This window comes from Triticum urartu, chromosome 1A, assembly GCF_056163025.1.
Source record: "Triticum urartu cultivar PI428250 chromosome 1A, HENAU_Tu73, whole genome shotgun sequence".
NCBI classification, from domain to species: domain Eukaryota; kingdom Viridiplantae; phylum Streptophyta; class Magnoliopsida; order Poales; family Poaceae; genus Triticum; species Triticum urartu.
The window spans coordinates 569077813-569149901 of record NC_141873.1 but is presented as its reverse complement, the minus strand read 5'-3'; the positions used below and the strand labels follow the sequence as shown (position 1 = coordinate 569149901).

At 45.5% G+C, this 72089-nt stretch overlaps 3 protein-coding genes across 6 annotated transcripts; 1 reads left to right on the top strand and 2 right to left on the bottom strand.

The window, feature by feature from the left end:
- Nucleotides 1–37727: 37727 nt before the first annotated feature.
- On the bottom strand, nt 37728–43939 carry LOC125531044 (fatty acid amide hydrolase). Its single transcript, XM_048695456.2, has 19 exons — nt 43662–43939; nt 43450–43559; nt 43134–43194; nt 42809–43002; nt 42291–42420; nt 40789–40866; nt 40520–40667; nt 40247–40435; nt 40081–40152; nt 39953–39995; nt 39779–39850; nt 39607–39687; nt 39384–39487; nt 39190–39282; nt 38958–39026; nt 38809–38873; nt 38614–38675; nt 38438–38533; nt 37728–38252 (listed from the first exon to the last, which is right to left on the bottom strand). Exons 1-19 carry the CDS (start codon nt 43759–43761, stop codon nt 38190–38192), a joined length of 1830 nt encoding a protein of 609 aa, XP_048551413.2. The 5' UTR covers nt 43762–43939; the 3' UTR covers nt 37728–38189.
- A 2365-nt stretch (nt 43940–46304) lies between these two features.
- ECB2 (Tetratricopeptide repeat (TPR)-like superfamily protein) lies at nt 46305–52514 on the bottom strand. Of its 4 annotated transcripts, XM_048695440.2 has the most exons (4): nt 49459–52514; nt 49309–49373; nt 47985–48148; nt 47645–47908 (listed from the first exon to the last, which is right to left on the bottom strand). In XM_048695440.2, exon 1 carries the CDS (start codon nt 52354–52356, stop codon nt 49759–49761), a length of 2598 nt encoding a protein of 865 aa, XP_048551397.1. In that variant the 5' UTR covers nt 52357–52514; the 3' UTR covers nt 47645–47908; nt 47985–48148; nt 49309–49373; nt 49459–49758. The 4 variants fall into 4 exon arrangements, with proteins under 4 accessions (XP_048551389.1, XP_048551397.1, XP_048551380.1 ...); XM_048695432.2 differs by lacking the exons at nt 47645–47908; nt 47985–48148 and adding an exon at nt 46305–47369; XM_048695423.2 differs by having other exon boundaries at nt 47645–48148.
- A 5127-nt stretch (nt 52515–57641) lies between these two features.
- On the top strand, nt 57642–59238 carry LOC147992856 (uncharacterized). Its single transcript, XM_087541615.1, has 2 exons — nt 57642–58918; nt 59016–59238. Exons 1-2 carry the CDS (start codon nt 57657–57659, stop codon nt 59236–59238), a joined length of 1485 nt encoding a protein of 494 aa, XP_087397741.1. The 5' UTR covers nt 57642–57656.
- Nucleotides 59239–72089: the final 12851 nt, after the last annotated feature.

The window sequence follows — 72089 nt, the reverse complement described above, 5'->3', positions numbered from 1 at the left end:
GTCAAGTGGATTCCCAAGACTACTTCAAGTTCCACTTCATCAAGTACGACTACAACTCCAAGGATTCCCATCAAGATGATGTGGATCCAAAAGAAGAAGAACTAGAGAGTTCTTGAGGGTGACTCCGCCAACATACTTCACTCTCATCATTTTGGCAAGAACAAGTGCAATCAACTTCCACATCTTGCACTAGTTCAAGGAGTCACAAACCCTCTTGTTGGTAAGACAAGGGACAAGGTAACCTAAAAGTTTTCATGGACATCATCTTGTGTGTGCATCACTCTATGTCTATGGATATCCTTGTTTGTTCCTTGTGGGACTAACCCATGTAGGTATTGAAAGTGCAATTCACTCAAATGGATAGCTCCAAGTGATCTACATCAACATTGAGCATCCACATCTTCAACATCTACATGAAGTCATCATCAACAAAACCCAAGGTTAGTTCATCCCTCTTAGGGGGGATATCACATCTAGGGGGAGCTTTACTCTAAGACTTGAGCTAAAGCAACTCTAAAGATGTGAACACAACAATGCTTTATGTAAAAGTGGTAACCCCACTTGAGCTTAAACGATGAGTATGAACTATGATCAAGTGTTCTCACTTGACTCCTAAGTCAATATACTCATATATAGATGACCGAGTCATCGCAAATTGCTTGATAGATGCTAGAATTGGTTGTGCATGCCTTGTCACATATTTCATTTGCCATCTTATTGTGTGAGCATGCTGGTTGCATATTTTACTCATTCGAGGACATCCACTTGTTGTTTTCATTGTTCGACTTTATTTCTTCTTGCCAAGTGGATGGACAAGAATGCCTAAGTACCTCCTCTAGCTATCTATGCTTTTCTCGTCTCAAACTCTATTCATACTGCATCACAAAATTTGATCAAGTCAGATTCGAACCACTCTGTGTGAGGAGTGCTCGGAGTCCCCGATTCGTCATAGACTTAAACTTCCAAAACCTCTTTATGATTCTCGGTCTGACCGATACTCCACTTTCGGTCCTACCGAGATCATTAAGTTGATCTAGGTTTTCGATCTCGGTGCAACCGATTTGAACATTTCGGTCACACCGAGTTTCAGTAACTGCACGCAGTTATGAATCTCGGTGCCACCGAGTTGTTCCACTCGGTCACACCGACAGGGTCGGGCTATATATAGTCACGGGAAAAATTTTGGAAATTTCTCCGAACCCCTTCGCCCGCGCGATAGCCTGCTCTGCCCTCGTGGTCTCCGGATCGTCTTCTCGCTGCCAGCCGCCTCCAGTCGCTGGTCTCCGTCGCCGTCAACGGGAATTCTGCCCCGCCGTTGCCACCGTAGCAAGTCCCCGCCGAACTAGGGTATGGACTTGATCTTTGTGCTATTCCTCAATCTGATTCCTAGCACATTGTGATCATCATGATTCTTGCCACGATTGAAACACTCCTATCCATTCAAAACACCCGTAGATTAGGTTTGATTCGAAAATTCTAGGTTTAGGTTTCCGCCGAAACCATCTCGGACCCATCGAGTTGAAAAACTCGGTCCCACCGATTTGGCTTATGCCATTGCACAAGTGAGACTCGGTCTAACCGAGAATTACTTATCGGTGTGACCGATTTTGGAACTCTGTGAAACCCTAGCAGTCTCGGTGCCACCGAACCGTGACTCGGTCCTACCGAGTTCACTAGTTTAGGTTCCAAAACTGCTTCGGTATCACCGAGTTTGAAAATCGGTAGATCCGAGATGATTTCAGTGAGAAACTAAAACTAAGTTTTTGGATCATTCTTTTTGCAAAAATCTCTGCATTTTGTGATGCTCATCCTTTCTACCTCATCTATAATCTGTTCACAGGGTCAGCAGTTAGAGCTTGCAGCATGTCAGACCAGAGTGATAGCCAGAACATGTCAGAGCAGCAGGTGCACATGAGTGAGGGCACTAGTCCCTCCAGCTCTTCTGATGAAGGCAGCAGGAGCACTCCTAGCAACTTGCCAAAAGCTGCCACGAGACAGAGAAAGAAGAGGACTTCAGATTCCGAAGATGAAGACTATGTGGCAGAGGAAGAGGCCACTTCCAAGAGAGTTGAGCCAGCTCAAGGCACCAAGCCTGGCCTGAAAATCAAAAGGCCAGCAGGCAGGCAGCCAATGTCAAAGGCCAGAATGTCAACTGAGATGCCCATAGAGCCAGTTGCAGCTGAGAGCAAGAAAAGAAAGGAAAGAGTGAAGAAGACTGTGGCTAGAGTGCTTGGCAAAGCTTCCATCATGGAAGAGGAAGAAGAAGAAGAAGTAGCTGCACCAGCACCCAAGGCACCCAAGCTAATGGGAGATGCCATAAAATCAGGGGGAGCTGCTTCCAAGGCCAAGCCAGCTCCAAAGCCAAAGCCAAAGAGGAACACAAGAAGCATTCCTGCAGCTGAGAAGAACAAGGCCCCAGTGCCTGAGACTGTTGCTGAAGAAGAGGAAGAGAATGTCCTAAGGAAGCTAAAGCCCAAGATCCCAGACCACAACGATGCTCATCCCGTGGCTGAGGACATGAAGCTCAGGAGAGATTCAGGGCTAAGGAAGTGGAGAGAAGCAGACCCATATGCTTCAAGGAGAAGGACAACAGTTGACTACAGGTTTCACACCAAGGAGCAGCAGGATTTTTATGAGACAGTGCTGCTAGATAAGAAGCCCATTGTCTGTGATATGCGATGGGTTGATTGGCAATATATCAAGGACAACGAAGAGCACTATCCTGGAGTGCAAGACAGCTTCATAGCTTGTGGAGTAGCTGACTTTGTTGGGCAGAAGCTCACAAAGTGGAATGAGGAGCTTATAATGCAGTTCTACTCCACGGCACATTTTTATCCAGATGGGAGGATCACATGGATGTCTGAGGGTACGAGGTACCAATCCACTGTTGAGGAATGGGCAAAGTTGATTAATGCCCCAGAGGAGCATGATGATGACATGGACATATATGCCAAGAAGAAGATGGACCACAACTCAATGTCAAATATGTACAAGGAGATCCCAAATGAAGCACTTGATACCTTCAAGTTTGGCTCAGTACATTACCTTCTGTCAGGGCTCCCGACTATCAATTGGATCTTGAGGCACACCCTATTGCCTAAGTCTGGAGATCACAAGATGATCAGAGGCCATGCTATCAACATGCTACATGTGTTTGATGTGCCCCAGAAGTTCAAAGTGATAAGCCTCGTAGTGGAAACAATCAAGAGGACTGCAGCAGACCAGAAGAGGAGCTGCGGATATGCCCCTCAGATTCAGGAGCTCATCAACTCCAAGATGGGCACGGGCATATATTTATTGGACAAGGAACACCTGCCCATCCGTCCAGATTTTGAGAACAATGAAGTTGTGATGACTGAGAACGAGCCATCGTCTACACAAGCTTACGCAAAGAAGGAGAAGGCGAGGAAGGAGAAAGCTGCCAAGATGCCAACTCAAGAGGAGGCATCTGAATACTTCTTGAAGACCAAACAAGAGCAGCTTGGTTACTTGATTGCATCCACGCTGAGGATTGAGCAAAGTCTGGCCACCCTCACTCAGAATCAGCAGAGCCTAGAGAGAATCATGAAACAGAAGTTCTATGACTTGGATGTCAAAGTAACGGAAGTTCAGTCTGCAGTGGAGCAGCTCCAGGAGGACATGCAGGAGAGGAGAGGCAGGACAACCACTCATGCCTTTGCCAGAGTGCCAAGAGGTCCAAGGTCATCTGCCGTGCCAGTTGCTGACACAAGAGCCACCACCTTAGCACCAGCCATAGCCTCAGTTCCACCAGCTCCAGCATCTACTTCAGCTCCAACCCCAGTGTCTACTTCAGCATCTACCGAAGCCTTCGTTCTTGGAGTGATCCGGACTCCACCACCACCTGAAGATCAAGACTGAGCGTCGATCTTGTGCTATGCATTTTCTAGGAACTTTTTGGTAACTTGTTGCCAAAGGGGGAGAAGATGTATAGATCATAGGCTTAGAGAGAGAGAGTGTTGCTTTTCTCTCTTGCTTTATTTGGTGGTTTTTCAAACTTGTTTGCTTTTGAGTGCTTGAGATACTATGCTTGTGAGACATTGATGATCATGTGTTTGATCATAAGCTACACTTAATGTTTGCTTAATGCTATTATCCTATCTATCTTATGTGATCATTCACTATTCTTGGTGATGAGTGCATATATTTCATTCTTATCATTTTAAGCGCTCCACCAAGATGTATGTGACATGGAAGAGTAACCCATGACTCTAACTCCTTGTGCATTTGCAGTCCAAAGCAAATTTTAAATATGCACAAATTTAGGGGGAGCTCTTACTTATCACATACTTCTCAAAGCGACGATATATTTCATGCTTATTATCATTTGTCGAAGCTTTGATCTATATGTTGTCATCAATTACCAAAAAGGGGGAGATTGAAAGTGCAACTATCCCTAGGTGGTTTTGGTAATTCATAACAACATATAGCTCATTGAGCTAATGTTATTCCAAGATGATTATTTCAGGAAAGCTCAATGATTGGCATGGCATGGATGTGAAAGTGGAACCCTCAAAATGCTAAGGACAAAGGATTGGCTCAAGCTCAAAAGCTCAAGACTCTTCATTTTATATTTTAGTGATCCAAGATCACATTGAGTCTTTAGGAAAAGCCAATACTATCAAGGAGGGATGAGATGTTGCTTAAGCCTCTTGCTTCATGTGCTTAGTGATATGCTCCAAAACCCTCAACTACTTTCCCATATCCACATTTGACCTAAACCCTAAGCCAAACTCGATCCTACCGATTCTTCCTATCCGGCGCCACCGAGTTTCACTTGTCATTAGCCACTGCCAAACCCTAGCAATTCGGTCCTACCGATAAGGATCTCGGTCTCACCGAGATGGGGTTGCAAACTCTCTGTTTCCCTTTCGTAACTTTTCGGTCTCACCGAAAGAGCGAATCGGTCCCACCGAGATTGCAATGTAAACTCAGTGTTTCCGCTTTGTAACTTTTCGGTCTCACCGAGTTCCACTCGGTCTCACCGAAAGAGCAAATCGGTCCCACCGAGTTTGCCTGACCAACTCTCTGGTTAGCTAATTACCAAATTCAGTCTCACCGAGTTTGTGTAATCGGTCTCACTGAGATTACGTTATGCCCAAACCCTAACCATATCAGTCCTACCGAGTTGCATGCCAGTCCCACCGAAAATCACTAACGGTCACTAGGTTTACATTTTCGGTCCGACCGAGCCTATTGATTCGGTCCCACCGAGATTGGAAGACTGTGTAACGGTTGGATTTTGTGTGGAGGCTATATATACCCCTCCACCTCCTCCTCATTCGTGGAGAGAGCCATCAGAACACACACATCATTCCAACTCATATGTTCTGAGAGAGAACCACCTACTCATGTGTTGAGACCAAGATATTCCATTCCTACCATATGAATCTTGATCTCTAGCCTTCCCAAGTTGCTTTCCACTCAAACCTTCTTTCCACCAAATCCAAATCCTATGAGAGAGAGTTGAGTGTTGGGGAGACTATCATTTGAAGCACAAGAGCAAGGAGTTCATTACCTACACACCATTTGTTACTTCTTGGAGAGTGGTGTCTCCTAGATTGGCTAGGTGTCACTTGGGAGCCTCTGACAAGATTGTGGAGTTGAACCAAGGAGTTTGTAAGGGCAAGGAGATCGCCTACTTCGTGAAGATCTACCGCTAGTGAGGCAAGTCCTGTGTGGGCGATGGCCATGGTGGGATAGACAAGGTTGCTTCCTCGTGGACCCTTTGTGGGTGGTTGCTTCTTCGTGGACCCTTCGTGGGTGGAGCCCTGTGTGGACTCGCGCAACCGTTACCCTTGGGTGGAGCCCTGTGTGGACTCGCGCAACCGTTACCCTTCGTGGGTTGAAGTCTCCATCAACGTGGATGTAGGATAGCACCACCTATCCGAACCACGGGAAAAACATCCGTGTCTCCAATTGCGTTTGAATTCTCCAAACCCTTCCCTTTACATTCTTGCAAGTTGCATGCTTTACTTTTCGCTGCCTATATACTCTTTGCATGCTTGCTTGAATTATGTGATGATTGCTTGACTTGTCCTAAATTAGCTAAAATCTGCCAAGAACTAAAATCGGGAAAAGGTTAAGTTTTTATTTGGTCAAGTAGTCTAATCACCCCCCCCCTCTAGACATACTTTCGATCCTACAAGAAGTATGCAACTTTTCTTTGAGGAACGCTGCAAATGAGTTAAGTTGATGAGAACCTAGTGATTCAGCAGCTGACATATGTACCTGTGAACATAGTATAGTTGCGAGGAATTTGGAGAGGTCATATGCGTTCTTAGACGTTTTTCAAAAAGAACAAGTTTGAGGAATTTGACCAGATGAGTCTTGAAGAATTTCACTAAGCGTTCTTTGTATTAGGTTCCAGAGTTGTATAGATCGAAGATCCACACAATTGAGGAATCTTGAAGAAAAATGATGCTTAGAGAAACGAATCAAGAACAGATGACTTGTGAGGTGTTTAGTGTGTGAAGCTATGAAGAAAAACACCTTTGAAGATTTTGAAGACAATCATTCAAATAAACGAGGGCAGTAAAAGTAACTTTTAATTACCCTAGACGAAGAACACGATGAACTGGAGTGAGGAGATGTGAAGTTCGTCTGTGCAGATCTTCCACGCCCTACCTTGGCGGAGGAAGACGGCTACGGCAGCGGCGGAGTGAAGATTTCCGCGGTCGGCGCGAGTACGTCGGCGACGAGGTCGAGGCAATGAAGCTCTTCCTCATCAGCGGCGATGAAGTAGCGGCAGCGCTAGGGTTGGAGAAGCTCAAGCTGGGGAGACAGGTCGAGCGGAGTAAAAGAAGTGAGGAAGGGAAGGAGGGGTATTTATAGCCACGGTGAAAAACTGCTCGCCCGAAGAAATTGGACGAACGTGCCCCTGACCCTTCTCATTCGCTTGACATGTGTCACCCACGTACTGAGAGGTGGAGATCGTGTGCGATCGTGGGTGAGTGGATAAGTATAACATGGGATGCGGAACGGTTTGAGCGGCAAAGCCGAAAATTTAGATAAGATAGGTTTTAAAATTCTGTTCGCAATTTCTTCAGCTGACAAGGACACAGTGAAGATTTTGAACAAGTTTCAAATAGAACGCACATTAAGAATTTGTGACTAGATTGGGTTGAGTATTGCATAGAGGGGAAAGGGTCCGATCACATTCACTTAGCAGAAAAACCAACTTGAAAAATTAGCTAATGAAGAAAAACGACGGAAGCAATGAAGACAATGCAAAGTTGAAGAATATGAATAATTGAGGAATTTCAACTTTTGGTGGTGGCGTGACCCACCATATAAGAATGATGATTTCAGACACCGCGTACAATTATCATAGGGTTCTGAGAATCAAATTCTTCGTTAATTTCTTCACACTAAGAGTGTTGTTCTTCATTGAATTGAAGAAAAACGTTTCTTCATGTGTTGCACATCTAAGTCATCAATTTTGCATAAGTGTTAGGATGAGTGTCCTTTTCAAAGAACATTCGAAGATTCTAGGATATTTAGCTCACACCGCAACTTGCTAAATCTCTTCTCATCCAAGGGCTTTGTGAAGATATCGGCTAGCTGTTCTTCAGTCTTCACATGCTCAATAGAAATGTCGCCCTTCAACACATGATCACGAAGAAAATGATGACGAATCTGAATGTGCTTTGTCTTCGAGTGCTGAACTGGGTTGTGAGCAATCTTGATGGCACTCTCATTGTCATAGTAGAGAGGCACATTCTTCATGTTGACGCCGTAGTCCTTGAGAGTTTACTTCATCCATAGCAGTTGAGCATAGCAAGAACCAGCGGCAATGTACTCAGCTTTAGCAGTAGATAGTGATACGTAGTTCTATTTCTTCGAGGACCAACAGACCAAAGATTGTCCGAGGAAATGACATGTACCAGATGTTGACTTGCGGTCCACACGATCACCAGCATAGTCAGAGTTAGAATATCCAATGAGATCAAAAGCCGAGCCCTTGGGGTACCATAATCCAAGTGTTGGTGTGTGAGCTAGATATCGAAGAATATGCTTCACAGCCTTATGGTGTGATTCCTTCGGTGTAGCTTGAAATCGGGCACACATGCAAACACTAAGCATTATATCTGGCCTAGATGCACATAAGTACAATAAAGAACCAATCATGGAGCGGTATACCTTATGATCGAAGTCAATACCATTTTCATCAGTGCACAGATGGCCATTTGTGGGCATAGGAATTTTGACGCCTTTGCAATCTTGCATGCCGAATTTCCTCAGTACATCCTTGAGGTATTTCTCCTGAGATATGAATATGCCATTGCGTTGTTGACGAATTTGAAGACCTAAGAAGAATTTCAAATCTCCCATCATAGACATTTGGTATTCTTCACTCATCATATAGGCAAATTCATCACTATAACGTTGGTCAGTACAGCCAAAGATAATATCATCAACATATATTTGGCACACAAACAATTCACCATCATAAGATTTAATGAAAAGAGTAGGGTCGAGTGAACCGGGTTTGAAGCCTTTCGTCATGAGGAATTCCTTCAAAGTATCATACCACGCCCGTGGGGCCTGCTTGAGGCCATAAAGGGCCTTGTTGAGTTTGAAGACTTTGTCAGGATTCTTTGGATCTTCAAAACCTGGGGGTTGAGCAACATATACTTCTTCCTCAAGCTTACCATTGAGGAATGCACTTTTCACATCCATTTGATATAAAGTGATATCATGATGGTTAGCATAAGCAAGTAATATGCGAATAGCCTCAAGCCTAGCAACAGGTGCAAAAGTTTCATCGAAATCAATTCCTTCAACCTGTGTGTAGCCTTGAGCTACAAGCCGTGCCTTATTCCTCACTGTCGGTGTCAAAACCGGCGGATCTCGGGTAGGGGGTCCCGAACTGTGCGTCTAGGCCGGATGGTAACAGGAGGCAAGGAACACGATGTTTTACCCAGGTTCGGGCCCTCTTGATGGAGGTAAAACCCTACGTCCTGCTTGATTAATATTGATGATATGGGTAGTACAAGAGTAGATCTACCATGAGATCAAGGAGGCTAAACCCTAAAAGCTAGCCTATGGTATGATTGTTGTATGATAAAGTTGTCCTACGGACTAAAACCCTCCGGTTTATATAGACACCGGAGAGGGTTAGGGTTACACAAAGTCGGCTACAATGGTAGGAGATCTTGAATATCCGCATCGCCAAGCTTGCCTTCCACGCCAAGGAAAGTCCCATCCGGACACGGGACGAAGTCTTCAATCTTGTATCTTCATAGTCCTGGAGTCCGGCTGAAGGTATAGTCCGGCTACCCGAACACCCCCTAATCCAGGACTCCCTCAGTAGCCCCTGAACCAGGCTTCAATGACGACGAGTCCGGCGCGCAAATTGTCTTCGGCATTGCAAGGCGGGTTCCTCCTCCAAATCCTTCATAAAAGTTTGTAAACACCAAGAGTAGTGTCCGGCTCTGCAAAATAAGTTTCCACGTATTGCCACAGAGAGAATAATATTAACACAAATCTAATCCGCAGACGTATTCCGCTGCGTGACATCACACTACGGCCAAGCCTTTATTCGAATCATTTTCACTTTTCCACCTCAGCGTGTTTTGCGAGGCGGTTTCCTTGGCACATCTTGTCAAAGCAGAGATCGTGTGTCAGGACCCCGATTCCAAGTCACATCGATCTAGCCGGTAACACCTCATATCACTTTGCGGCCTCATGCACGGTATCCCACGGGTGTCGCCTTACCATGGCCGGGACCGTTTGCGCCTTTTGGCTCACGTATATGATAGTGTCACTAGCATCCATATGACAGAGAACCCGGGCCGACATGGCTAGTCGTGAACCCAAAGCGGCACAAACCTATGGAGACAGGCATACATGAATCACATCGAGCATGTCGGTCATCAACGAGTGATTCCGGGCTGTAGCACTGGGCTAACAGGACTCCGGGGATCCCGGGCTGTAGCAGGCTAGGCAGGACTCCGGAAGTCACCGCGTGACATTTCCCCGAAGGGACAGACATAGGAACAAAGTGAAACACATGCCGGCCAGTCAAGTGTCCTGAACAGTAGTGCTGGGCTAGCAGGACTCCGGTGAACCGGGCTGTAGCGGACTACTATGGCTCGAGGAACACTAGACTACATTTCCCCATAAGAAAGGCTGCCAAGGATAAACAACTAGATTGTCGGATCCCACTCATACCAAGCATTTCAATCATACACACAATATGCTCGATATGAGTACATACAACATGGCATCACAACAAAACTCTACAACTCAAGTACTTTCTTTAAAGGGCTCCAGAGAGCCATACATAACATGTCATACAGATAGGGGTCACATGACCCGACACTCAAGTCATACAATCATACATGCACCTGCGGAAGCAACTAGTCTGAGTACAGACTCTAAAAAGAAAGAAGGCTTCTCGAAGCCTTTCTATCTACATAGGGCCCTCCATGGCCGGGATCACCACCTGGGTGGCTAGTCACTCGTCGACGTCAAGGTCTACATAAAACCCATCGGAGGGGGCAGTGTTGTCGTCTGAAAACAATAAATAAGCAAACATGAGTACAAAGGTACTCAGCAAGTCTTACATCAGAACCTACTATACATGCTTATTCTCAAGAAGGTGGTGGGGTTGATGCAGCAAGCCAGCTTTGACTCTTGGCTAAGCTATCCTACGGAACTTCACCAGTAAAATAGTTTTCGCACACGAGTCCACTACTCACCAACACAATACTCCACCGGGGATCCTCCCTCGTCATCCTACGAGGGGGCCATCCTCGGTACTCACACTTATCTTGAGTCTTTTAGTAGTATCCATTAACTTGTCTATGAACTTTATATGCAACCAAGTAGTCCTTTACCGCGGACGTGGCTATTCGAATAGTTTTATACCCTGCAGGGGTGTACTTCGTCATACACGCTTTCACCACTTACCGCCATTTACACGACATGTACTCGGCAACCTTCAAGCAGAAGCCCAGCGAGGGTGTCGGCCACGGCCTACCTAAACACTTAAGTCTCTAGTCCAGGTTTATCTCCTATCCAGGGTCCTTCCGCAGGGAGTCCGGCCGAGGTTTCCACATACGGCCCCGAACGATGTGAACAGGGTCCCGAGACGCCAAACGGGCACTCGGCATACCCGGCCACGGTGTATCTACCGCAACATAGCCCACCCCTAGGGTCAGCGCTACGCACGGCCGCCAACACATAACCTACAAACACTAGAAACTATTTGCAACTCCTAGACAGAGTACTAGGGTGATTAAGAAGCCGAGAGGGTCCATTGGTTTCGGGCCCAATGTGTGGTAGTAGCTGAATCTTAAATCACGCATACAGATCTCAGTTCGTAGGGACGGCCTCAATGAAACAACCCACCATGTACTCCTACATGGCCTCTCATTGATACCTTTACCAAAACATGTTCAACACATCCCTCACATTACCGGCACAAGCATTTCACTCTAGCCCATCACCCAGATGAACCAGACCTGACACAACTCTAAGCATAGCAGGCATAGCAAGGTAGGAAATCACAAAACATGGCTCAAACAACTCCTACACATGCTAGTGGGTTTCATCTAGTTACTGTGGCAATGACAGGTCATGCAGAGGATAAGGGTTCAACTACCGTAGCACACAGCAGTTTGAATCGCGTTGTCTTAATGCAGTAAACAAGAGCAGAAGCGAGAACATGGGTTTGTATCGGAATGATCAATGGTTGCTTGCCTGATGGAGTGGTAACGGGATACTGCCCTTCAGTTGGATACTTGTGAATATCCTCGGAGGCAGAACCTACCACGAAGAACACATCGGAACACAATCAACACATGACGATATGCAACAATATGATGCATGCTATGACATGGCAATATGAGTGTGCCTTGGCCTAATGCAAGCTAAAATAGAAAGGGATGAACTCATTTGAATCAAAGATTCAAATATTAGCTCATTAAACATGGCATTTATAATGCATTACCTTATTCTTCCCAAACAGCAAGGTAAACTTGTTTTTTCATGCATGAAACCATTACAGATGGATAGATTGAATTTTTCTGATAATTTTTCATATATAATTTATCTCCTTTGGAGCTATGGTTGAATTTCTATGATTTTTTGAAGTTTGAACTATTTTCTGGAATTTCCTGTATAAAAATAAATCCAGAAAATCAATTACTGCGTCAGCAATGCGTCAGGGTGACGTCAGCAGGTCAAAGGCGCCAGCCAGGTCAAACCTGACTGGTTGGCCCCTTCTGTCAGCCTCTCAGTGCACTAACTACATTTAGTTAGCCTAATTACTGGGCAAGGCCCACTAGTCAGTGACTGATTAACTAAGATTTAATTAAAACTAAACCTAAATTAGTTAACAGACCGGCCCCACCTGTCATAGACTCAGGGGGGTCTACCTGGGCCCACCCAGGGGTCAAACTGGGTCAACTCGCCGGCGGCTCGACGCCGGCGAGGCCCGAGACGGCGGCGCGGCTCGGAAAACGCCCTCCGACGACCAAATCGACGGCGGAGACCACCCGTGCGAAGCCCAGGCTCTCGCGCATCCAATGGAGCAAGTGTGAGGAGCTGGGGTGGAGCGAGCTCGCCGGAATCGAGCTCGTGGCGGCGGCCGGAGTTCGGGCGAGGTCGGTTTCGACGCTACGGTGCACGGGAGGGAGAACTGGGGGTGGCTACGGGTTCCTGGTGCTGCAATGAGCACGGTGAGGCGCTTCGTTGTGGGCTTGCACGGCTGTGGCCATGGCGCGGCGAGAAGCTCTCGGCCGCGGTGGAAAATGGAGCTAGGGGACGAGCTCAAGCACGAGAGAAGAGGGGAAAGGAAGAGGAGCTCACAGCGGAGTCGGAGAGGGGGTCAGCGAGCTCGGGGAGGTCCTGGCGGCGGCGAATCGACCGAAGATGGCTCGGGTGCCCGAGGTTGAAGACGAGGGCGAAGGCGGCGTTGCAGGGCCTCCGGCGAAGCGTAGCTCAGTGGGGAGGAGGAGGGAGTCGAGGCGGAGCTGATGGGCTTGTCGGAGGGGCGAGGGGAGGTCTCTGGCAGTGACTACGGCGATCGGCGGCGAGGGACGCGCTCGGCCATCGCGGGAGAGGATGAGGGAGACGAGGGGGAGAGTGAGCGAGGATGAGAGGGAGACGTGGGGGTCGCGTGGCACTTCAGGGCGTCTCCCGGGCGTCGACGAAAGCAGGAGGTGGCCGGCGCGCGCGAGCACGCGCTCCGCGTCCTTCTGGCGCGAGGAGGACGATGACTGGCAGCGCCAGCAGGCTGGGCCGAGCCAGGTGGCTGGGCCAGCACAGCTAAGGCCCAGGTGGGCTTCTTTATCCTCTTTTTTTATTTAGTTTCTGTTTGCTATTTAACTGCAACTGTTGGGCTTTAAATAAAATACTAAAACGTTTCCAAAAATCCTGAAAATAAATGTGGCCTCTGTTTAGATTATTTCCAGCAGGAAACAGTTACTCCCAGAATTATTTGAGCATTTAAATTATTTTATAGCATTTAAATGCCCAAATTCAAATACTTATGATTTAATTCAATGACCTTCTGTTGACCTAGAAAATTGTGCAGCAATTTTGCCAGAGGTTCTAACCTAAGACAAAGAGGGTGAACATTTTAGAAGGGCATTTCAGGTTCATTGAAATTATTTTTAGTAAACCCTAGTTGATTTCAACAGGGGTGCTGGGGGTTCTGCCTTCCCCATTTCAAGTTTCTGATAAAAAGTAAACATGATGCACACTCTAATGCATGGACTAGCTAGGGTGTGACAACTCACCCCCACTCAAAAGAATCTCGTCCCGAGATTTAGGATCCTCTGGGAAGAAGGTGGGGTACTCGAGTCGAAGTCGATCCTCCCTTTCCCAAGTGGCTTCTTCCTCGGAATGATGTGACCATTGAACCTTGAGAAACTTGATATTATGACGTCGAGTGGTACGCTCGGCTTGATCAAGGATACAAACGGGATACTCCCGATAAGAGAGGTTATCTTGTAGATCAAGCGTTTCGTGGTCCGCTCCACGGATAGGATCCGCGAAGCAACGCCTGAGTTGTGAAACGTGGAAGACATCATGAACTCTGGAAAGATGCGGAGGTAGTTCCAATTGGTAGGCAACTTCTCCTCGTTTGGTAAGAATGCGAAAGGGTCCAATGTAACGAGGAGCCAATTTGCCTTTGATACCGAAATGATGGGTTCCCTTTAACGGAGTAACCCGAAGGTAAGCCTTCTCATCGACCTCATAAGTCATAGGCTTATGTTTACGATCATATTAACTCTTTTGACTAGATTGGGCTGTTTTCAATTTCTCACGAATAACGCGAACCTGCTCTTCTGCTTCCTGAATCATATCTGGGCCAAAGAGTTGTCTTTCCCCGGTTTCTGACCAGTTAAGAGGCGTTCGACATTTTCGTCCATAGAGAACTTCAAAAGGAGCCTTGCCCAAGCTAGCTTGATAACTATTGTTATAAGCAAACTCCGCGAATGGAAGGCATTTCTCCCAACTCATTCCGAACGAGATAACAGAAGCTCGGAGCATATCTTCCAGAATTTGATTGACTCGCTCTACTTGACCACTTGATTGAGGATGGAAGGCGGTACTAAAGGAGAGACGAGTTCCCATAGCATTTTGGAAACTTTCCCAAAATCGAGAGGTGAAGAGACTCCCACGGTCTGAGTTAATTTCCAATGGGACACCATGAAGAGACACTATTCGGGAGATGTATAAATCAGCTAGCTGGCTAGCGGTAATACTCTCACGAACCAGAAAGTGGGCTACTTTGGAAAGTCGGTCAATCACAACGAAGACGGCATTATTCCCTCTCTTGGTCCTGGGAAACCCAGTGATGAAATCCATACTGATTTTATCCCATTTCCATTCAGGAATAGCCAAAGGTTGAAGCGTGCCAGCAGGCCGTTGATGCTCTGCTTTAACACGACGACAAACGTCGCAGCTAGCAATGTATTGAGCGATTTCTCTCTTCATCCTAGTCCACCAAAACCTCTGGCGTAGGTCTTGATACATTTTAGTACTACCGGGATGAATGGTGAGAGGGGATTCATGAGCTTCCTTAAGGATCAGTCGCCTCAGGTTTCATGCCTTTGGAACCACTAGGCGATTCCCAAAGTATACGACACCTTGATCATCAATGGAGAAACAATTCGCGACTCCTTTCTTAATGTTTCTCTTAATACGAGAGATTCCCGGATCTACCTTCTGTGCCTTGATGATCTGATCCGTAAGGGTAGGTTTTGCCACCAGGGTGGATAGGAATCCTTGAGGAACAATGTGAAGATTTAGCTTACGAAATTCCTCATGGAGAAATGGTTGACTTTGTTGTAACATAAGGTTGTTACAATAGGACTTACGGCTTAGCACATCAGCCATGCCATTGGCTTTGCCCGGGGTGTAAGTTATTCCTAAGTCGTAATCCGAGATCAACTCGACCCAACGTCTTTGCCTAAGATTCAAATCTGGTTGGGTGAAGATATATTTCAAACTTTGGTGATCGGTGAAGATCTCGCAACGATTACCGGGAAGGTAATGTCGCCAGGTTTTAAGGGCATGGACTACAGCTGCAAGCTCTAGATCATGTGTAGGATAGTTTTCCTCATGCGGGTGTAATTGCCGTGAAGCATAGGCAATTACCTAACGATCTTGCATGAGTATGCAACCTAGTCCTTGTCGCGAGGCGTCGCAATAGATAATAAAGTCCTTGGAGAAGTCTGGTGGTACCAGTACGGGGGCAGATGTCAGGCATCTTTTCAGTTCCTGAAAACTGATCTCGCACTGTGGAGTCCACTCGAACTTTTTATCTTTCTTGAGGAGTTCAGTTAGAGGTTTAGCAACCTTGGAGAAATTCTCGACGAAGCGGCGGCAATAGCTCGCTAGGCCAAGGAAACTCCGAACTTGCTTGACCGTTTCAGGTGGAGTCCAATCAAGGACGGCTTGAACTCGCTCGGGATTGACAGCAATACCCTTACCAGAGATTACATGGCCTAGATAGGTCACTTCTGGCAACCAAAATTCACACTTGGAGAACTTGGCATAAAGGCGATGCTCTCGAAGTTTCATCAATACCAGCCTTAGATGTACGACATGTTCCTCTTCATTCTTGGAGTAGATGAGTATGTCATCGAGGTATACTACGACGAATTTATCCAAGTACTCCATGAAGACTGAGTTCATTAACCGAGAGAAGGTAGCCGGGGCATTGGTTAAACCGAAGGACATGACGGTGTACTCGTATTGGCCATAACGAGTAACAAAGGCCGTTTTGGGTATGTCCCCGTTTTATGATTTTGATTTGATGGTAGCCCAACCTCAAATCCATCTTGGAGAAGACTGAGGATCCAGCAAGCTGATCATACAGACCGTTGATCCTGGGAAGCGGATATTTGTTCTTGATGGTGACCAAATTGACAGGTCGGTAATCCACAACCATTCGATCCGTTCCATCCTTCTTCTTAACGAAGAGGACGGGGCAAGCCCAAGGAGAGGAACTAGGACGGATGAAACCCTTTTTCAAGGACTCATCGAGTTGGTTCTTAAGCTCGGCTAGTTCTAGGGGTGCCATCTTATAGGGTCTTCTAGAAATTGGAACGGTTCCTGGAACAAGGTCTATCACAAACTCAACATCCCTGTCAGGTGGAACACCTGGCAGTTCTTCTGGAAAGACATCCGGAAAATCTCGGACTACCGGAACATCCTCAAGGTCTGGAAGAGGGTTGGCATTTAGAGAGTAAAGCTGGCGCTTGGCCACCCGAGTTAAGACGTTAACTGTCTTGCCCGAGGGGTGAGTAAGTTGAATGGTCCTAGTGGCACAATCGATCTTAGCATAATGAGCTGACATCCAGTCCATACCCAAGATGATGTTTATGTCGGAGGACTTGAGAGCTATTAAGGATGCAAGGAAGACAAGTCTGTCGACAAGAATTTCGTTCCCATGGCTTACTCTAGAAGTTTGCCATCTAGAGCCAGGGGTTTGAATTTCCATGGTAGAGGACATGTCACAGAATGTCGTGTTATGCAGTCGAGCATAGTTCTCGGATATGAATGAATGAGATGCTCCAGTATCGAAAAGAACAGATGCCGGATGGCAGTTAACAAGGAGCGTACCAAGGACGACGTTGGGATCCTCATGAGCCTCCTCGGCTGAAACATAGTTGACATGGCCACGTGCAGTGGTGGCCGGCTTGGCGTAGAATGTTTTTCCCGCGGGCTTACCACGGCCAACGGACTTTCCAGTTTGATAGGGGTTGTTGTTCTGGGGACACTCTCGGCTATAGTGACCCGGCTCTCCACACTTAAAGCATGTCACCACATTGGGGCGTGGAGCAGCATTAGCAGCGGGGCCACCATAGGTCTTGGGCGGTGCAAATTGCTGGTTGGGACGAGGCGCCTCAAAGGACAGCCTCGGAATGAACCTAGGTGGCAGTGCCGTGCTTGGAATCCACACCCGGCGCTTCGGAGTTCCAGAGCCGGATGAAGAGCCAAAATCACGGGAGTGCTTGCGTGAAGTGTCATAATCAGTCTGACCTGTCTCAGCACTGATGGCTTTATTGACCAACTTCTGAAAGGAAGCGCACTCGTGCAGACGGAGATCGCGGTGAAGCTCAGGGCTAAGTCCCTTGCGGAACCTTGCCTGCTTCTTAGCGTCAGTAGAAACCTCTTCAGGGGCATAGCGTGCCAGATTTCCAAATTCACGACTATAAGCATCCACAGTCAGTCTTCCTTGGGTGAAGTTGCAGAACTCCTCCCTCTTGCGATCCATGAGGCCTTCCGGAATGTGATGCTCACGGAAAGCCTCACTGAATTCAGCCCAAGTAGTGATTTGGCCGACCGGGCGCATAGCTTCGAAGTTTTCCCACCAGAGGCTAGCAGGGCCTTCGAGGTGATAGGCAGCATAGGTAACCTTGTCGGCTTCGGCTACATTGGCAGAACGTAGCTTGTGGGTGATGCTGCGAAGCTAGTCATCCGCGTCGAGGGGCTCGACGGAATGGTTGAACTTTGGTGGGTACAGCTTGATAAAGTCATTGATTGACACCAAGTCATTTCGTGGGTGGCGTGCAGTGATCTGCTCAATCCGCTCCAGCAGGCGGTTAGTCTCACGCTTGTTTCTTTCCGCCTCCAGCATCACTTCGGCCAGAGAAGGCGGGTGAGGCAGATTTTCACCTCTAGCTGCACTGGCTTCCCCCTGCTCCGGGGCAGCAGGGTTGCTGCGGGTGTTGACCATCCTAGGAGAAAACAAGACAACGGTTTAGACAAGGATGGCTCAACTTAGCAAGGAAGTGCAGAATGTAATGGATAACACGGAATGCAGAGATGTTCATCCGTATGTCATGGTAATATAAAACTGCCATATATATACCAACGGTCATACACATCATACATAGTTTAGTACAAGCCCAGGCTACAGTACAACTATGATGAAAGACGTTACATCTCATCGGAGGCATTCCAAGCTCCTATACATTATTTGTCTACACCTCCGGAATCGATTACACGCAAAGTCATATTGCACAAGTCACACAGGACAGTGGAGATACGACTACTACAATACTAGTGGTACTACTACTATCTCAGACAGCTCCATAGTAGTTCTCATAGAAGTCACCTCCATAGCCTGGAAGTTCAATGTGATCATCCGGAAACAGACGGTCCTGAGGATCCTGTGGACCATAGGGGCTAGGGTGAGGTCTTGGACCAACAAACGGTGGCCTGCGGGGACCACGGGGTGGGGTGATGCCTCCCGCATCACGCCAATCCACCATGTTTGGCAGAGCTGATCTCACAGGATACAGATCCCTTGTATCCATACATCCAGCTTGCACCGCAGGTGCAAACCGAGTCAATGTGGCCCAATGATCAGCACGGGTATTGAAAAGCTCCAGCCTCAAGGCCCGATTCTCTCGGTCCTTATCTTCGAGCATCTCAGCAGTGGTACGAGTTAATGAGTCCTCCTGAGTGGAGTCAGCATAGATAGCCTGAAGATACCCTTGCGCTCCTGGAAGTGAAGCTGGCATGTAACGGAAGTCGGTGTTCCGAAGCAGGCCAGTCCGGACTCGCAAGATGGTCATCATGGAATAGGCAGCATCCTGCACAGCCATCTCAACAGTAACCCCGAGTCCATAGGAACAGTGAAGGGGCTCGGTAGATCCAGGATAAGAAGGAAATATCCTGACGGTGCAGAGATACTGGCTTTGATTAAAGTCGCGGAACTGCTCTTCGACGGTGTATTCGGGATACCAACGGTAGCCCGTCTCGATCATTACCTGGACTAGCATAGCAATATGACCGGGCACGTCGAGGCACCGGGTCAGGCGAACCACTTGGTTTTGAACATGGTTGGCCATCTGAAAGCACAACCACAATGTAAAGACATCAGAATTTCTAGGGAAAATCGGACAGCATAACGGCTGTAAATGCTCAGAAAAGGATTTGAGACATCCACAACAGTTCACAATACCACTCAACAACATCATATCAAGGTTCTGATTCAATTAGCAACATACTAAGAATAGTAGAAACTGCACTGGGACTTGTAACAACAATCCTATAAGCTACTACGGATTAGTAACACGTGAACATGATAGAAGAAGAGAGCCTAGTCCTTAACCCACGTTGAATGAGGAGAGAATGACTCAGATCAGAGGCATAGGTAAAGGAGTAAAAGAACCTTACGTTCCCTTCCACAATCAATTCCCCTACATCTAACTAAAGCATTTCTAGACTCAACATCGACCAGTTTGGCTCAACGAACCTACAGGCAGTCCGGCTCTGATGCCAACGCTGTCAGGACCCCGATTCCAAGTCACATCGATCTAGCCGGTAACACCTCATATCACTTTGCGGCCTCACGCATGGTATCCCACGGGTGTCGCCTTACCATGGCCGGGACCGTTTGTGCCTTTTGGCTCATGTATATGATAGTGTCGCTAGCATCCATATGACAGAGAACCCGGGCCGACATGGCTAGTCGTGAACCCAAAGCGGCACAAACCTATGGAGACAGGCATACATGAATCACATCTAACATGTCGGTCATCAATGAGTGATTCCGGGCTGTAGCACTGGGCTAACAGGACTCCGGGGATCCCGGGCTGTAGCAGGCTAGGCAGGACTCCGGAAGTCACCGCGTGACATTTCCCCGAAGGGACAGACATAGGAACGAAGTGAAACACATGCCGGCCAGTCAAGTGTCCTGAACAGTAGTGCTGGGCTAGCAGGACTCCGGTGAACCGGGCTGTAGCGGACTACTATGGCTCGAGGAACACTAGACTACATTTCCCCATAAGAAAGGCTGCCAAGGATAAACAACTAGATTGTCGGATCCCACTCATACCAAGCATTTCAATCATACACACAATATGCTCGATATGAGTACATACAACATGGCATCACAACAAAACTCTACAACTCAAGTACTTTATTTAAAGGGCTCCAGAGAGCCATACATAACATGTCATACAGATAGGGGTCACATGACCCGACACTCAAGTCATACAATCATACATGCACCTGCGGAAGCAACTAGTCTGAGTACAGACTCTAAAAAGAAAGAAGGCTTCTCGAAGCTTGTCTATCTACATAGGGCCCTCCATGGCCGGGATCACCACCTCGGTGGCTAGTCACTCATCGACGTCAAGGTCTACATAAAACCCATCGGAGGGGGCAGTGTTGTCGTCTGAAAACAATAAATAAGCAAACATGAGTACAAAGGTACTCAGCAAGTCTTACATCAGAACCTACTATACATGCTTATTCTCAAGAAGGTGGTGGGGTTGATGCAGCAAGCCAGCTTTGACTCTTGGCTAAGCTATCCTACGGAACTTCACCAGTAAAATAGTTTTCGCACACGAGTCCACTACTCACCAACACAATACTCCACCGGGGATCCTCCCTCGTCATCCTACGAGGGGGCCATCCTCGGTACTCACACTTATCTTGAGTCTTTTAGTAGTATCCATTAACTTGTCTATGAACTGTATATGCAACCAAGTAGTCCTTTACCGCGGACGTGGCTATTCGAATAGTTTTATACCCTGCAGGGGTGTACTTCGTCATACACGCTTTCACCACTTACCGCCGTTTACACGACATGTACTCGGCAACCTTCAAGCGGAAGCCCAGCGAGGGTGTCGGCCACGGCCTACCTAAACACTTAAGTCTCTAGTCCAGGTTTATCTCCTATCCAGGGTCCTTCCACAGGGAGTCCGGCCGAGGTTTCCACATACGGCCCCGAACGATGTGAACAGGGTCCCGAGACGCCAAACGGGTGCCCGGCATACCCGGCCACGGTGTATCTACCGCAACATAGCCCACCCCTAGGGTCAGCGCTACGCACGGCTGCCAACACATAACCTACAAACACCAGAAACTATTTGCAACTCCTGGACAGAGTACTAGGGTGATTAAGAAGCCGAGAGGGTCCATTGGTTTCGGGCCCAATGTGTGGTAGTAGCTGAATCTTAAATCACGCATAAAGATCTCAGTTCCTAGGGACGGCCTCAATGAAACAACCCACCATGTACTCCTACATGGCCTCTCATCGATACCTTTACCAAAACATGTTCAACACATCCCTCACATTACCGGCACAAGCATTTCACTCTAGCCCATCACCCAGATGAACCAGACCTGACACAACTCTAAGCATAGCAGGCATAGCAAGGTAGGAAATCACAAAACATGGCTCAAACAACTCCTACACATGCTAGTGGGTTTCATCTAGTTACTGTGGCAATGACAGGTCATGCAGAGGATAAGGGTTCAACTACCGTAGCACACAGCAGTTTGAATCGCGTTGTCTTAATGCAGTAAACAAGAGCAGAAGCGAGAACATGGGTTTGTATCGGAATGATCAATGGTTGCTTGCCTGATGGAGTGGTAACGGGATACTGCCCTTCAGTTGGATACTTGTGAATATCCTCGGAGGCAGAACCTACCACGAAGAACACATCGGAACACAATCAACACATGACGATATGCAACAATATGATGCATGCTATGACATGGCAATATGAGTGTGCCTTGGCCTAATGCAAGCTAAAATAGAAAGGGATGAACTCATTTGAATCAAAGATTCAAATATTAGCTCATTAAACATGGCATTTATAATGCATTACCTTATTCTTCCCAAACAGCAAGGTAAACTTGTTTTTTCATGCATGAAACCATTACAGATGGATAGATTGAATTTTTCTGATAATTTTTCATATATAATTTATCTCCTTTGGAGCTATGGTTGAATTTCTATGATTTTTTGAAGTTTGAACTATTTTCTGGAATTTCCTGTATAAAAATAAATCCAGAAAATCAATTACTGCGTCAGCAATGCGTCAGGGTGACGTCAGCAGGTCAAAGGCGCCAGCCAGGTCAAACCTGACTGGTTGGCCCCTTCTGTCAGCCTCTCAGTGCACTAACTACATTTAGTTAGCCTAATTACTGGGCAAGGCCCACTAGTCAGTGACTGATTAACTAAGATTTAATTAAAACTAAACCTAAATTAGTTAACAGACCGGCCCCACTTGTCATAGACTCAGGGGGTCTACCTGGGCCCACCCAGGGGTCAAACTGGGTCAACTCGCCGGCGGCTCGATGCCGGCGAGGCCCGAGACGGCAGCGCGGCTCGGAAAACGCCCTCCGGTGACCAAATCGACGGCGGAGACCACCCGTGCGAAGCCCAGGCTCTCGCGCATCCAATGGAGCAAGTGTGAGGAGCTGGGGTGCAGCGAGCTCGCCGAAATCGAGCTCGTGGCGGCGGCCGGAGTTCGGCGAGGTCGGTTTCGACGCTACGGTGCACGGGAGGGAGAACTGGGGGTGGCTACGGGTTCCTGCGGATATTAGTCGTGTAGTTTAGGCTTCCAAACCTGACCTGATGGCCAGGGGCGTAGCTTTCGATCTGCTCAAGGTGGCCAAGCGACTTGGCCCGCAGTGCGAAGCCGCCGAAGACGAAGATCTGTCCGGGGAGAAAAGTCTCACCCTGGACTGCGTCGTTGTTGATGATCGAAGGAGCCATCAGGCCTAAAAGCGACGACACAGAGGAACTCTCAATGAAAGCACCAATGTCGGTGTCAAAACCGGCGGATCTCGGGTAGGGGGTCCGGAACTGTGCATCTAGGCTGGATGGTAACAGGAGGCAAGGAACATGATGTTTTACCCAGGTTCGGGCCCTCTTGATGGAGGTAAAACCCTACGTCCTGCTTGATTAATATTGATGATATGGGTAGTACAAGAGTAGATCTACCACGAGATCAAGGAGGCTAAACCCTAAAAGCTAGCCTATGGTATGGTTGTTGTATGATAAAGTTGTCCTACGGACTAAAACCCTCCGGTTTATATAGACACTGGAGAGGGTTAGGGTTACACAAAGTCGGTTACAATGGTAGGAGATCTTGAATATCCGCATCGCCAAGCTTGCCTTCCACGCCAAGGCAAGTCCCATCCGGACACGGGACGAAGTCTTCAATCTTGTATCTTCATAGTCCTGGAGTCCGGCTGAAGGTATAGTCCGACTACCCGAACACCCCCTAATCTAGGACTCCCTCACTCACCACAAGGCCATTTTCATCTTGCTTGTTGCGGTAGATCCACTTTGTGCCGATGATATTGTGCTTGTGAGGATCTGGACGTTTGACCAGTTCCCAGACATTGTTGAGCTTGAACTGATGTAATTCTTCTTGCATGGCCTGAATCCACTCAGGCTCCAGAAATGCTTCATCTACCTTAGTGGGCTCTGTAATAGAGGCAAAAGCATAGTGCCCACAAAAGTTAGACAAACGTGAAGCTTTTGAGCGTGTGAGAGGACCCGGCGCTTTGATGTCATTGATGATGTTTTCAACTTGCACTTCTTTTGCAATGCGGGGATGAGCTGGTTGCCGTTGAAGAATTTGATCAGCGTTTTCTTCAGCACCATTTTCTTCAGGTGCATTAGCTCGACGTTCTTCATGTTCTGGAATGAATTCTTCAACAGATTCTTCAGTGGGAATGACATCCTCAGTAGCCTTGAACTTGATAGTTTCCTCAGGTGCTGGTTCATCTATCACAGTAGGTAGGTGCTCTCTTTGCGAGCCAATAGTTTCATCGAACCGCACATCTACAGTTTCAACAACCTTGTGAAGAACGTTGTTGAAGACTCTGTAGGTGTGCGAGTCCTTTCCGTAACCAAGCATAAAACCTTCATGTGCTTTCGGTGCAAATTTTGAGTTGTGATGAGGATCTCTAATCCAACATTTAGCACCGAAGACTTTGAAATAACTTACATTGGGTTTCTTATCAGTGAGGAGTTCATAGGCAGTTTTCTTGAAGAATTTGTGAAGATATACTCTGTTGATGATGTGGCATGTAGTATCAATTGCCTCAGTCCAGAACCGACGAGGCGTTTTGTATTCATCAAGCATAGTGCGAGCCATCTCAGCAAGAGTCCTATTCTTACGCTCCACGACGCCGTTCTGCTGAGGAGTATAAGGAGAAGATAACTCATGAGTAATACCAAGTTCATCAAGATAGTCATCGAGACCAGAATTCTTGAACTCAGTGCCATTGTCACTTCTAATGTGCTTAATCTTCACACCAAAGTTGGTTGAAGCCCTCGAGGAAAATCGTTTGAAGACTTCCTGCACTTCATGTTTGTAAGTAACAAGGTGTACCCATGTGTAGCGAGAATAATCATCAACAATAACAAAGCCATATTGAGAGGCTTCATTTGAAATAGCAGAATAATGATTAGGACCAAAGAGATCCATGTGAAGCAATTCAAATGGGCAAGTGGTGGTCATGATAGTCTTCGCTGGATGCTTGGCCTTCGTCATCTTCCCAGCTTCACAGGCTCCGCATAGGTGATACTTGAGGAATTTGACATTCTCGATGCCAACGACATGCTTATTCTTCGCAAGCGTGTGCAAATTCCTCATGCCTGCATGACCAAGTCGTCGATGCCAAAGCCAGCCTTCTGAAGCTTTTGCAAGTAAGCACACGGCTGGTTGTGGTCCTGTAGAGAAATCAACAATATACAGGTCTCCTATCCTAAAGCCTTCGAAGACTTTGGAATTGTCAGCTTCCATAACCACAACACAACGGTACTTGCCAAAGACAACAACCATATCAAGATCACAAAGCATTGAGACAGACATAAGGTTGCATCCTAAGGACTCAACAAGCATGACTTTGTCCATGTGTCGATCCTTTGTGATCGCAACCTTACCTAGACCCAATACCTGACTTTTGCCTTTGTCAGCAAAGATGATATGCTTCAGATGCGACGGAGATAATGGAGCATCCATCAATAGATTCTTGTCACCAGTCATGTGGTTTGTACATCCACTATCGAGGACCCACTCAGTGGCTTTGGGTTGATCATCCTGCAGATGAATTAGTGCAGCTTACAAACTCATATACTTCATCAGTGAAGAATATGACATCAATTCATCAGATCAATTTCATCAATCAAAAGAACGGATAAAGCAATATGAGGACGTGAGAAATGAAAGTTCATTTCTTCATGATTAGCCTGCGTCCTATCAGGCATACTCAGGTCTCCAGCAAATTCTTCAGACGATTACGTACGTCTGGAGACTTGACCCTGCAAAAGAGATTAGTTCTTTTTCTTCACCACCCACATCTGAAGGGGTGGCAAAGAGTTCATCACTCTGCGATCTCCATACGAGAAGGATGGCATAGAAGCCAGTCCATTTCGTTTCACATAAGAGGGGTTAGAGTAAGCATAAGAGTATGCAGAGAAATTCTTCGAGGACTTATGGACATAATGATTTGAAGAATAATGCACATATCCATAATCCTTAGATCTTCCCTGCGAAACAGACGGGTTAGCACGATGATGTTCATATGAGGACTTTGATCCATATGAAGAATTTGATCTGGCGTTCCTATTCTTCACAGGTGGCGTCATGATGACATTCACCTGAAGATTTTCAAGGCATCTTTTGGGAACCCAGATTTTCTTCATAGGGGGGCCGTTCCTGCAGTTAGTGCCAACATATCTAGCAAATACTTCACCATTCTGATTTTTGAATAGTTTGTAGTTGGAGTCAAATGACTCATCATCAGAATGAGGAGATTCACATGCATATCCAGATAGGTTAGATGGATCAACTGGAGGTCCCTTTGCAGCAACCCATGTAGTTTTGGGGTACTGCTCAGGCTTCCAATATGTACCATCAGCATTGAGTTTCCTCTCAAAGGCAATACCCTCTTTCCTAGGGTTCCTGTTGAGGATCTGCTTTTTAAGCACATCACAAAGAGTCTGATGCCTTTTGAGGCTTTTTTACATGCCTATCATGTACAATTCCTTCAACCCTACATCATCAGTGATACTAGCAATGTCCTCAGATGAGGAATTAGTGATAGCAGAGGCATGTGAAGAATTTGAAACATTAGCAGCATTTGAACATTCAGGTGAAGAATTAGCAGATTCACGTTCAATGCACTTCAAGCATGGAGGAACAAATTCTTCATGAGATGCGCTGATTTGTTGAGCAAGTAATGAATCACGCTCCTTCTGAAGATCTTCATAACTCACTCTTAGCGTCTCAAGATCTTGCTTTCTTTGAAGAAATTCATAAGAAAGCTTCTCATGATCCGATAAGAGAGTGTTATGATGACTTTGAAGTTTGTCAAGCTTGGACTGAAGTCCCTGAAGATTTTCAGTCAAAGTTTCAGTGCGATCCATTTCTTCACCCAACATATCATCACTTTTGTCTAGCATGTTTTGAACCTTTTCTAAAGCCCTTTGTTGTTTTATAGCAATCTTAGCAAGTTTAGAATAGCTGGGCTTAAGGTTTTCATCAGATTCATTCTCACTTGATTCAGATGAGGTATATTTGAGTACCTAGGCACCCTTTTCCATGAAGCAATAGGTGGGAGCATAGTCATCATTCCCTTCATCAGCCTTGTTGGTGAGGTCATTTTCTTCAGTGTTAAAGATAGACTTGCTGACGAATGCAGTAGCGAGAGCAAGGCTCGCCACTCCGGATTCGGACTCCTCAGATGACTCCTCTTCCTCATTTTCTTCAGATTCAGCCTCAGAGTCCATTTCCTTGCCAATGAATGCCCTTGCCTTCTTGAAGCTTCTCTTCTTGTGATATGAAGGCTTTGAGGATTTTGATGATGAGGATTTTGTGGATTTCTTCTTTTTCTTCGCATCATCAGAACTGTAATGCTTGTATTTCTTCTTCTTTGATTCCTTTTCCCACTGAGGACAATCTTGAATGAAATGTCCAGGTTTCTTGCACTTGTGACAGAGCCTCTTCTTGTAGTCACTGGGTGAGGAATCATTGCTCCTTGAGGGTCTTCCAAGGCGACCACGCCTTGAGAACTTTTGGAACTTCTTCACGAGCAGAGCCAGATCATGGCTCAGTTCTTCAGGATCACCAAGGCTGCTACCAGAGTCTTCATCTTCAGACTCAGATACTGCCTTGGCCTTCAGTGCACGTGATCTGCCATAGCTTGAACCATAGAGATCTCTCTTTTCAGCAAGTTGGAACTCATGAGTATTTAGCCTCTCGAGAATATCAGCGGGATCAAGTGACTTGTAATCAGCACATTCTTGTATCATCAATGCCAGAGTGTCAAATGAGGAATCAAGCGATCTCAGCAATTTCTTCACCACCTCATGGTCGGTGATGTCAGTGGCACCAAGTGCTTGAAGCTCATTTGAGATGTCAGTGAGGCGATCGAAGGTTTGTTGAACATTTTCACTGTCGAGTCTTTTGAAGCGGTTGAAGAGATTGCGAAGAACATCAACTCGAGAGTCACGCTGAGTTGAGACTCCTTCATTCACTTTGGACAACCTGTCCCAGATAAGCTCCGCTGTCTCCAAAGCACTCACTCGGCCATACTGTCCTTTGCTCAGATGGCCACATATGATATTCTTCACTTGAGAGTCAAGTTGCTTGAATCTCTTCACATCAGCAGCATTCAGAGAAGGTGTGACTGAGGGAACACCATTTTCCACAACATACCAGAGATTGTTATCAATTGCCTCAAGATGCATTCGCATCTTATTCTTCCAGTAGGGGTAGTCCGTCTCATCGAAGGTAGGACACCCAGCAGAGACCTTGATCATACCTGCGGTCGACATAACTAAAACTCCAGGCGGTTAAACCAAAATCACACAGAACAAGGGATTACCTTGCTCTGATACCAATTGAAAGTGTTATATCGACTAGAGGGGGGTGAATAGGCGATTTTTATGAAATTCTTCACTAAGGAATTTGCCGGTGAGGAAATTCCTTAGCGAAGAACTACTAGCAGCGGAATAAGTACTCAAGAGTAAACATGACAGAATACAAGCATGGTCATCATGATGAAATGAAGACAGGCACAGAGTACTGAAAACGTAATCACAGGATAACACAGGATGAAGACAAACAGACTGAAGAAATTGAACTGAGGAAATTGAGAAAGTCTTCAGTCAAAGTCTTCAAACACAGATATGAACAAACACACAACACAGTTATGAGGAAATGAAAGAGTTGAGGAAATAGAACCAGTAAGCTTGGTGAAGACAATGATTTGGTAGACCAGTTCCAACTGCTGTCTCAGTTGTACGTCTGGTTGGAGCGGCTGAGTATTTAAACTCAAGGACACACAGTCCCGGACACCCAGTCCTGAACACGCAGCTCAGGACACCCAGTCCTCGCTTGTGACGTTAGGTGGATAGATATTTTGGGACAGCTGGCGCATAGCACAGCAACGGTCGGAATTTTGAGTAGCAAAATCCTCAGGGCTATCATGTTCCTCACTGTGTAGGAAATCCGCACTAGCGAATTCCTAACTCCTCGGTCAGGACAAATTCCTCAGAGACCAGAAGAACTTCGTCTCTGTCACTGATGAAATTGACTGAACTGTATGAGATTTCCAATGGCTTCACTCGAAGGGATTGGTAGGTGTAGGATTTTGAGTTGAGCATCACATGGAAATTTTTCCTTAGTATTTCCTCGACCCCCTTTAACAGTACGGTGTTTCCTATGACTCAAGAAAGATAAAATGAAACTACGAAAACAAAAGTCTTCACGCTTCATGTTCCTCGAATGAATACCAAGTCTTCACGGTCACACCAATTTCTTCACTTTCAAAAGTCTTCAGAAAGTCTTCAGAGATACAAAGTCTTCAGTCAAAGAACTTCATTTTTAGGGGTCGACTTTCTCTGTAAATATCAAACTCCTCATAGACTTATAGACCTGTGTACACTCACAAACGCATTAGTCCCTTAACCTATAAGTCTTCATGACTTATACATGTTCCTGTGACTATGAGATTATGCAACTCCCGTTTACCGGAGGAACACTTTGTGTGCTACCAAACGTCACAACATAACTGGGTGATTATAAAGGTGCTCTACAGGTGTCTCCGAAGGTACTTGTTGGGTTGGCGTATTTCGAGATTAGGATTTGTCACTCCGATTGTCGGAGAGGTATCTCTGGGCCCTCTCGGTAATGCACATCACTTAAGCCTTGCAAGCATTGCAACTAATGAGTTAGTTGCAAGATGATGTATTACGAAACGAGTAAAGAGACTTGCCGGTACCGATTGAACTAGGTATTGAGATACCGACGATCGAATCTCAGGCAAGTAACATACCGATGACAAAGGGAACAACGTATGTTGTTATGCGGTATGACCGATAAAGATCTTCGTAGAATATGTAGGGGCCAATATGAGCATCCAGCTTCCGCTATTGGTTATTGATCGGAGACGTGTCTCGGTCATGTCTACATAGTTCTCGAACCCGTAGGGTCCGCACGCTTAACGTTACGATGACAGTTTTATTATGAGTTTATGTGTTTTGATGTACCGAAGGTTGTTCAGAGTCCCGGATGTGATCACGGACATGACGAGGAGTCTCAAAATGGTCGAGACATGAAGATTGATATATTGGAAGCCTATGTTCGGATATCGAAAGTGTTCCAGGTGAAATAGTGATTTTACCGGAGTACCGGAGGGGTTACCGGAACCCCCCGGAGGCCATTGGGCCTTACGGGCCCAAGTGGAGGAAGAGGAGAGGCGGCCAAGGGGCAGCCGCGTGCCCCTCCCCCCCCCCCAAGTCCGAATTGAACAAGGAGGGGGGCGCCCCCCCCCCTTTCCTTTCCCCTCTCTCCTCCTTCCCCCCAAGTCCTAATCCAACTAGGAAAAAGGAGGGGAGTCCTACTCCCGGTGGGAGTAGGACTCCTCCTGAGCGCCTCCTCCTATGGTCGGCCGCACCCCCCCCCCTTGCTCCTTTATATACGGGGGCAGGGGCACCCCATAGACACAACAATTGATCATTGATCTCTTAGCCGTGTGCGGTGCCCCCCTCCACCATAGTCCACCTCGATAATACTGTAGCGGTGCTTAGGCGAAGCCCTGCGTCGGTAGAGCATCAACATCGTCACCACGCCGTCGTGCTGACGGAACTCTCCCTCAACACTCGGCTGGATCGGAGTTCGAGGGACATCATCAGGCTGAACGTGTGCTGAACTCGGAGGTGCCGTACGTTCGGTACTTGATCGGTCGGATCGTGATGACGTACGACTACATCAACCGCGTTGTGCTAACGCTTCCACTTTTGGTCTACGAGGGTACGTGGACAACACTCTCCCCTCTCGTTGCTATGCATCACCATGATCTTGCGTGTGCATAGGAATTTTTTTGAAATTACTACGTTCCCCAATAGTGGCATCCAAGCCAGGTTTTATGCGTTGATGTTATATGCACGAGTAGAACACAAGTGAGTTGTGGACGATATAAGTCATACTGCTTACCAGCATGTCATACTTTGGTTCGGCGGTATTGTTGGATGAAGCGGCCCGGACCGACATTACGCGTACGCTTACGCGAGACTGGTTCTACCGACGTGCTTTGCACACAGGTGGCTGGCGGGTGTCAGTTTCTCCAACTTTAGTTGAACCGAGTGTGGCTACGCCCGGTCCTTGCGAAGGTTAAAACAGCACCAACTTGACAAACTATCGTTGTGGTTTTTGATGCGTAGGTAAGAACGGTTCTTGCTAAGCCCGTAGCAGCCACGTAAAACTTGCAACAACAAAGTAGAGGACGTCTAACTTGTTTTTGCAGGGCATGTTGTGATGTGATATGGTCAAGACATGATGCTAAATTTTATTGTATGAGATGATCATGTTTTGTAACCGAGTTATCGGCAACTAGCAGGAGCCATATGGTTGTCGCTTTATTGTATGCAATGCAATCGCCCTGTAATGCTTTACTTTATCACTAAGCGGTAGCGATAGTCGTGGAAGTGTAAGATTGGCGAGACGACAACGATGCTACAATGGAGATCAAGGTGTCGCACCGGTGACGATGGTGATCATGACGGTGCTTCGGAGATGGAGATCACAAGCAAAAGATGATGATGGCCATATCATATCAATTATATCGATTGCATGTGATGTTTATCTTTTATGCATCTTATCTTGCTTTGATTGACGGTAGCATTATAAGATGATCTCTCACTAAATTTCAAGATAAAAGTGTTCTCCCTGAGTATGCACCATTGCCAAAGTTCGTCGTGCCCAGACACCACGTGATAATCGGGTGTGATAAGCTCTACGTCCATCTACAATGGGTGCAAGCCAGTTTTGCACATTTAGAATACTCAGGTTAAACTTTACGAGCCTAGCATATGCAGATATGGCCTCGGAACACTGAGACCGAAAGGTCGAGCGTGAATCATATAGTAGATATGATCAACATAGTGATGTTCACCATTGAAAGCTACTCCATTTCACGTGATGATCGTTTATGGTTTAGTTGATTTGGATCACGTGATCACTTAGAGGATTAGAGGGATGTTTTTCTAAGTGGGAGTTCTTAAGTAATATGATTAATTGAACTTAAATTTATCATGAACTTAGTACCTGATAGTATCTTGCTTGTCTATGTTTGATTGTAGACAGATGGCCCGTGCTGTTGTTCCGTTGAATTTTAATGCGTTCCTTGAGAAAACAAAGTTGAAAGATGATGGTAGCAATTACACAGACTGGGTCCGTAACTTGAGGATTATCCTCATTGCTGCCTAGAAGAATTACGTCCTGGAAGCACCGCTGAGTGCCAGGCCTGCTGCTGATGCAACTAACGACGTTATGAACGTTTGGCAGAGCAAAGCTGATGACTACTCGATAGTTCAGTGTGCCATGCTTTACGGCTTAGAACCGGGACTTCAATGACGTTTTGAACGTCATGGAGCATATGAGATGTTCCAGGAGTTGAAGTTAATATTTCAAGCAAATTCCCGGATTGAGAGATATGAAGTCTCCAATAAGTTCTACAGCTACAAGATGGAGGAGAATAGTTCTATTAGTGAACATATACTCAGAATGTCTGGGTACCATAATCACTTGACTTAGCTGGGAGTTAATCTTCCGGTTGATAGTGTCATTGACAGAGTTCTTCAATCACTGCCACCAAGCTACAAGAGCTTCATGATGAACTATAATATGCAAGGGATGAATAATACAATTCCCGAGCTCTTCGCAATGCTAAAGGCTGCGGAGGTAGAAATCAAGAAGGAGCATCAAGTGTTGATGGTCAACAAGACCACTAGTTTCAAGAAAAAGGGTAAAGGGAAGAAGAAGGGGAACTTCAATAAGAATAGCAAGCAAGTTGCTTCTCAGGAGAAGAAACCCAAGTCTGGACCTAAGCCTGAAACTGAGTGCTTCTACTGCAAGCAGACTGGTCACTGGAAGCGGAACTGCCCCAAGTATTTGGCGGATAAGACGGATGGCAAGGTGAACAAAGGTATATGTGATATACATGTTATTGATGTGTACCTTACTAGAGCTCGCAGTAGCACCTGGGTATTTGATAATGGTTCTGTTGCTAATATTTTCAACTCGAAACAGGGACTACGGATTAAGCGAACACTGGCAAAGGACGAGGTGACGATGCCCTTGGGAAATGGTTCCAAAGTCGATGTGATCGCGGTCGGCACACTACCTCTACATCTACCTTCGGGATTAGTATTAGACCTAAATAATTGTTATTTGGTGCCAGCGTTGAGCATGAACATTATATTTGGATCTTGTTTGATGCGAGACTGTAATTCATTTAAATCAGAGAATAATGGTTGTTCTATTTATATGAGTAATATCTTTTATGGTCATGCACCCTTGAAGAGTGGTCTATTTTTGATGAATCTCGATAGTAGTGATACACATATTCATAATGTTGAAGCCAAAAGATGCAGAGTTGATAATGATAGTGCAACTTATTTGTGGCATTGCCGTTTAGGTCATATCGGTGTAAAGCGCATGAAGAAACTCCATACTGATGGACTTTTGGAACCACTTGATTATGAATCACTTGGTACTTGCGAACCATGCCTCATGGGCAAGATGACTAAAACGCCATTCTCCGGAACTATGGATAGAGCAACAGATTTGTTGGAAATCATACATACAGATGTATGTGGTCCGATGAATGTTGAGGCTCGTGGCGGATATCGTTATTTTCTCACCTTCACAGATGATTTAAGCAGATATGGGTATATCTACTTGATGAAGCATAAGTCTGAAACATTTGAAAAGTTCAAAGAATTTCAGAGTGAAGTTGAAAAGCATCGTAACAAGAAAATAAAGTTTCTACGATATGATCGTGGAGGAGAATATTTGAGTTACGAGTTTGGTCTACATTTGAAACAATGCGGAATAGTTTCGCAACTCACGCCACCCGAAACACCACAGCGTAATGGTGTGTCCGAACGTCGTAATCGTACTTTACTAGATATGGTGCGATCTATGATGTCTCTTACATATTTACCGCTATCGTTTTGGGGTTATGCTTTAGAGACGTCCGCATTCACGTTAAATAGGGCACCATCGAAATCCGTCGAGACGACGCCTTATGAACTATGGTTGGCAAGAAACCAAAGTTGTCATTTCTGAAAGTTTGGGGCTGCGATGCTTATGTGAAAAAGCTTCAACCTGATAAGTTCGGACCCAAATCGGAGAAATGTGTCTTCATAGGATACCCAAGGGAGACTGTTGGGTACACCTTCTATCACAGATCCGAAGGCAAGACATTCGTTGCTAAGAATGGATCCTTTCTAGAGAAAGAGTTTCTCTCGAAAGAAGTAAGTGGGAGGAAAGTAGAACTTGATGAGGTAACTGTACCTGCTCCCTTATTGGAAAGTAGTACATCACAGAAATCGGTTTCTGTGACACCTACACCAACTAGTGAGGAAGTTAATGATGATGATCATGGAATTTCAGATCAAGTTGCTACTGATCCTCGTAGATCAACCAGAGTAAGATCCGCACCAGAGTGGTACGGTAATCCTGTTCTGGAAGTCATGCTACTAGATCATGATGAACCTACGAACTATGAAGAAGCGATGGTGAGCCCAGATTCCGCAAAATGACTTGAAGCCATGAAATCTGAGATGGGATCCATGTATGAGAACAAAGTGTGGACTTTGGTTGACTTTCCCGTTGATTGGCAAGCAATTGAGAATAAATGGATCTTCAAGAAGAAGACTGACGCTGACGGTAATGTTACTGTCTACAAAGCTCGACTTGTTGCGAAAGGTTTTCGACAAGTTCAAGGGATTGACTACGATGAGACCTTCTCACCCGTAGCGATGCTTAAGTCTGTCCGAATCATGTTAGCAATTGCCACGTTTTATGATTATGAAATATGGTAGATGGATGTCAAAACTGCATTCTTGAATGGATTTCTGGAAGAAGAGTTGTATATGATGCAACTGGAAGGTTTTGTCGATCCAAAGGGAGCTAACAAAGTGTGCAAGCTCCAGCGATCCATTTATGGACTGGTGCAAGCATCTCGGAGTTGGAATATATGCTTTGATAGTGTGATCAAAGCATATGGTTTTATATAGACTTTTAGAGAAGTCTGTATTTACAAGAAAGTGAGTGGGAGCTCTGTAGCATTTCTAATACTATATGTGGATGACATATTGTTGATTGGAAATAATACATAATTTTTGGATAGCATAAAAGGATAGTTGGATAAGAATTTTTCAATGAAAGACCTCAGTGAAGATGCTTACATATTGGGCATTAAGATCTATAGAGATAGATCAAGACGCTTAATTAGACTTTCACAAAGCACATACGTTGATAAAGTTTTGAAAAAGTTCAAAATGGATCAGTCAAAGAAAGGGTTCTTGCATGTATTACAAGGTGTGAAGTTGAGTCAGACTCAATGCCCGACCACTGCAGAAGATAGAGAGAAAATGAAAGTCATTCCCTATGCCTCAGCCATAGATTCTATCATGTATGCAATGCTGTGTACCAGACTTGATGTGTGCCTTGCTATAAGTTTAGCAGGGAGGTACCAAAGTAATCCAGGAGTGGATCACTTGACAACGGTCAAGAACATCCTGAAATACCTGAAAAGGACTAAGGATATTTTTCTCGTTTATGGAGACAAAGAGCTTGTCGTGAATGGTTACGTCGATGCAACCTTTGACACTGATCCGAATGACTCTAAGTCATAAATCGGATACGTATTTATATTGACTGGTGGAGCTGTCAGTTGGTGCAGTTCCAAACAAAGCGCCGTGGCAGGATCTACGTGTGAAGCGGAGTACATAGCTACTTCGGAAGCAGCAAATGGAGGAATCTGGATGAAGGAATTCATATCCGATCTAGGTGTAATACCTAGTGCATCGGGTCCAATGAAAATCTTTCGTGATAATTCTGAAGCAACTGCCTTGGCAAAGGAATCCAGATTTTACAAGAGAACCAAACACGTCAAGAGACGCTTCAATTCCATCTGCGATCAAGTCAAGGAGGGAGACATAAAGATTTGCAAGATACATACGGATCTGAATGTTGCAGACCCGTTGACTAAGCCTCTTCCACGAGAAAAACATGATCAGCACCAAGACTCCATGTGTGTTAGAATCATTACTATAATTTATAGAGGACCAAAGAGAGAGGCAAAAATGAAACCGATATGAAAATGAAAAGATCAATGTACCCATCCAAAATTAACTTGCGGGTGGCAAGACTAATGAACCCATCCAAACTGACATGCTAGTGGAAAGACCAATCTCCCCGTCCGACGTCATGGTGGCCCTGAAACATGGTTCAAACTTAATGAGCAACATTTGGACCAATTTACAAAAGAATTCAATTGACAACTTGTGGTATGAACCATATGTTCAAATAGAGTTTCAGTATAAACATAATTGAATTGGACTTGGAAAAGTCAATATCGGGCCAAACGGAATAAAGGTAAATCTTCATTTTGGAAGCATGGATCGGAAGAAATTATTAATTCAAATGACAATTTGAACTGGATTCCAAAACCCCAGCCATGAAAATGCAAAATGGCTGCCATGGCAGTATTCTTGAAACCTTTGCCATGACAGCAAAAATGGTTGCCATGGCAGGGTCGAATGCCCAGCCGGGCACATGCATAGGGCCGACTGGACGGCGCCTAGCCGAAAGGGCACACTCGGACCCAAAGGCCGGGCATGCATCTCCCAGACCCTGAGCCGGACAAACACGCAGGCCGGACTCGCACGCACAAAGCAGCCCGACATGGGCCCATAGGCGGGTCCGACTGACCCATCTGGCGCTCCTGTCACGATCGGACCAGCCCGCCACAGGGCGAGGACACCACCAGGGGGCCGGGGGCCTGATGAGATCATCGTCTGTGGCTGCGGACGCGACAAAGGCCGTCAAATGACGGTGGCCCCGAGTAGTTGGGCGGAGCACCCATCATTGACACTCCAATTGTGTCACCCGGGCACGTGTTGTGCGGGCAGATCGGACGGCGCAGAGCCGCCTCGAGAGGCTCCCACCGCAAGCCACCCAGCAGTGGATGACCTGGAGGCTCTCTTCGCCCTCGAAGAGCCCCACGAGGCGGGTACTCCACATTCTTTATCTGTATTCCTAATGGAACAGTTGGTAGCCTTGTACGGTTTATTTTTGTCTAGTTTTTCTTCGTCCCACCACCAACCACCCTTACCACGCTGGTTTCTTATCTATCGGTTTTTTTTTCTTCACTCTTTTATTGCAAATCAGCACTTTTCTGACATACAAAAGATCACGGATCTAACTTTCCTAATTTATCTAAATCAACCGATCCTTCTATTAATGCAATTTGTTTTAGGAAACAAATAATAGATTTTCAGTAAACAAATAATCTATACCAATATAAAAAGACCCAAAGGGGCAGATCCAAGTAATCTCGGTCATCAAATCATACCAATCCAACGACCTAAACTGCTTCAATGTCGAGCGCTCAACACATTTAACATGCAGTTAATTTCATGCCAAATATAGTGCTAATCACATAATAACACACAAATAATACCCTAATTAATATCCACATGAACTTAATATACTTCTAAATTAACGTGCATTGCACGTACACATTGACTAGTAGGAGTAATATCAAGGAATGTTTTTGTGCTTAAATGTGCAAATTCGCATTTTTGTATATGTGTGTGTGTGGTTCAAGTGGAAAAATTGTAGTTTGTCTAAAATACTTACGTGATTAATATGTTATATTCTACTTGTGTATTTCTAGAAAAATGGTCACGCTTTTTATTCTTAAGTAATAAATGAATGACAAAAAGTCATGTCTCCATACCGTTTTGGGAGCTCGCCTATCCTGCTCAAATTTTGGGCAGTTAAAAGTTTTAGCGGGGAGGATTATAGGTGGCTTTAACTCAAGAAAAAATGATGGTCGCCAAACATCTAAACCAAAAACAAGACAAATTAAGCAGGAAAAAAAACAAGACAAAACTATACTTGAATATTTAACACTGGATTTTAAGGCTGGACATGCATAAATTGGTTACTCCTGCAGAATTCTCAAGGAAACTAAACTTAGCATAGCTTTACAGCTTCCAGCTAAATTTCCAAACGAGAATGCTCTCCAAGATGTATCAAAGATACACCTGTGAGTACTGGACAACTGATATGGAGATGGGCTACACTTTTACTTGTCACTTGAGAAGATGGCATGACAAGAGATTGATTACACTACTATAAATCTATCTCTATGGTTGAAACAGATAGCTCATCAGCAAACTGGAAAGCATATATAATAACCGCATATGCATCTACCATTTCCTAATAACCAGAAAATACATCCTTGAACTGGAGCATGAACAATCAATACAGATTCATGGGCAATCAATATACTAGAGACTTGATCGAAACGATGAGTCGACGCCATTTCTGTGCTTTTCTGTCTTGCTGGTCAATCTCTCAGTCTTTCTTGAGGAGATCATAGAACACCACAGGTTTCCTGTGGTTCTTGCTGCAGGCTTCCTGCAGCCAACGTAAAGCCACGGGATGTTTCAGTGATCAGTATATGAAAATCTATTTTTGTCGAAACAACGGATGGAATGCAGAGATTTCGTAGTGAACGGTTATTTCTTTTCAGGATTTGGAAGAAAAAAAGGCGCAAGGATTCCGCATTTAGTTGTTTCTTTGGACAAAAAGTTGAATCTTGCCTGCATTGCGAATGCGATGTGGAGCAGAGTCGCCTCGGACCACGGCCTGCCAATGAACTGAAGACCTATGGGCAGCCCGCCCTTATCTTGCCCAACCTGGCATGTTAACTTGTTATCGCAATGTGTAGATTCTTTTCTTTTCTGAAGAAGGTAGAACATGTTTAGATATCTGTTACCATGACTGTTATCGCCGGCAAACCAAGGAAGTTCCCTGCTATCGAGTACCGAATCAACGCGGCTTTGATTGGAGAAAACAGAGCACCAAGTTAGGAATTAGATCGTTGCAAAAAACAAGGAAATTAGGACGGACACATAGTGGTAGACATGCAGCTTCTGGAACTGTTTGCTGAATTCTGGTTTCTAGTAGCTACCTCCGTTTATGTAGTCGAGTTCACCACTGTTTAGCGCGTCATCTTGTAATGTGTAGGCAGTCACGCTGCACAAGGGGTTGATAATCTATGATGAACTGTACTAGATTTTGTTGTGGGTATTGCAGGAGTGGTGAACTGAAAGTAAATACCCGGTCATTGGTGAGACGATGACATCTGCTGTCTTGAAGATCTCTTTGTGAAAGAACATCTGACGATTCCTGAAAAATCCCGTGGCCAGATATCAGATTATACCAACCATCAATAAATAGTAACAGAGCATTCAATGTTACTACAGCGATTTAAATATCTGCGCACTATCCCAAGAAGGTAATACTGCTATATATTTACTAAAAAAGACAATCTTGCAAAATGATAGCGCACCGGAGTCGTTGTGAGTTGAGGTAAGCTCTGCTGCTGAATGACCCGTAGACAGCCAGCGCGACTCTCACGTCCCACCCGATCTCGGACCTCTTCCTGGCATAATTCACCCGGCATGCCAAGTCAGTTCAGCCACAAGTTGTACGCATTTCAAATGCAAACAAGAATAATAGCAGTAAGTAATTTCAGTTGCTTACAGTTTGTCGAGATACTTTGCAAGTGAAGCAGTGCATTCTGATCCGATCGTCACGTAGTGTGCGAGCCGCATTTCCTCGATCTCCGGGACCGTCACATCCAGAGTCTTGCAGCCAAGAAATAATCACAAGAACAACTCAAAAATCCCCTACTACAACCGGCAAACTTGGGGATCATGGGAGTTCTTGAGAGAAATGCCACCGCAGGATCTTAACAATTCCTTACCTCCCAGCCGTATTGTGCGCGCAGTGTCTGAAGAGCTTTGTCACAGCAGGTTCTGATGTCCTCGGAACTGTCGTTAAACCACTATAAACAAAAATTATTTTAGTGTTAATTAGCTCACTGTGAGTTCAAGAAGCTTAAATAACAAATCTGCTTGACGGGAACCACCAGATACCTTTCCATATTTTGCTAGCCTGACGTTGCTAATTGAGGGTGTCGACGTCAGCATAGGCAGATTCAGCTCAGGCTGCAAGACAGGGGCTTGTCAGTAATTCAAAAAATTTACTGAACGATGAATGCTGTGGAGGTAAATATAGGGACTTGAAGTAGCAAGAGCCGTTTGATTTACCCTCAAGTAAGATGGTTGGGACTGATCAACAATGGCCGAGTAACTGAAATTGACAGAACAAGACATTTAATTGATCAGCAAGATTGATATCAGCAGTTTGTGTGACAAAAAAGAGAGTTGTCACTGACGCTACGACGGCGTCCTCCACTGTTCCTGCCAAGATACCCACCATCCCGACCGTCCAATTCAGTGGAAGAACTCTGGAAAATATTTCCAGCCGTGCACAGATCAGTGTCGTCTAGGTTTCAAAATGTCGTTTTGAAATGATGATTTTACGACGATGATGGTAGATACCCGGCGTTGGAGAGGCGTCCGGCGGTGGGCTTGAAGCCGACCACGCCACACAGTGCTGCCGGCATCCGGACAGAGCCTCCTCCGTCGACGCCGAGCGCGACGGGGCAGAGGCCAGCACAGACCACGGCGGCCGAGCCGCTGGAGGAGCCCCCAGCCACCTTGCCGACGTTGTACGGGTTCCTCGCCGATCTGCACCCATGAACGCCGTCAGTACGCGCACGAGGCATGGGGGTTAGGAGACATGACTCGTGGGGATGGCGTGCAACAACGTACCCGTGGTGTGGGTTGATGCCGCTGGTGCCGGCGCCGAGCTCGTGCATGTTGGTCTTGCCGGCGAGGACGGCGCCGCACGCGCGCAGCTGCGCCACGCACGCCGCGTCCGCCTCGCACGGCCGCGCCTTCCCCAGCCACCGCGTCCCGCCTGCACATGCATTCAAACCGTCATCGTTGTTGCTTTCACAAAGAAGAAAAACATCGACAGAGCCTGAAACGAAATCATGCAGCAAAGTTATTAAGGTGTGCTGTGCCATCGATGCCGTTACCTGTGGTGGGGTAGGGCAAGCAGTCGATCTCGTCTTTCACCGCCACCAGCACGCCGTCCATCACTGACAGCGGTGTCCCTGCATGCGGTTCAGGTACAAAAACGGAAACTGTGAAAATCTGACAAGTGAGTGAAAACCTAAAGGATATACATGTCCATTAATCTCAAAAACGATAACCAGCAGTCCGGCAGATAGAGAGCCAAATATCTGGGAGCACACAAAAAGATACACCCAGTCCAAACAGGGGCATAACAGCAGATGAATTACCAGATAGTGAGAACAAACCCACCACCCTAACTGTAATTTTACTGTTCTAATTTAAAAACTGTAATTTACTGACAAACACACTGGATATAAGTAAGCCAATGTAATGCGTGTATGTGCAAAGCATGTTTTGACTAGTGCATAATTTTCTTCTCCGTTAACGGAGATCAGGATCTGTTCTGCATTTTCACGCACAAAGGGTCTTTCTTTCCTTCCCCCTATGCACGAGGCTACATGACCTAACACGAAATCTGAGATCTCTAGACATAACTCCTGCTGAAGCACTGATTGAGCTGCAATCACATGCGCTAACAACTAACATATTGGTTGCGTAATAAATGTTGAGATCTTCAGGACACGGGTAAAGCAATCATCGCACAAATCCCAACTCGTTGCTGGTAATACTACTAGTAGTGCAACACAGAATAGCCTGTCGAAATGAGGAGAATTTAGTACAAATTTGAAGAGGGGTGGTCCAAGCTAGATGAAAATGTCTTTTTTCCACGAGGTGTCGAACTCTACCACCATGTCTAACTCAACTCAGTATGTTCAAAATCCTCTAAAATTCCAGCCCATCAAAAACTACATATGTTCCCTGTCACACTTAAGCAATCAATCATTTCCCACTGTGCAAAACAGAATAAAAATCCCCCGGAATGCGACATTTGCCATGCTAAAGCTGTAGCCACTCACAACCTCTCTTTGTCTCCTAGACAACGACATGTAACCAATAAGTAACATTTATTCGACCAGCTCCCTTCCCTCGCCGTTCCGTTTCCTCTAGGATCAATTAATTTAATTATGGAATAAGTTTTCTCAACTAATAGGATGGATAAGTTATGTGTTACCAGAGGTCAAAACTGAAAAACTCAGCAACTTGTTGGTCAGGTTCTGGTTGTGATGTGTTCTTGGATGGGGTGTATGTCTATGTATTGCTTGGTTGGTACCAAGTGGGTGCCCAGTTTGGTTGGTGATGGGTTCATGTCAAAGCAAAAAAAGAGGGTAAGAACCAAGAGAGAAAGGAAAAGGTGATTTGTTGGTTGAGAACAGTTCACAGTTCATCCCTAGCTCTCTTGGTTCTTGGTTGAGGTAATTTATTGGATGAGTAAATGGTATTTTGTTTCTGCCATCATGCTCTGTTTTCTATGCTTCCGTTTGCGCCATCGTGCTCTGTTTGATCTGATATATAATTTGACGATGTGCCGTGTGAAAATATAAAATGCGGGTTAGATTTTTACCTGTCTGGTATCTGAGGGTGGACTCCTCGGCCTGCTTCAAGACGTCCTCAGGGTTGCAGCTGATGAAGAAGGCCATGTTCATGGTAGGGCCTGAGGACTCCTTCACTGCGGCCAGGAACCTCTTGGCCACCTACAAAACACTGTGCCCTTGCTCATCCACCATAATTCACATACCAGCAGCCATACATCATGCAGTAATTAAGAGAGTGCAGGCTCAGACTTGCATGGCCCCTCTACAGTTCACTAGCCAAGGACAGTACATTTTATGAGGAACGAATTACTGTTAATACTAGGACTTTACTGCTGCCAATATGTCGTTTTTTTATTTATTTACGTTTGTGTCGAACATGTTCGTAGCTACGCAGAGGCCGGGTGTCGCTCAATGTGATTGTATTGGGTGGACGCTACATTTTGAGTTAATAAAAGCGCTGTTTAACAGAAAATGAGGAACGAATTACTGTGTGAACCTTACACCTGCTGTCAACAGCAATGCATGCAGACCTAGAACTAGAACGGACCTGGACAGGAGTGGTCTCCCCCGAGCTGTAGGCCCTGGAGAAGTCCATGATCGTCCAGCGTTTCAGGCTGGACTGCGACGCGTCGGCGGCGAGCGTCGACTCGAGGCGCGTGGGGAGGCAGTCGACGGCCTCCCGGACGCGCTCCGCCGGCGACAGGCCGGGCTTGGTCAGGCTGACGTTCTGCTCCGGGGTGTCTGCATTGCGGCAACAGCAGCAAACGGTTTTTCTGAATCAGAATCAATCAAGATGAAACTTCGGTGCTGACAGACACTGATCAAGGAAGGAATTTGGTGTTCGTCAGAGTGCAGTGCAGCAGGGGGAGAACCTTCCCAGCGGTGGGTCGAGGTAAACAGTGGCGGCTCAGGGATCTCGGCTTCGGAGACAAGCTGCGAACAGAGCAGAGCAGAGCAAAGCGTCAGAACAGAAGCAGAGCATTTCAGCAAAAAGTAAAAACACCACAGAAGAGTGAATTGTCTGTTGTAAAATAACTGTGCCCAGAGATTGTTCTGGTGAAACAGTACTGATCAGTGCTTACGGCTGAACAACATCATCATCCACATGCATGTGGAGGTGAGAATTACTGTAGAATTGTGAGGCTCAGGCATAAAAAAAAACGCTCATCACAAGTGAAGTGCATGCACCTTGTTGATGAGATTGTCCTTCTTGAGGATGTAGAGCAAGACCCAGCCGACTATTGGCATCTCGAGGACCCACACGAAGATCTTCACCAGAAGGCCGGCGACCCGCGGAGCTGGTCAACGGAATTCACAATTCACAATTCAGAATTCAGAATTCAGCAGCAAGAAGAGAAGAGGATGAGCAATCCCATTAGAATTGGGGGGCCGAGCCGAACCTTTGACATTGGGGCTGATGTAGAGCTCGCCGCTGCCGGGGCCGAGGTCGACCTCCGGCGCCGGCCGGTACACCTTGGCCGAGGAGCCGAAGAGGCCCATGGCAGCAGCGGCGTCTGAGTCCCGAGGAGCCCAAGAAAGATGAAAAGGACAAGAGCGCGCGGTGTCCCGAGAAAGATAGAATTGGCGGTTATATACTGGCGGGCGCCGATGAGGAGGAGGAGGAGGTGGACGACGACGACAACGAGGAGGGGGAGGGTGGGAGAGAGGGAGAGAGGTGGTTTATTATTTACCGGAGGACAAAAAGGTGAGCGATGGCGGATTGATTGAAAACTTCTAGACGACTGAGTGAAAGCGAGCCCTCCTTTTCTGGGTAGGGGCGCCGGGCACGGGTGACGGGTCTGGGCGGGCGGGGACCCGGTTTGCTCGGTGACCGGAGGCCGGGTGGTTGGAGGTTGGAGCATGGCTCCTGCGGCGGCGCCGGCGGTTCTGGGTCGGGTCAGAGTAGGAGGGGTAGGAGGAGGACATGGCCCTGTGGTGTGAAGTCGGACCGGGTTTGCTGCTACGGCCCGACCCGATATCTGAATTGTCGCGCACCCCTCTTACTTTTCCTCTTGTTGGAGATTTGGCGGGGACGAAAACGGTTGCGTGGTTCCCAACGGTAACTTCCGGCGAGGCCAAGAGATGCGTTGCCTTGTGGATCACCATCAACCTCCTAAGCTTGATTTAAATATTTTTAACCTTATGTTGTTTTCTTAACCCTGCTGGTAGCATCACTCTTTCTTGCAGATGTTGTACAAAAATGTGTTAACGAAATAATAAACCTCTCGACGAACTTCAAGGAATGAACTCAATTTTGATGTCACTTCAGACGCCAGAAATAAATAATAATAACAATAATAACTTACCAGGGTTACGAGATTTTTTATAACTAATTCCAAAGTCGAGTTAGGCACCAAGGAACTAATAATAATAATAATAATAATAATTTATCAATGCGAGAATTTTCAGAACCACGCACTTTTTTCATATAAAGAAAGAACTGCGTCGCTTTAGATGACAAGTACATCAAAATTATAACGACCCGTGATAAAAATTTAGCCACACGTATGCACAAGACGGACATATGCTTGGCCGATACGATCACGACCTTTGGTCTGGAACTGTATTCGCTTAATTGGCACAGCAGTTTCCAAGGCCTCGTTTTATCTACGTGTTCCGTCTAAGAATTGCGTCATGCTCTGCTGTCAAATCTATCTGTCAACTGTACTCGGCGCAAATAAATACATAGCGCTCCGAAAGGGACTGGCCTTTTTCTTTCCTTTAATTCCTTCTTGCACCCAGTTGATGTTTGGTGAATCTAGTTATACATAATTTTTCAAAAATTATATTCATCACAAGCTTTTTTTTTCTCTCTGAAAATAGTAGATCCTACAAGTTCTTGGGGTTCAAATCAACATCTGACTAAATGAATATCTGAATCAAGGATTTGTAAGTTCATCTCATATTTTGAGTCAAGCTTTGACAGTAAATTTAACTAGCAAAATATAAGTAGTATGCCAGAAAATAGTACCAATGGAAACTTGTTTCGAATATGAATCTAAACGTACAACCTTTATGACATATAACTTATATTTTACTAGTCAAATCAATGGCCAAACTTCGACGTGTAATAAACCCAGACGGAGAAAGTATGCACGGTTAGGTTCAGAAAAAAAAGAGTATGCACGGCGCTTGGCCGATAGCGATCTTGGGTTGGGACTATACTGGCTTAATTGGTACTGCAGTTTACAAGGTCACGATTCACCTACGTGTTCCGTCCAAAGAACGAAGTGATGCCGGCCCGGCTGTCAAATCAAAGCTTAGTAGTACGTGGTCACTTTTCTCTGTCTCGCAAAAAGGGAAAAACTGTAGTAGTACTGGACAGAAATAAATACATAGCTTCCCCAAAAAGGACTAGACATTTTTCCTTCCTTTAATTCCATTGGACTTGAAAAGAAACTACAGTGTGTTTTCCAGCACCAATGGAAGGACTGATTCATACTTTTTTCTTGCACTCAATTGATGCCTAGTGTCTGGCGACAGAACATTTATATCATAAATATTACATCCGTCAGAAGCTGTAAATCCTACTAGATTCTGAGGGGAACTGAATATTTGGAGCTAAGGATTACTACTACTCCCGGCGTTCGAAATTACTTGTCGCAGAAATGGATGTATCTAGACGTATTTTAGTTCTAGATACATCCATTTTCGAGAAAAGTAATTTCGCAGAAACGGTTCGGAATTACTTGTCGCAGAAATGAATGTATGTAGACGTATTTTAGTTTTAGATACATCCATTTCCGAGACAAGTAATTCCGAACGGAGGGAGTACTTGGGAAAACCAATCCAACTCCTTGTCTCACCACAACTTTTTTTTTTTGCAAAAATCACCACAAATTTATATACATACAATAAAAATAAATCAGGCCAAAACAAAGCTAACATACCTCCAACATCAATTCTACTCCCTTCGTCCCATAATATAAGAACGTTTTTGACACTACACTAGTGCCAAAAACGTTCTTATATTATGGAACAGAGGGAGTACATTATATGAATCAACAACCAATAAATGTTGCCAACTTCCCCAGAGTATAAAGTGTTTTTTGTTTGTGCGTGTGCAAAAATCACCACAAATTTGTCGACATAAAATAAGAAGTGATCAGGCCAAACAAAACTAACGCGCCTCCTCCTACATCAATTCTAGTACTACTACATTGCATGAATCAACAACCCATAAATGTTGCCAACCGCCCTAGACAATAAAATGGGTGGAATGCATGTACTCCCAGAAGTCACAACCACACGCACAAATAAAAGATGTTCTAGAAGCTCATGAAAAAGAGGATACAAAACAAGCATGGATTGGAGCAGCAGCAGCAACAACCAACTGTTCCAGCATGCAATTGATGTGCTTGCTTGCTTGCTTGCATAATCTGCATGGCATGCCCCCATTTAATTCCTCTCTTCTCCTCTCCCTCCCATTCCACGTACGGGACCTGCTAACTAACCTAAACCCATTGAATAGCCACGGGGTTAGGGATGCATTTACTTATTTCCCCCCAGATGATGATCATATCGTGCCGTGAGCTGTGCTCACCCGAAAAGGAGGCCAGTCGATGCTCTCTTGGGCTGCTGAATTTTCCTTCCTTCTTCTTCCATGCCAGGCTTCCTATCCACCATTTATTGTTGCCTGTACATCCAGGCTGAGCCGCCCTTGATGTAGAGGACACTAGATGGCTGCGGTGCGCCCGTGGCCTTCCAATTGTGTAGAAATCATAATAGATTGTACGGTTTAGTTGTGTATTGGTTTCCCTGGTTGTTAGTTGGTCCAGTTGGGGTTTTTTCCTTGTCTGGACCATATGTCTAATAATATCTTGAGTTTCCCTAATACTACTGCTTGTTTGTTACATGCATGTCTCTTGATGCCACAGTTTTTTTTTATAGACAACTTATTTCGGTCAAGGATGTATTGGTAAACATGACTGCAGGAGCATCACCTGTGTTGTGGATGAACTGCGCTGCTGCCGGATGAGGATGACAATCTGATATTAAACAGGACTGCAGGAGCATCACCTGAAAGCGTGGGATGTTCATTCATACACAGACAAACTCTGGTGGCGGCACAAAGTGTTGGTGGTTTCTGGATAATGCTCCCCATGCATCTGAAAAAAAGAAAGAAAAAGGTTCAGAATCAGTACATAATTCATCAGCAGCAGCATGAAAAAGATAGCATAATTCAATGACAGTTGACACTTGACAATACAAGGGTTGGTCGAAGATCCTGAACCAGCCAATGCAACAACTCGGCATATCAACTGTGGGGTTCTATGTTACACCTTTCTAGTACAACATCATTATAAAACCTACAGGTTGCATCAAACACCATGAATTGACAAGTAAATGGAATTTTTTTCTCGACAATCAACAATGCACTTGATTTGTAAGAACAAAGGACCTGCTCAAGTTCGATTAGGTGTTAAGAAGCATCAAAGGGTACAACCTGATAAAGATTCTGTCTGCATATACACTCTATATATGGTTAGACAGTAGCATCGTGTAGCTGTTGTATTGAGATTGTAGCAGCAGCTTCAGGCACAAGAGTTAAAAGTGTACAGAATTACACAGTACAATAAAAGTACACCGATGGACAGTTTAATTTACAGAGCAAACTTGCAAGTGGCGATCCACAATACTGTATCAGCTGCCAAGGTTTGGATTACAACAGTCAGCTGCTTGTCGTTCCCCACTCAACAAGGTCAGAAAACATATATGGATACCTTGGTTCTGTGGATGTCACTATTGTAGCTGAGCACAGAGTTCTCAAGAAATATTTCATACATTGCCACGGAAAAATTCAGTATTAATCCACTAGTATAATGTGCTCAAATACAAAGTGCTCTCAGCTTCTAAGGGAGGTTTGGTCTTTGCCCAAGTACTGTTGCTGAAACAAGCACAACAAACTATCTCAATGTCAAGACCCAAACATCTATACAGGGCCAGTACTGATACATCAGTATAATGTGCTGAAATATGACAAATGTGATGAAACGATTACATTATGTGTTGAAACTTCTAAGAGATGCATGTCACAAGCACAGTGAACTATCTCAATGTCAAGACCCAAACATCAATACAGGGTCAGTACTAATCCATCAGGATAATGTGCTGAAGTATGATAAATGGGATGAAATGATGACATTATGTGTTGTAACTTATAAGAGATGCATGTCAAAATGAAAGAAGCCAAGATCACTTCAGTTATGAACATAAAGTTGTGAATATACTTTTGGCCCACTTGCCAAACTGGTTTGAGACTATGCTGCAAAATCTGATATGGGCCAGTCTTGGCAACCATACTGACAGTTGCAAAAAAGCAAAAGGGAAAAAACATTCTGACGGTTCCTAAATGAGTCACCGAGGAGGTGTACTTCACATTTTCCAGGTTTATGGACATCTTAGGTCCAAGTGTAATTCAAGTCACAATTTTTTTTCCGAGAAAAGATAAATTACTTTTTGTGAGCTCAAGATATGTTGGAACTGAATTCCCAGCATCTTGGATAACTTTTCACCATCTTTTGTCATGTACCAAGCTGTAAATTTGCATGGAGCTTCTACATATAACCCAAAATATAAGCTACTACCTCTGTCTCTGAACTGCAAAAACGTCTTATATTAAGGGATACAGGGAGTATGTTTATCTAAGCAGCAAGCAGCCTGCTGGTGAGCATGTTGCCATATCGAAAGTGTCATTCTACTTGCTAGTAATTCAAGTCACTAATATGTTATTATTATTATTCTGAATGCCTTAGCATCATGTTTTCCAATTACAAGCGAGAAACTCAGTTGCAATATTTGCTCCTGTGAGGTCTCAAACCCGGCCGAGTTAGAGCACTAGACAATGCCCGACCACTGAGCTAGTGCTCAGTCCACACTGGCATATCATGTACACTATTACTAACATAAAATCAGCAAAAGAAGTGCAGCTCAACCATTATACAGCCTATAGTTGACATTTGACAGGCATTACAATTACAGTTACTCCTATTCGGCAAAACAGTATGCAATCCACTACTCTGCCCTTCCTTGCTGGAATAAGCTTACTTGATATTTCTTTTGGCAAGTTGTTGGAAGCAAATATCATCTCCAAGAAGCATTACTTCAGGAGACTGCAAGGAACAATACAACATATTAAGAAAGAAATATTAGGACCCTTCTGTGACTGAACTGATAAAAAGAGAGAAAATAAATTACTTTCTGTGAGGTCAAGATATATTGGAACTGAATTCCCAGCATCTCCGATAACTTTTCACCATCTTTTGTCATGTACCAAGCTGTAAATTTGCATGGAGCTTCTACGCATAACCCAAAACATAAGCTATGTTTATCTAAGCAGCAAGCAGCCTGATGGTGGGCATGTTGCCGTATCGAAGCTATCCTTCTACTTGCTAGTGACTATATATATCAAGTTCACAATGCTTGTTGCCAAAGACTTATGTACTGGTGATTCGGAACTGACGTGAGATTAGCACATGACCGCATGTTATAGTCTTCTTAGCCTGAACCTCCGCATGAACAACTTCCATCCCTAAAATGGTGGAATTCCTTGGTGTCCCTGACAGTTATCTCTCTGCGAACAATCTTAGAAAGCATCCTCAGTATACCGTGACAGCTATGGCAAGTGTACTGGTTCTTTGTGACAAAAATAGAGGTGCCAGGTGTGGTATTGATCAGACCAAAAGCGACAGCTAGTCTTTCACTGTGGCCACATAAAACATCATCCTTGGATACTTCTTTATCTTCTAAAGAATAAGATTCAACAGGATCAAAACCAGATGCTTTCATCCGCTCATATATGCTATGTAGAACAGCACTTATTTCTTTCATCTGCGGGTGTGATTCATCATCTGTAAGAAATGCATGGATATCTCCTTTAACCTCAACCCAGCTACACCCATAGTCTTGCTCCAATCCCTTCTCTCGCATGGTTTTTCTCACTCTAGCCACTTCAGCCCATTTGCCAGCATCAGCATATAAATCAGACAAAAGAACATGATATCCAGCATCATTGGGTTCCAACTCAAGGACAAATTTGGCAGCAAGCTCCCCAAGTTCAGTATGCCGGTGTATCCGACATCCGTTCAACAAGGCTCCCCATACAGCAGCATCTGGTGTGATGGGCATTCTATTTATGAAGTCGTAAGCTTCTGTTAATCTCCCAACACGGCTCAGTAAATCCACCATGCATGCATAGTGCTTGAGATTTGGAACAATTGAGTATTCCTCAGTCATGCGGTGAAAAAGTTCCCAACCTTGACTAACCATTCCAGCCCTACTACAACCACACAATAGAGCAACAAATGTAACTTCATCCGGATGCTCTCCAGTTTCTAACATCTCATCGAAGAATGATAAAGCAATATCTCCATGTCCATGAGCAACAAAACCAGCAAGCATGATATTCCATGATACAACATCCTTTTCACCATGTGCACTGAACTGTGCCCAAGCATAGCCTGTCTGGCCACATTTCACATACAAGTCCAGAAGAGCATTGGGTACATAACCTTCAGATGCCAGACCTCGCCTTAAAACATGTGCATGAATCTCTTTACCATACCTCAAAGATCCAGTAGCAGCACAAGCAGCAAGAGCAGCAATGAAAGTAACAGAATTGGGTTTTACATCTGCCAGCATATGCCGGAAACAGAACAGAGCCTCAAAGCACTTATGGTTAAAGCAAAAGCCCGCGATCATTGAACTCCATGATATTACATCCTTTTCAGGCATGTACTTAAAAACTTCAATAGCTTTATCAATGTGCTTGGACTTTGCATACATTTCAAGGAGTGCATTTGCAACTACAATGTACCTGATGAAGCCCTTGCTCGTAGCAATCTCATGCAGCTTGATGCCAACATCTACTCGCCCCAAGGAAGCACAGGCAGCAAGAGCGCTTGCCACAGTGACATCGTCAGGACTTACATTATTTACTTCCATCAGTGCATACATTTCAAGAGCTTTGTCTGGGAAGCCGTTTTTCTCATACCCTGATATCATGGCTGTCCATGACATGGCATCTCTGGTCTCCATTCTTGAGAATATCGTGCATGCTTCCCCCATCCTCCCAAGACTAGTATACATCTGAATCAAAGAGTTGCAGTACGCAACATCAGTGGCAAAACCTCTTTTTACCGCTAACGCATGCATTTCCTTTGCAAAATCAAGGTCAGACAGCAATCCGGACGCAACAGTCACACTGGTTATCGTCATGAGATTCGGCTGCACCTCATTCTCCAGCATGTTAAGGAACAACTCCAGCCCCGCCTCCCGCTCATGATTCTCAAAATGCCCAGCGATCATCGCATTCCACGAGATGCAGTCAGTCAAGGCCATACCATCAAACACCTTCCGTGCTGCCCCGACGTCCCCGCACTTGGCATACATGGTCACGAGCGCATTGAGCACGTCGACCTCGACCCCGAACCCGAACCTCAGGACATGGGCGTGCACCTCCCTCCCCATCCTCAGGTCGGGGACGCCCCCGCAGGTGCGCAGCACGCAGGGGAAGGTGTAGACGTCGGGCCTGACCCCGGCCCAGAGCATCCGGTGGTACAGGTCCAGCGCCTCCTCCAGGAACCCGGCCTTGCCGTAGCCGCCCACCATGATGTTCCAGGAGAAGATGTCCCGCTGGGGCATTTTGGCGAACACGCCCCAGGCGTGCCACGACTCGCCGAAGCGGACGAGCATGCTGAGCATGGCGTTGCCGAGGCGGAGGCCGAAGGTGGGGTGCGCGGCGTCGGCGTGCTCGCAGGCGCGCATCCCGGCGTCCGAGGCCCGGCGCCACTCGCAGAGGTGGAAGAGCGCCACGTAGGCGTCCTCGTCGGGCGGCTCCGGGGAGGAGTCGAGCAGCCAGAGCGCCTGCGGCAGCTGGCCGTGCACGCAGAGCGCCCGCAGCGCCGCGCTCGTGTCGGAGGGCGTCGTGGAGGTCGCCGACGACGGAGGCGGCGGCGACGGCGAGACGGCCACGCGGGTGGTGGAGGAGCTGAGGCGCCTACTCCGCGGGGCCAGGTGGCGCGCGGGCGGGGAGCGGAGGGGGGCGAGGAGGAGAGGAGGGTTTGGGTGCGGCCTGGCCGTGGGCGGAGGAGGCATTTTGGGAGCCGGCGATGGTGGTGGACGAGGAGGCGGCGGGCATGGCCCCGGGGTTTAGCGGAGGTTTGGGGGAGGCGCTGGCGCCATGGTGGCCGCTGCTTCCGTAGCGCGAAGGGATAAGCAGCCGGCTGTGAGGAGCGAAGCGAGGTGATTAACGAAGTTCAGAAAAAGGAAAAACTAGTTAGCGGTCACCCGCTGGAAATCCCCTTTCAACACCTCCATGCTGGACAGGTGCCTCTACTCCCCACGCCAAATTCATGGCGGCCTTTTCCACATGTTCAATGCCGGAGACATGTGACAAGACGGAACAATTTTCTATCGCATTCAAATCAGATGCCCGTTCATCCGCCTGTCGGCATTAAATAGGCGCGGCGGACAAGAAACCCACTCCAACATCCGCATTAACGCAACCCGCCTCTTGGTCTGGCCGGCACCCGCCATTTAAACGTGGCCTTGCCCGGCACGATGAGCACCGCACCATGTTCGCTATGATCGCAAGCTCTAGAGTGATGTGGGAGATCCTCTCGACGGAACAAAAGCAGGAGTTCGTCGACCTAGCGACTGGCTGGCATGCCCGTCATGCGCGATGAACGGAGGTTGGCTTACCGACGAGCTCGCTGGAGGTCAGCGATGATGACCAGATGATGGATGAGGCGTCCGACAACGGGTCAGCGCCCCACCCACGATCAACGCCGTCATGGCAGAATAGCAGCCAGCGCCACCGATGTCGAGGTCCGTTAGGCGTAGTAGGAGCAATGCTACAACCTCCGGAACCTCGACGAGCGTCGGCTCGTGGAAGGAAATTTTTGGTGAGCCGGTGAATGATGATGTCGTCGCGGCTATGGTCGCGGAGGGTCCAGGCTTCCTAGATTAGCAGTGGGTGATGTACGAGACCAAGAATAGCGCCCGCGACACCCGCCGTGAGCGATGACGGCTTCGCATCATGTGGGCGGATACAGATGCCCTGCTCGCGGAGATCGACGCGGAGGCGGAAAAAGAGTAGATGTGGGCCACCGCGGGCGTCGTCAACTTCGTGTTGGGCACGTGGTTCGTGCTTGGCCGCAACGAGCACGAGGCCGCCCCATCCACATATGTTTGCGTCCATGCGGCAGACTCCGACGAGGAAGAGTGGGAGGTGGACGGACACGGCTACGTCTCATGTCCCACTTACTACTCTTCCCCTCCTGCAACTTCATTTCCCGAGGCTCAAGGCCATTGAGGTTGCTAGACATGGGAAAGATAGGACATGGAACACAAACGCCCTCCACGGTTAGCGAAGATTTAGACTAGGTTAAATAAGTGTCGTCCTCTTCTGTTTACTTGAAATATGTCAAAAATCTAATGAATCTGGTCGGTTTAGATGAAAAGCATCCGGTTTGCATGACAAGCGTCTAGTTTGTTCGAATTCAATTTGAAATGTATATAGACATTTGAGGTACATGATTGGATGGCTGGCTACGCGTCCGTAGACGGATATCGTAATCGTTTTGAAGGAAATATGCCCTACAGGCAATAATAGTTATTATTTATTTCCTCATATCATGATAAATGTTTATTATTCATGCTAGAATTGTATTAACTGGAAACATAATACTTGTGTGAATACATAGACAAACAGAGTGTCACTAGTATGCCTCTACTTGACTAGCTCGTTGATCAAAGATAGGTATGTTTCCTAGCCATCGACATGAGTTGTCATTTGATTAACGGGATCTCATCATTAGAGAGAATGATGTGACTGACTTGACCCATTCCGTTAACTTAGCACTTGATCGTTTAGTATTCTGCTATTGCTTTCTTCATGACTTATACATGTTCCTATGACTATGAGATTATGCAACTCCCGTTTACCGGAGGAACACTTTGTGTGCTACCAAACGTCACAACGTAACTGGGTGATTATAAAGGTGCTCTACAGGTGTCTCTAAAGGTACTTGTTGGGTTGGCGTATTTCAAGATTAGTATTTGTCACTCCGATTGTCGGAGAGGTATCTCTGGGCCCACTCAGTAATGCACATCACTATAAGCCTTGCAAGCATTGTAACTAATAAGTTAGTTACGGGATGATGTATTACGGAACGAGTAAAGAGACTTGCGGGTAACGAGATTGAACTAGGTATTGAGATACCGACGATCGAATCTTGGGCAAGTAACATACCGATGACAAAGGGAACAACGTATGTCGTTATGCGGTTTGACCGGTAAAGATCTTCGTAGAATATGTAGGAGCCAATATGAGCATCCATGTTCCGCTATTGGTTATTGACCGGAGACATGTCTCGGTCATGTCTACATAGTTCTCGAACCCGTAGGGTCCGCACGCTTAAAGTTAGATGACGATCGGTATTATGAGTTTTGTGTTTTGATGTACCAAAGGTAGTTCGGAGCCCCGAATATGATCACGGACATGACGAGGAGTCTCGAAATGGTCGAGACATAAAGATTGATATATTGGAAGCCTATATTTGGATATCGAAAGTGTTCCGGGTGAAATCAGAATTTTACTAGAGTACCGAGGGTTACCGGACCCACCCACCCCCCGGGGGAAGTAATGGGCCTATTGGGCCTTAGTGGAGAAGAGAGAGGGCATCCAAGAGGTGGCGCGCGGCCCCCCTTGCCCCAGTCCGAATTGGACAAGGGAAGGGGGGCGGCCCCCCTCTCCTTCCTTCTCTCCACCTCCTCCTTCCCCCCTTCTCCTACTCCTACTAGGAAAGGAGGAGTCCTACTCCCACCGGGAGTAGGACTCCCCCCTTGGCGCGCCCTCCCTGGCCGGCCGCCTCTCCCCCCTTGCTCCTTTATATACGGGGGCAGGGGGCACCTCTAGACACACAAGTTGATCTATTGATCTATTCCAACTATGTGCGGTGCCCCCCTCCACAATATTCCACCTCGGTCATATCATAGCGGTGCTTAGGCGAAGCCCTACGTCGGTAGCAACATCATCACCATCATCATGCCGTCGTGCTGACGGAACTCTCCCGTGAAGCTCTGTTGGATCGGAGTTCGCGGGACTTCATCGAGTTGAACGTGTGCTGAACTCAGGGGTGCCATACGTTCGGTACTTGGATTGGTCGAATCGTGAAGATGTATGACTACATCAACCGCGTTGTGCTAACGCTTCCGCTTTCAGTCTACGAGGGTACGTGGACAATACTCTCCCCTCTCTTTGCTATGCATCACCATGATCCTATGTGTGCGTAGGAATTTTTTTGAAATTACTACGTTCCCCAACAGTGGCATCCGAGCCTGGTTTTATGCGTAGATGCTATATGCACGAGTAGAACACAAGTGAGTTGTGGGCGATACAAGTCATACTGCTTACCAGCATGTCATACTTTGGTTCGGCGGTATTGTTGGATGAAGCGGCCCGGACCGACATTATGCGTACGCTTACACGAGACTGGTTCTACCGACGTGCTTTGCACATAGGTGGCTGGCGGGTGTCAGTTTCTCCAACTTTAGTTGAATCGAGTGTGGTTACGCCCAATGAAGGAGCCACAGGGTGGCCAGCAGGGGCCCGGGCCCGGGCCAACAAGCTAATATACTCATTACATCAGTGATTTTTTGTGCCCAAAACAACGTATTCTGCAGGTCTGGCCACCCCAATAGCAAGTCAGCATTCAGTAATAGTTGCCACGATAAATCCTAAGCTCAATCTTTGACTTTTCCCATTAGTATTCTAGTACTTCCTCCGTTTCTTTAGTCTGCATATAAGATTTGGTCAAAGTTAAGCTTTGTAAAGTTTGACTAACTTTATATTAAAACATATAAACATTCACAATATGAAATCAATATTATCAGATGCACCAAGAAATGTATTTTCATATTATATAGTTTTAGTATTGTAGATGTTCATATTTTTTAATATAAATTTGGTCAAAATTTGTGTAGTTTGACTTTGACCAAATCTTATATGCAGAGTAAAAGGAAACGGAGGGAGTGTATCCCAAGAGAACCCGTGAGGTGAGGCAGCCCAGCCCACCGCCCCTGTTTCTTCTCCAACACACGTGAATCCTCTTCCCCAAATTTCTTTGGCTCTCTTAGTCCCCTCCCCTCCCGGCCTCTCCGCCCCATGCTCGAACCCTCCAAGGAGACAGCCAGCGAGGCGGCCAGGTCCCAAATCTATCTCAGTTCCTCTCCCGTCGGCTGTCTGTTGCTCTTCTTCGAGGTACAAATTCTTCCCAGTTCCTCTCTCTTTCTCACATCTAAATTTCAGATCTGGCATTTGTTTTGTTTTGGATTGTTAATTTCTCTAAATAGGTGAGTTTCTAATAGTCGATTCTGTTCAATTTGTACAGAATAATCATGGTCAAACATAAAAGAAAGTCTGTAACAATGCATTCCTTTTTTGAGAAGAAAGCAAGAGTTGATGCTTCTGTAGAAAATAATTTGGGGGCCAGCCCTCACTTGGTGGATGAACAAGAACCAGCAGTAGAAGAAGAAATTGCAACATCAACACCGCCTGAGGTTCAGAGAGAGGGAGGGAACGATGATGCTTCTGTTCTGATAGTAGAAAGGGATCCGGGTTTGCGATGCCAAATTTGGGATTATCCTCCTAATGCTCAAGAACAAGATCGTAATGCATATATGAAGCATGGAGCATATCAGATTGAAATGGATGAGTACCCTCTTGACGATTCAGTAGTCCATCAACGCAAGTTTCAGTATCATTGGTTTAAATCCTTCCCTTGGTTGGAATATTCACCATTGAAAGATGCAGTCTATTGTTTTCCATGCTTTTTGTTTTATAAGAAGCCACTTGGAAAAAAGGGTCTAATGTGTTTACAGTGCAAGGATTCAGAAAATGGAAGCGAGTTAATGATGGAAACAAATGCGCATTCTTGACTCACATGGGAAAGGATAGTAAATCCGCTCATAGTTTTGCTGTCAAATGTTATGATAATTTGAAGAATAATAAATGACATATGGAACAATTAGTGGTGAAGCAAACAGAAGAGGACATCAAGAAGAATAGGCTTCGTCTTAGAGTAACAATCGATGCACTACGGTGGTTAGCATTCCAAGCTTGCCCCTTCCCTGGGCATGATGAAAGTCTTGATTCAAGGAACCAAGGTAATTTTCTTGAAATGGTCAAATTGGTAGCTTCTTATGATGAGGAAATTGGTGCAGTTGTATTGGGTAATGCTCCAGGGAATGCTAAGTATACCTCACCTACAATTCAGAAAGAACTTCTGCATATGATTGCTTTTAATGTGCAAAAATAAATTTGTAAAGAAATTGGGGATGCAAAGTTCTGCTTGCTTGTAGACGAGTCAAGAGATGAATCCAAAAGAGAGCAAATGACAGTGGTTATTCGTTTTGTGGACAAACCTGGTTTCACTCGTGAACGTTTTCTTGATATTGTTCATGTCTCCGATACATCTTCAACTACTCTAAAAGAGAAGTTATCTTCTGTTTTGGCTCAACATGGATTAGTTGTGAACAATATTCGTGGACAGGGGTATGATGGTGCTAGTAACATGCGTGGAGAGTGGAATGGTCTACAAGCCAAGTTCATGGAAGAGTGTCCTTACGCATATTACATTCACTATTTTGCTCATCAATTGCAGCTTGCTCTTGTTGCTGCATCTAAAGAAGTAGCCGATGTTCACACCTTTTTCGATCATCTTGCTCTTGTTGTCAACACGGTTGTGTCTTCGAGCAAGAGAAATGATGAGCTGCAAGTTAATCAAGTGACTGAAATGGAGCATCTAATTGAGCTTAGTGAGCTTGAAACCAGAAGTGGGGCTAATCAAGTAGGAACTTTGCAGCGGCCTTGTGACACTAGGTGGAGTTCTCACTATGCTTCTATCTGCAGCCTTTTGAAACTATACAAACCTACATTCTTGGTACTTAAAAGCATTGCTACTGCCAAAGGTTCAGGTACCTCACCTTCAGCACGAGCAAAGGCTTATGGTGCTGTTAAGTTGATGATGTCTTTTGACTTCATATTTGTTCTTCATGTCATGAAAGAACTTATGGGAGTCACAGACTTGCTATGCAAAAAGTTGCAACAAAAATCTCAAGATATTGTGAATGCCATGGATGATGTTAAAACTACAAAAGTGTTGATTCAGGAACTAAGAGATAATGGTTGGAACAAGCTTAAAGCCGATATGCTTTCATTTTGTGGGAAACATGGAGTTCCAACACCACATTTCGATGACCTCTATGTGGATTTCATTAACTCACGTGCGGATGATGAGACTACAGTTGAGCATCATTACTGGTGTGACGTTTTCATGGTTGTCGTTGATCAGCAAGCACAAGAGTTGAATTGTAGATTCAACAAACAAGCAACAGAGCTTCTAATTTTGTGCACCTCCTTGGACCCTAGTAATTCATTCAGATCATTTAACATTGATAATATATGTTCTCTAGCATCAAAATTCTATCCAGCTGATTTTGAAGAACAAGAAAGGAACAATCTAAGGTGTCAGTTGCGACATTATGAAAATGTTGTACCCACTAACCCAAAGTTTCAAAATTTGACAAGTATATCAGAACTTTGTCAACAACTTGCAACAACCAGGAAATCGGATGAATATCATTTGATTGATAGGTATATAATTTCTCCTCTTATCTATTAGTTGATTTTCCCTCCGTGGATTATGTATTAGTTGGTATTAGTACTGTACTAACTATTTCTTCATGAACAGACTGATTCCACTTGTTCTTACTCTACCGGTTTCAACGGCAACGACAGAACGTGCATTTTCTGCCATGAAACTTGTGAAGACAAGGCTTCGGACTAAAATGGAAGATGGATTTCTAAGGGATTGCCTCGTAATTTATATTGAAAAGGAAATTGCGGCTGGAATATCAACAAATGCAATTATAGATGAGTTCGATGAATCGTCACGTCGAGTGCCATTTACCTAAAACTAGTTAGTTCGTCTATCTTTTGTTGTCTAGATTTTTCTTTTGGGCGATGACCAATTTGAGAAGTGTACATCCTTTTGCTGTCGACAATGAATGGTGGTATAATTAATGAAGTATATTTTGACACTTTGTTTGTTTCATTTTTTTGCAAAAATTTCTGTACAAAAGTGTTGTGCTCTTTAGTCGGCCCCTGTCATACAATTTTCCTAGCTCCGCCACTGGCTACGCCCGTTCCTTGAGAAGGTTAAAACAACACTAACTTGACGAACTATCATTGTGGTTTTTGATGCGTAGGTAAGAACGGTTCTTACTCAGCCCGTAGCAGCCACGTAAAACTTGCAACAACAAAGTAGAGGACGTCTAACTGGTTTTTGCAGGGCATGTTATGATGTGATATGGTCAAGGCATGATACTATATTTTATTGTATGAGATGATCATGTTTTGTAACCGAGTTATCGACAACTGGCAGGAGTCATATGGTTGTCGCTTTATTGTATGCAATGCAATCGCCCTGTAATTGCTTTACTTTATCACTAAGTGGGAGCGATAGTCGTAGAAGCAATAGTTGGCGAGACGACAAGGATTCTACGATGGAGATCAAGGTGTCACGCCGGTGACGATGGTGATCATGACGGTGCTTCGGAGATGGAGATCACAAGCACAAAATGATGATGGCCATATCATATCACTTATATTGATTGCATGTGATGTTTATCTTTTATGCATCTTATTTTGCTTAGATCGACGGTAGCATTATAAGATGATCTCTCATTAAATTTCAAGGTATAAGTGTTCTCCCTGAGTATGCACCGCTGCGAAAGTTCTTCATGCTGAGACACCACGTGATGATCGGGTGTGATAAGCTCTACATTCACATACAACTGGTGCAAAACAGTTGCACACGCGGAATACTCAGGTTAAACTTGACGAGCCTAGCATATACAGATATGGCCTCGGAACACTGAGACCGAAAGGTCGAGCATGAATCATATAGTAGATATGATCAACATAATGATGTTCACCATTGAAACTACTCCGTCTCACGTGATGATCGGACATGGTTTAGTTGATTTGGATCACGTGATCACTTAGATGATTAGAGGGATGTCTATCTAAGTGAGACTTCTTAAGTAATATGATTAATTGAACTTAAATTTATCATGAACTTAGTACCTGATAGTATATTGCTTGTCTATGTTGTTGTAGATAGATGGCCCATGTTGTTCTTCCGTTGAATTTTAATGCGTTCCTTGAGAAAGCAAAGTTGAAAGATGATGGTAGCAATTACACGGACTGGGTCCGTAACTTAAGGATTATCCTCATTGCTGCACAGAAGAATTACATCCTGGAAGCACCTCTAGGTGCCAGACCAGCTGTAGGAGCAACACCAGATGTTATGAACGTTTGGCAGAGCAAAGCTGATGACTACTCGATAGTTTAGTGTGCCATGCTTTGCGGCTTAGAACCGGGACTTCAACGACATTTTGAACGTCATGAAGCATATGAGATGTTTCAGGAGTTGAAGTTAATATTTTAAAGCAAATGCCCGGATTGAGAGATATGAAGTCTCCAATAAGTTCTACAGCTGCAAGATGGAGGAGAATAGTTCTGTCAGTGAACATATACTCAAAATGTCTGGGTATAACAATCACTTAATTCAACTGGGAGTTAATCTTCCGGATGATAGTGTCATTGAAAGAATTCTTCAATCACTGTCACCAAGCTACAAGAGCTTCCTGATGAACTATAATATGCAAGGGATGAATAAGACAATTCCCGAGCTCTTTGCAATGCTAAAGGCTGCGGAGGTAGAAATCGAGAAACATCATCAAGTGTTGATGGTCAACAATACCACCAGTTTCAAGAAAAAAGGGCAAAGGGAAGAAGAAGGAGAACTTCAAAAAGAACAACAAACAAGTTGCTGCTCAAGAGAAGAAACCAAAGTCTGGACCTAAGCCTGAGACTGAGTGCTTCTACTGCAAGCAGACTGGTCACTGGAAGCGGAACTGCCCCAAGTATTTGGCGGATAAGAAGGATGGCAAGGTGAACAAAGGTATATGTGATATACATGTTATTGATGTGTACCTTACTAATGCTCGCAGTAGTACCTGGGTATTTGATACCGGTTATGTTGTTAATATTTGCAACTCGAAACAGGGACTACGAATTAAGCGAAGATTGGCTAAGGACGAGGTGACGATGCGCGTGGGAAATGGTTCCAAAGTTGAAGTAATCGCAGTCGGCACGCTACCTCTACATCTACCTCCGGGATTAGTTTTAGACCTAAATAATTGTTATTTGGTGCCAGCGTTGAGCATGAACATTATATCTGGATCTTGTTTGATGCGAGACGGTTATTCATTTAAATCAGAGAATAATGGTTGTTCTATTTATATGAGTAATATCTTTTATGGTCATGCACCCTTGAAGAGTGGTCTATTTTTGTTGAATCTCGATAGTAGTGATACACATATTCATAATATTGAAGCCAAAAGATGCAGAGTTGATAATGATAGTGCAACTTATTTGTGGCACTGCCGTTTAGGTCATATTGGTGTAAAGCGCATGAAGAAACTCCATACTAATGGACTTTTGGAATCACTTGATTATGAATCACTTGGTACTTGCGAGCCATGCCTCATGGGCAAGATGACTAAAACACCGTTCTCCGGTACAATGGAGAGAACAACAGATTTGTTGGAGATCATACATACTGATGTATGTGGTCCGATGAAAGTTGAGGCTCGCGGCGGGTATCGTTATTTTCTCACCTTCACAGATGATTTGAGCAGATATGGGTATATCTTCTTAATGAAACATAAATCTGGAACATTTGAAAAGTTCAAAGAATTTCAGAGTGAAGTTGTTGGGGATATAACTATTTTTGTAAGCTGCCCAGGAGGGGCCGGATTACGCAAAGAGAAGCCCATCTGAAGCCCAAGACCAAGACGTGAAGATGGCGATTCAGTAAAGGGTCTAAAGGCCCATAGGCGATTTATGGCCCACGGTGATAAACCGCCATGAGGGCGTGACTTGTATTGTAAGGTAGAAGTAACTAGTCACCGAGCCGGACACTGCTTATGAGCCGGCCGGGACTCTGTAAGCCGTAGGGCGTCGACCTGTGTATATAAGGGGACGACCCGCTGGCGGCTTAGGGTAAGAAACAACAAAGCGAGAACCGGGTATAGCGTATCTCGCTCCCTAGTGATCAAAACCTCAAGCAATTCCAACCCAACTAGACGTAGGCCTTCCTTCACCGTAAGGGGCTGAACTAGTATAAACCTCGCGTGTTCTTTGTCCCGATTAACCCCTTCAAGCTTCCTAGCTGCGATGGCTCCACGATTAAGTCCTTGCAAGAGGACATCTGCCGTGAAAATTCCACGACAGTTGGCACCCACCATGGGGCGGGCGCACGGTGGATTTGAGTTCTTGAAGGGCAGCTTCGAAGGGCTCAAGGGATACGCAGTTGGCCGGATGACCAAGAGTCATCGCGGCAAGATCTACATCGACGACGAAGGCTGGGGCCTCGACGCCGGCTCAATTGAGTACGGATACCGGGTCCCCTTTGGCGGAATTCACGTCTTCATCGGCCGGATTGGTGAGCCGGGCCCTGAGCCGGACAGCTGCACCGACCTCATCGAGACGGCTCAGCGTGTGAAACCCGCCCGAGCTCAACCCGTCGTGAAGCATGCCTTTGTGGGTTGCATCCACGAAGGTGAACTTCCTGAAGGATCTGAAGGTGATGGTGAGCCGGCCGTCCTCTCTGACGGTGATTCGTCCGCCGGCTCAACAGATTCGCTGTATCAAGTTCAGGATGGTGTGCTTGGGGGCTGTTTCGATGGCAGCACTATTCCGGACCCCTCAGAGTCGCCAAACTGGGCAGGAGTCTTCATGGCTGGTACTCAACCCGGCCAAAATTCTACGGCCTCAGCGGCGATAACGTTCAGGTTAGGAGCAGCCGGGGCAGGAGGCCCTGTGCGCTCACCGGCTCAGGTGCTGATGGATCTCATGGATAAGCTTACTGCTTTGTTAACTGTTACAGTCATCCCTGCGAACCAATCTGAGCATGAGGCAGAGGTGGCACAGGTTCGCGACGAGATCGCCCGGGCCAAGGAAATCTTAGCAGCTGAAGACGCTAGATTAGCAACAGAGCAGGCGACTTTGTACGTGCGGGCGCATCAACTTCAGGCAGAGGACTTGCAGCTCACGTTGAGCTTAAACGCATCTAATGAGGTAATGAGGAGGAGACATCAGAAAACTCAGTCCCATTTACCTCAGATTTATGATCCTTGGAATCTCTTTGCTACACCCGGGGCCGGCCCAAGTAACCCGCCAGGTGCAAATCAGTTTATGACATCCGGAGTGGGAGGCCCAGTCCAGCCTCCGGTGACGGCGCCTCTTCACGGCAATATGGCACCGCCCCATTACGTGCCAATTGAAGGAAATATGCCCTAGAGGCAATAATAAAGCTATTATTTATTTCCTTATGATCATGATAAATGTTTATTATTCATGCTAGAATTGTATTAACCGGAAACATAATACATGTGTGAATACATAGACAAACAAAGTGTCACTAGTATGCCTCTACTTGACTAGCTCGTTAATCAAAGATGGTTATGTTTCCTGACCATGAACAATGAGTTGTTATTTGATTAACGAGGTCACATCATTAGTTGAATGATCTGATTGACATGACCCATTCCATTAGCTTAGCACCCGATCGTTTAGTATGTTGCTATTGCTTTCTTCATAACTTATACATGTTCCTATGACTATGAGATTATGCAACTCCCGTTTGCCGGAGGAACACTTTGGGTGCTACCAAACGTCACAACGTAACTGGGTGATTATAAAGGAGCATTACAGTGTCTCCAAAGGTAGATGTTGGGTTGGCGTATTTCGAGATTAGGATTTGTCACTCCGATTGTCGGAGAGGTATCTCTGGGCCCTCTCGGTAATACACATCACATAAGCCTTGCAAGCATTACAACTAATATGTTAGTTGTGAGATGATGTATTACGGAACGAGTAAAGAGACTTGCCGGTAACGAGATTGAACTAGGTATTGGATACCGACGATCGAATCTCGGGCAAGTAACATACCGATGACAAAGGGAACAACGTATGTTGTTATGCGGTCTGACCGATAAAGATCTTCGTAGAATATGTAGGAGCCAATATGGGCATCCAGGTCCCGCTATTGGTTATTGACCGGAGACGTGTCTCGGTCATGTCTACATTGTTCTCGAACCCGTAGGGTCCGCACGCTTAAGGTTACGATGACAGTTATATTATGAGTTTATGCATTTTGATGTACCGAAGGTTGTTCGGAGTCCCGGATGTGATCACGGACATGACGAGGAGTCTCGAAATGGTCGAGACGTAAAGATTGATATATTGGAAGCCTATATTTGGATATCGGAAGTGTTCCGGGTGAAATCGGGATTTTACCGGGTTACCGGGAGGTTACCGGAACCCCCCGGGAGCCATATGGGCCTTCATGGGCCTTAGTGGAAAGGAGAAAGGGGCAGCCCAAGGTGGCTGCGCACCTTCCCCCTCCCCTAGTCCTATTAGGACTAGGAGAAGGTGGCCGGCCCCCCTCTCCCTCTTTCCCCCTTGGGAATCCTAGTTGGAATAGGATTGGGGGGGAGTCCTACTCCCGGAAGGAGTAGGACTCCACCTGCGCCCTCCTCCTTGGCCGGCGCCCCCTCCCCCTTGGCTCCTTTATATACTGAGGCAGAGGCACCCCAGAAACACACAAGTTGATCCACGTGATCTATTCCTTAGCCGTGTGCGGTGCCCCCTGCCACCATATTCCTCGATAATACTGTAGCGGAGTTTAGGCGAAGCCCTGCTGCTGTAGTTCATCAAGATCGTCACCACACCATCGTGCTGACGGAACTCTTCCCCGACACTTTGCTGGATCGGAGTCCGGGGATTGTCATCGAGCTGAACGTGTGCTCGAACTCGGAGGTGCCGTAGTTTCGGTGCTTGATCGGTTGGATCGTGAAAACGTACGACTACTTCCTCTACGTCGTGTCAGCGCTTCCGCAGTTGGTCTGCGTTGGGTACGTAGACATCACTCTCCCCTCTCGTTGCTATGAATCACATGATCTTGCGTGTGCGTAGGAAATTTTTTGAAATTACTACGAAACCCAACAGTGGCATCCGAGCCTAGGTTATTTATGTTGATGTTATATGCACGAGTAGAACACAAGTGAGTTGTGGACGATACAAGTCATACTGCCTACCAGCATGTCATACTTTGGTTCGGCGGTATTGTTGGACGAGACGACCCAAACCAACCTTACGCGTACGCTTACGCGAGACCGGTTCCCTCGACGTGCTTTGCACATAGATGGCTTGTGGGCGACTGTCTCTCCAACTTTAGTTGAACCAAGTATGGCTACGCCCGGTCCTTGCGAAGGTTAAAACGGAGTCTATTTGACAAATTATCGTTGTGGTTTTGATGCGTAGGTGAGATTGGTTCTTACTTAAGCCCGTAGCAGCCACGTAAAACTTGTAACAACAAAGTAGAGGACGTCTAACTTGTTTTTGCAGGGCATGTTGTGATGTGATATGGTCAAGGCATGATGCTGAATTTTATTGTATGAGATGATCATGTTTTGTAACCGAGTTATCGGCAACTGGCAGGAGCCATATGGTTGTCGCTTTATTGTATGCAATGCAATCGTGATGTAATCCTTTACTTTATTACTAAACGGTAGTGATAGTCGTGGAAGCATAAGATTGGCGAGACGACAACGATGCTACGATGGAGATCAAGGTGTCGCGCCGGTGACGATGGTGATCATGACGGTGCTTCGGAGATAGAGATCACAAGCACAAGATGATGATGGCCATATCATATCACTTAAATTGATTGCATGTGATGTTTATCTTTTTATGCATCTTATCTTGCTTTGATTGACGGTAGCATTATAAGATGATCTCTCACTAAATTATCAAGAAGTGTTCTCCCTGAGTATGCACCGTTGCCAAAGTTCGTCGTGCCCAGACACCACGTGATGATCGGGTGTGATAAGCTCTACGTCCATCTACAACGGGTGCAAGCCAGTTTTGCACAAGCAGAATACTCAGGTTAAACTTGACGAGCCTAGCATATGCAGATATGGCCTCGGAACACGGAGACCGAAAGGTCGAGCGTGAATCATATAGTAGATATGATCAACATAAACGATGTTCACCATTGAAAACTACTCCATCTCACATGATGATCGGTTATGGTTTAGTTGATTTGGATCACGTAATCACTTAGAAGATTAGAGGGATGTCTATCTAAGTGGGAGTTCTTAAAGTAATATGATTAATTGAACTTAAATTTATCATGAACTTAGTCCCTGATAGTATCTTGCTTGTTTATGTTGATTGTAGATAGATGGCTCGTGCTGTTGTTCCGTTGAATTTTAATGCGTTCCTTGAGAAAGCAAAGTTGAAAGATGATGGTAGCAATTACACGGACTGGGTCCGTAACTTGAGGATTATCCTCATTGCTGCACAGAAGAATTACGTCCTGGAAGCACCGCTGGGTGCCAGGCCTGCTGCTGGAGCAACACCAGATGTTATGAACGTCTGGCAGAGCAAAGCTGATGACTACTCGATAGTTCAGTGTGCCATGCTTTACGGCTTAGAATCGGGACTTCAACGACGTTTTGAACGTCATGGAGCATATGAGATGTTCCAGGAGTTGAAGTTAATATTTCAAGCAAATGCCCGAATTGAGAGATATGAAGTCTCCAATAAGTTCTATAGCTGCAAGATGGAGGAGAACAGTTCTGTCAGTGAGCATATACTCAAAATGTCTGGGTATAATAATCACTTGATTCAATTGGGAGTTAATCTTCCGGATGATTGCGTCATTGACAGAATTCTCCAATCACTGCCACCAAGCTACAAGAGCTTCGTGATGAACTATAATATGCAAGGGATGAACAAGACTATTCCCGAGCTCTTCGCAATGCTGAAAGCTGCGGAGGTAGAAATCAAGAAGGAGCATCAAGTGTTGATGGTTAACAAAACCACTAGTTTCAAGAAAAAGGGCAAAGGGAAGAAGAAGGGGAACTTCAAGAAGAACGGCAAGCAAGTTGCTGCTCAGGAGAAGAAACCCAAGTGTGGACCTAAGCCTGAAACTGAGTGCTTCTACTGCAAGCAGACTGGTCACTGGAAGCGGAACTGCCCCAAGTATTTGGCGGATAAGAAGGATGTCAAGGTGAACAAAGGTATATGTGATATACATGTTATTGATGTGTACCTTACTAGAGCTCGCAGTAGCACCTGGGTATTTGATACTGGTTCTGTTGCTAATATTTGCAACTCGAAACAGGGACTACGGAATAAGCGGGCACTGGTAAAGGACGAGGTGACGATGCGCGTGGGAAAACGGTTCCAAAGTCGATGTGATCGCGGTCGGCACGCTACCTCTACATCTACCTTCGGGATTAATATTAGACCTAAATAATTGTTATTTGGTGCCAGCGTTGAGCATGAACATTATATCTGGATCTTGTTTAATGCGAGACGGTTATTCATTTAAATCAGAGAATAATGGTTGTTCTATTTATATGAGTAATATCTTTTATGGTCATGCACCCTTGAAGAGTGGTCTATTTTTATTGAATCTCGATAGTAGTAATACACATATTCATAATGTTGAAGCCAAAAGATGCAGAGTTGATAATGAAAGTGCAACTTATTTGTGGCACTGTCGTTTAGGTCATATCGGTGTAAAGCGCATGAAGAAACTCCATACTGATGGACTTTTGGAACCACTTGATTATGAATCACTTGGTACTTGCGAACCGTGCCTCATGAGCAAGATGACTAAAACACCGTTCTCCGGTACTATGGAGAGAGCAACAGATTTGTTGGAAATCATACATACCGATGTATGTGGTCCGATGAATATTGAGGCTCATGGCGGATATCGTTATTTTCTCACCTTCACAGATGATTTAAGCAGATATGGATATATCTACTTAATGAAACATAAGTCTGAAACATTTGAAAAGTTCAAAGAATTTCAGAGTGAAGTTGAAAATCATCGTAACAAGAAAATAAAGTTTCTACGATCTGATCGTGGAGGAGAATATTTGAGTTACGAGTTTGGTGTACATTTGAAAAACTGTGGAATAGTTTCGCAACTCACGCCACCCGGAACACCACAGCGTAATGGTGTGTCCGAACGTTGTAATCGTACTTTACTAGATATGGTGCGATCTATGATGTCTCTTACTGATTTACCGCTATCGTTTTGGGGTTATGCTCTAGAGACGGTTGCATTCACGTTAAATAGGGCACCATCAAAATCCGTTGAGACGACGCCTTATGAACTGTGGTTTGGCAAGAAACCAAAATTGTCGTTTCTTAAAGTTTGGGGCTGCGATGCTTATGTGAAAAAGCTTCAACCTGATAAGCTCGAACCCAAATCGGAGAAATGTGTCTTCATAGGATACCCAAAGGAAACTGTTGGGTACACCTTCTATCACAGATTCGAAGGCAAGACATTCGTTGCCAAGAATGGATCCTTTCTAGAGAAGGAGTTTCTCTCAAAAGAATTGAGTGGGAGGAAATTAGAACTTGACGAGGTAACTGTACCTGTTCCCTTACTGGAAAGTAGTTCATCATAGAAAACTGTTTCAGTGACACCTACACCAGTTAGTGAGGAAGCCAATGATAATGATCATGAAACTTCAGATCAAGATACTACTGAACCTCGTAGATCAACCGGAGTAAGATCCGCGCCAGAGTGGTACGGTAATCCTGTTCTGGAAGTCATGCTACTAGATCATGATGAACCTACGAACTATGAAGAAGCGATGGTGAGCCCAGATTCCGCAAAGTGGCTTGAAGCCATGAAATCTGAGATGGGATCCATGTATGAGAACAAAGTATGGACTTTGGTTGACTTGCCCGACGATCGGCAAGCAATTGAGAATAAATGGATCTTTAAGAAGAAGACTGACGCTGATGGTAATGTTACCGTCTACAAAGCTCGACTTGTCGCAAAAGGTTTTCGGCAAGTTCAAGGGATTGACTACGATGAGACCTTCTCACCCGTAGCGTTGCTTAAGTCCGTCCGAATCTTGTTAGGGATTGCCGCATTTTATGATTATGAAATTTGGCAGATGGATGTCAAAACTGCATTCCTGAATGGATTTCTGGAAGAAGAGTTGTATATGATGCAACCGGAAGGTTTTGTCGATCCAAAGGGAGCTAACAAAGTGTGCAAGCTCCAGCGATCCATTTATGGACTGGTGCAAGCCTCTCGGAGTTGGAATAAACGTTTTGATAGTGTGATCAAAGCATTTGGTTTTATACAGACTTTCGGAGAAGCCTGTATTTACAAGAAAGTGAGTGGGAGCTCTGTAGCATTTCTGATATTATATGTGGATGACATATTGCTGATTGGAAATGATATAGAATTTCTGGATAGCATAAAGGGATACTTGAATAAAAGTTTTTCAATGAAAGACCTCGGTGAAGCTGCTTACATATTAGGCATTAAGATCTATAGAGATAGATCAAGTCGCTTAATTGGACTTTCACAAAGCACATACCTTGACAAAATTTTGAAGAAGTTCAAAATGGATCAAGCAAAGAAAGGGTTCTTGCCTGTGTTACAAGGTGTGAAGTTGAGTAAGACTCAATGCCCGACCACTGCAGAAGATAGAGAGAATATGAAAGATGTTCCCTATGCATCAGCCATAGGATCTATCATGTATGCAATGCTGTGTACCAGACCTGATGTGTGCCTTGCTATAAGTTTAGCAGGGAGGTACCAAAGTAATCCAGGAGTGGATCACTGGACAGCGGTCAAGAACATCCTGAAATACCTGAAAAGGACTAAGGATATGTTTCTCGTATATGGAGGTGACAAAGAGCTCACCGTAAAAGGTTACGTTGATGCAAGCTTTGACACTGATCCGGACGATTCTAAATCGCAAACCGGATACGTGTTTACATTAAACGGTGGAGCTGTCAGTTGGTGCAGTTCTAAACAAAGCGTCGTAGCGGGATCTACATGTGAAGCGGAGTACATAGCTGCTTCAGAAGCAGCGAACGAAGGAGTCTGGATGAAGGAGTTCATATCCGATCTAGGTGTCATACCTAATGCATCGGGTCCAATGAAAATCTTTTGTGACAATACTGGTGCAATTGCCTTGGCAAAGGAATCCGGATTTCACAAAAGGACCAAACACATCAAGAGACGCTTCAACTCCATCTGGGATCTAGTCCAGGTGGGAGACATAGAGATTTGCAAGATACATACGGATCTGAATGTTGCAGACCCGTTGACTAAGCCTCTTCCACGAGCAAAACATGATCAACACCAAGGCTCCATGGGTGTTAGAATCATTACAGTGTAATCTAGATTATTGACTCTAGTGCAAGTGGGAGACTGAAGGAAATATGCCCTAGAGGCAATAATAAAGCTATTATTTATTTCCTTATGATCATGATAAATGTTTATTATTCATGCTAGAATTGTATTAACCGGAAACATAATACATGTGTGAATACATAGACAAACAAAGTGTCACTAGTATGCCTCTACTTGACTAGTTCGTTAATCAAAGATGGTTATGTTTCCTGACCATGAACAATGAGTTGTTATTTGATTAACGAGGTCACATCATTAGTTGAATGATCTGATTGACATGACCCATTCCATTAGCTTAGCACCCGATCGTTTAGTATGTTGCTATTGCTTTCTTCATAACTTATACATGTTCCTATGACTATGAGATTATGCAACTCCTGTTTGCCGGAGGAACACTTTGGGTGCTACCAAACGTCACAACGTAACTGGGTGATTATAAAGGAGCATTACAGGTGTCTCCAAAGGTAGATGTTGGGTTGGCGTATTTCGAGATTAGGATTTGTCACTCCGATTGTCGGAGAGGTATCTCTGGGCCCTCTCGGTAATACACATCACATAAGCCTTGCAAGCATTACAACTAATATGTTAGTTGTGAGATGATGTATTGCGGAACGAGTAAAGAGACTTGCCGTAACGAGATTGAACTAGGTATTGGATACCGACGATCGAATCTCGGGCAAGTAACATACCGATGACAAAGGGAACAACGTATGTTGTTATGCGGTCTGACCGATAAAGATCTTCGTAGAATATGTAGGAGCCAATATGGGCATCCAGGTCCCGCTATTGGTTATTGACCGGAGACGTGTCTCGGTCATGTCTACATTGTTCTCGAACCCGTAGGGTCCGCACGCTTAAGGTTACGATGACAGTTATATTATGAGTTTATGCATTTTGATGTACCGAAGGTTGTTCGGAGTCCCGGATGTGATCACGGACATGACGAGGAGTCTCGAAATGGTCGAGACGTAAAGATTGATATATTGGAAGCCTATATTTGGATATCGGAAGTGTTCCGGGTGAAATCGGGATTTTACCGGGTTACCGGGAGGTTACCGGAACCCCCCGGGAGCCATATGGGCCTTCATGGGCCTTAGTGGAAAGGAGAAAGGGGCAGACCAAGGTGGCTGCGCACCTTCCCCCTCCCCTAGTCCTATTAGGACTAGGAGAAGGTGGCCGGCCCCCCTCTCCCTCTTTCCCCCCTTGGGAATCCTAGTTGGAATAGGATTGGGGGGGAGTCCTACTCCCGGAAGGAGTACGACTCCTCCTGCGCCCTCCTCCTTGGCTGGTGCCCCCTCCCCCTTGGCTCCTTTATATACTGAGGCAGAGGCACCCCAGAAACACACAAGTTGATCCACGTGATCTATTCCTTAGCCGTGTGCGGTGCCCCCTGCCACCATATTCCTCGATAATACTGTAGCGGAGTTTAGGCGAAGCCCTGCTGCT

Excerpts from the sequence above, each read along its gene's own strand:
- LOC147992856 (XM_087541615.1), top strand. The coding sequence starts at position 57,657 with ATGACAGTGGTTATTCGTTTTGTGGACAAACCTGGTTTCACTCGTGAA. Across the intron at positions 58,919-59,015 it reads GAATATCATTTGATTGATAG|ACTGATTCCACTTGTTCTTA; the intron begins GTATATAATTTC and ends CTTCATGAACAG.
- ECB2 (XM_048695432.2), bottom strand. The coding sequence starts at position 52,356 with ATGCCTCCTCCGCCCACGGCCAGGCCGCACCCAAACCCTCCTCTCCTC.
- LOC125531044 (XM_048695456.2), bottom strand. The coding sequence starts at position 43,761 with ATGGGCCTCTTCGGCTCCTCGGCCAAGGTGTACCGGCCGGCGCCGGAG. Across the intron at positions 43,195-43,449 it reads AGGACAATCTCATCAACAAG|CTTGTCTCCGAAGCCGAGAT; the intron begins GTGCATGCACTT and ends CTCTGTTCGCAG. Across the intron at positions 39,283-39,383 it reads GCAAAGTATCTCGACAAACT|GAAGAGGTCCGAGATCGGGT; the intron begins GTAAGCAACTGA and ends GAATTATGCCAG.